General features: G+C 43.2%; 2 protein-coding genes across 2 annotated transcripts in view; one reads left to right on the plus strand and one right to left on the minus strand.

The window, feature by feature from the left end:
* MANSC4 (MANSC domain containing 4) overlaps positions 1–6285 on the plus strand; it is a 10686-nt gene extending 4401 nt beyond the window's left edge. The window contains exons 2-3 of the mRNA XM_089671882.1: positions 1–27; positions 2501–6285. The exon at positions 1–27 is cut by the window's left edge and continues 108 nt beyond it. Coding sequence (XP_089528008.1) covers positions 1–27; positions 2501–3210 — 737 coding nt within the window. The 3' untranslated portion in view covers positions 3211–6285. The remainder of the gene's footprint in view (positions 28–2500) is intronic.
* Positions 6286–21364: 15079 nt separating this feature from the next.
* On the minus strand, positions 21365–44651 carry MRPS35 (mitochondrial ribosomal protein S35). The gene is made up of 8 exons (XM_089671741.1): positions 44500–44651; positions 40720–40766; positions 37911–38078; positions 36268–36328; positions 33092–33231; positions 28615–28724; positions 28434–28503; positions 21365–22686 (listed from the first exon to the last, which is right to left on the minus strand). The coding sequence occupies exons 1-8, from the start codon at positions 44612–44614 to the stop codon at positions 22435–22437; spliced, it is 963 nt and encodes a 320-aa protein (XP_089527867.1). The 5' UTR covers positions 44615–44651; the 3' UTR covers positions 21365–22434.
* Positions 44652–72089: the final 27438 nt, after the last annotated feature.

The following is a 72089-nucleotide window of genomic DNA, read 5'->3' on the forward strand; positions in this document are numbered from 1 at the left end:
GTGGAATTCTGTTCACAGTCACAGCTGGTAAGCAAAGATTGTTCTCACCCGCAATCCCTCATCCATTCCGAGGACTGCACCTCCCTGTTCCCTTTTACACAGGCACAAACATCGTATTCCCAATGCACACATTCCTGCAAATGGCTACTCAGTATTGGGTGCTGCAGTGACCACGTGCTGGGAACCGGAGCAACACCGGGCCCCTTCATCAGGCAAATGTCACTTGTCTGATGAAGAGGTCCTGCGTGGCTCTGAAACATTGCTGCTGTGTTTATCATGTGAAGCTTTGAATCCATCTTAGGAATCCTTGGTGTGCTGGTGACATTCTTTCACTTTTACACAGAAATGTTATGTAAACCCCAACATTTAGGGATGAGCTCAAAGTTCTTTCTGAAGTTTAGACTAAACTTTGCTTGTTAGGGCGTTCATCTGAATTGTGGACTTCATATATAGTAGCAGTATTTCTACCACTACTATCTGACAGCTTCCGATCAATGGTTGCTAAGGAGCACCCGCTGCATCTTGGCAACCGGTGACGTCACCTGGCCCAATTCAGTTACCGGCCAGGAATCCCCAGCCCTGTAAACAGATGAAGATAGCTTTGACATCATTGACCAAGCACTGCCACATGGCCATATTTGCTCAGTGACAACACCCAGGGGACTCACACTCCATTGTTTACTTTTAGTGGTGGGGCCCAGAAGATGTCAGTAGGGATTAGCAGATTTTTTTCTATTGGTGGGAGTTGTACTTTCCCTTCAATCAAGATGAACATCACTGGATGACATGATTACGTACTGTACATTGTGGGACTTTGTTTCATGTTTTTAATTTATTTTAATAACTTGTCAAAAACTGTGTCTTTATTTACATTTTATACATTTTTATGTGAAGGAGTAGGGGATACGATATTCCCTTTACTCATTCACATAGGGAGGGACCCTGGTATCTGAGGCCCCCCATTTACAATTAAAGATGGATTCCAGATTCTGAGAAGTTCTGTACCCCCCAGACCCCAACAACCACTGAGCCAGAGTTGTGGGGAAGGGACCCAAGGACATGAAGCCTGGTTTGGTTTAGGATGGAGGAGGCACACACTGCTCCCTCCCTTTGCTTGTCTGCAAAGCTGAATGCTCAGGTAAGGGTAAAGCAAACAAAAAATGCTCCAATGGTGTAGTATGAACAACCAGATTTAATTAAATGAATGGACCTTACTCACAACAAACTGATAAAACAAGACCAAATGCTGTAACCATTGGTAAGCCTTAAGTGATCATAGACCAAGTGCTCTCACCGGTTTGTTGGTATCTGATGCGTCGTGTCACTTCCGGTCACGGTCCACGTCACTTCCAGTCGCCGCACAGTCACGACGTTTGGAGCTTTTTTTGTTTGTTTTATATGGTCTATCTGGATGCAGTGGAATTTCTGTCTCACGCAATTTAGAAGTCATCTTCAATTGGGAAAAGTATCCCAGGAAGCTTTTTTGCCAACCACGAGAGTGGAAGGCAAATATTTGTGGTGAGTTTACAGCCATGTGGGGGATTCCTGTGAAGCACTTGGTTGTCAGTTTATAACACACGGTGAAGGAATTGATTTTATGGACTTTGGATCACCTTATTTTGTGTTTGCATGAACTTTGGATCACTTTTAATTTGAATTGATTTTTTATCACATTAATCACGGACAGTTTATTAGTTTTTTTGTCACAATTAATTTTTGGTATTCCCTTCACATTTTATTATTTATTTAGTGCTACTACAGCACTACTGTATATGATTTGGGTGTTTTATTATTTAATTTTGGTTTATATATAGTGGCAGCTTTTTTCACATATAAATTGCATTTGGCGCAATACAATAGGTGTCGATAATTATCACGATCATATTATCACATTTATATTTTTGCTGTTAAATATAGTGTTTTGTTGTATTTGCTTGATAAATGCAAAAAATATCTGTTGATCTTGCCAGAAATCTTGTGAGCTGATAACTTTCGGTGTTCCCTGCCTGTGCTTATAACTTAATAACTCTTACAAGTTTAAATTGTTCCCAGATATCTCTGGACTACAGAACCCCCTCTATCTGTTATGAAGAACAGGAGCTGTTCCGTAGTCTTGTCCTTGGGTGACAGTGCTGCTCCTCCATAAATACAGTACAGTGATTGCATGCTGTCACCCCAAGACAGAAAGTGTTACTGGCAGGATCATCAAGTGAAAATAAAGGGGTAAAAGCCTGAAAACAGAAAAATGTCACCACCACATCTATGAACTGGACTAGATGCAATATACTAAATTCTTGTTCTTGAGTGTACGTACACTTTAAAAAAAAATATTTAGTCTCCTTAAAATAAAAAAAAATATGCATAGATGTAACGCTATATGTTGACCGAGACATGACTGAGCTATAAATACATTTCTTTAAGCTCCTACAATTTAAACACATTTTGAAACAATTTAGCCCACGCTTACTGGCCCTTTAATTTCTCAAGTCTTCGGTTACAGGTGTCGATCCAGACCTGCTGGTGTTTGAAAAAGTTGGTCATGTGGACTTTAACCTGCGATCATCTTTGAAATGGAATCGAGTGAACATATCACAAGCACAGGGCTCCTCCACCTCTCCGCGGGTCCATCCAACAGAGGAACGCCACACAAACCAAGCATCTTCTTTGCCACATATTTTCCCCTCTCGTTCCTCTGCCGAGCCCTCCCCCAAGGAATCCCCTCCCCCACTGCCCTCCCCTGCGGACTCTCCCCTCCGGTCTTTACCCCCAACTCTCACTCCACCCCAGACTCCTGCCCTTGTGTCTGAGAGCTCCCAGATCTCCCCATCAGGGGACAGGTCACATGCCGAAGGGGAATTTGGCACCAAAGATTCCTTGCCTTCATCTCCACCTCTGGGCAAGCCAATGTCAGATGCTGAAAACCCAGCCCACCTGGACAGCAGCAAACAACACCTCAATGAGACCAAGGGCCACACTGGGAGGAACCACAGCTCCGATGCAGAAGGGGAGGATGCTGGAGACCCTTCAGCTAACCTTTGGGCTCTTCCAGCCCTTATTGGTTCTACAGTGACTTTATTATGCTGTTGCTCAGGAATACTGGCACTTGGGTGTTGTCGAAGGAGGCGTAGAGGGCGATACAAACCTGGTAGGGCTTCTAGCACTGCCAGGGGGACCCTAATCAGGTGGACTCTACTTAAGGACAAGGACTGACCACAATGCCAAAAAAAGAGCTATGGCCTTTGGTTAACGCTCCACATCTCCCTCTGCTGGAAGAATCTGCTTCTGCTATGTATGGCTTAATGCATATCAGGTGTTTAAAAAAGGGTTGGGCGTCCTCCAAACTCTTCTGTAACTCAACTCTTAACTTGTGCTGTTTTTTTATTCCGTTGAGCTGTGGGCTGATTCATTCCTGCCCCGCAGCTTCCATATACAAAGAGGTGGGGTGAGAGCAGCCTGTTCCGCAGCTTATTGGAGTAAAAAAGAGCACAAGTTCAGAGCTCAGCTAGAGGGGAGGTCAGAGGATGCCCCAAGCTCATCTCTATTGTTGATACATGTACAATATGCGTCGTATTTATTTGTAGATCTCAGATGTGTAGTCAGAACCCCAGTGTTATTTAAAAAATCTTGTTTTAAACCAGTTATAAAGGTGATTTTATGCTGGTAAAGTCTTCTCTATGTAGACAGTTTTTGTTGTTATCCGTTTCCTTCAAACAGCTACTTTACTTTGAAAATCAAGACTTTCTGATCCCGAAATTAATTACTTCTTTACGTCACAACCCATTTTTGACAGGCAAATCTCTGCATGCTATAGAACTCCCATGGAGACTGCAGATTGGGTGTTACCCAACACTCTGGGGGAGACTCACTAAAATTGGAGCACTCAGAGTCTGGTGCAGCTGTGCATGATAGCCAATCAGCACCTATCGTCAGCTTGTTCAATTAAACTTTGAAAATAAAACCTGGAATTTGATTGGTTTATGTGCAGAGAACATCTCCCCCAGTGTCTCATATCAGACACCAATGATGGCCTTACTCTGATTTGAGATTCAGCTTGTCTGCAGGGCATGATGGTAATGTATCCTATAGAAGGATTACAATGATAATGAGTCCCGATCTGAAGTTGTGTATAAACCTATTGCAGCCAAGAACTGCAAGCATGGGCAAATGAGCCGTGGTACACTTTAGAGTGGGTGCATTGCCCTCTGCTGTACTAGTGTATTGGGGTGCCATTCTAAATGGACTGCATTACACACATACTGTATATGGGCCTGCATTTAATACATTTTAATGCAGCATATGACACCATATTTCCCTATCACTTATATTGTGTATTATAACGTGTTTTACATCTGTTGTGTTAAGAACCCCATTCATTCATTTTGAATGGACTGCAAAGTGTCTATGGTGCATGGCATACTCGATTCTTCCCGCTGAGCTATTGTATTCTGACAGCAGAGAGACTTCCCCACTGTCAGAATACATTGCTGAGTGCCGCCAGTCAGGAAAAAACTGACAGGCTGGTTGTACAGAAGTTGATTGGTAGATCAACTTCTGTACAACCAGCCTTCCCATACAAGGATCAAAACTCAACTGGACCTTTGCTGAACTGCTTTAATTTCGATCCATGTATGGCTGCCTCAAAGTGGTTGTAAACCTCAGACATGGAATATGAACAAGCCTATCCCTCTATAGTATGTACTTGTTTTAATTAAGAGCACTAACTGTCATTTCTGTCTGCCGCTTTGTTCCTCTGCTATCAGCATGAATCACTTCTGACAAGTTTTCCTGACACCAGGAGTAAAAAGGTGACAGAGTAGGGATTTCCAGCACACAGCTTGTGATTGACAGCCTCGGCTCTGTGTGTTGTGTGAAGGGGGTGTGTCCCTCTCCTCCAATCAGCTTTCAGAGCTCTCCGCACTGAGCTCTGCAGTGTGTTATTTCAGCTCTTTGCTGCGTTTTCTGAAATCTTAAACCTAGCTTTATAAATCCTGGACTTTGAATGGACGTAGAGAAGAGACTATAGATAAACAGGTACAACTTATGTAGAAGGCTTTGTTTCATCTCGGTGTATCACCTGATGCAGGGAAAGATTGAAAGGCAAACTGGTTCTACAGGGAAGATAAGGTCAATGCAGAGATTGGGAAGCAGTGTAGCAAACCACCACCTATTTGTTTTCCTCAGTGTTGCTTAGAACAGGCAGAGGAAGGAAGCATCTCTTTTGAGGCTCTAGAAATACTGTATTTTCCTATTACATTTATTGTATTTAAAGCGCAAACATGTTTGAACTTAAACAATATAATGGATTCTAAAGATACCAAGTGATGAGAGAAATTCACAGGCTGCCACTGCAAACTTGCTGCTGAAAATACTAGGTGCCTGGCTGTCTCTGGAGTCAGTAGGTCCCAAGTCACCGACGTGTAACAAACATTCTAGATGCGAGATAATAATGACTTTGTGTTAGAGGGTCTTGATGCTGTTTTTCAACGCACATAACCAGCTGCCGCGTCCTGAGATGGATAAGTTAGGCTGTCGTGCAGGTAACAGATCCCCCTCCTCCTCTTAGTGAGGGGGCTCTCTTATCTTTTGTCCTGGCCTCATTCAATGCCTCCATTCTTCTCTAATGCACTGTTTGTGTTCCTGGCTCCTGGGACCGGCTGGTGAAGGTCACCACGGCTGGAGCCAGCCCAAAAAAAGGGATTTCTAGTCCACAGATTAGCGGGAGGTCACTAAATGAGGCATGAATGACTCAACAGCACAAATAATAGCGCATGCCGCGTCACTACGGTGACCCCTGCATGACCAAGAGATTACGCCAATCAGCCACCACAGGTTTGGTGCCTGAGGAGTCAATAAGAGGGGGCAGTAGTCAGGTATAGGTGGTACAGGTCAGGGGAATTAGAGGATTACATACCCTAATGGAAATATCCATCTTTATCCTATTAAATGTAAGGGGCATGCTGGACAGGCATGAAAAATTGCTGCTACAAATCACTAATGCCAGAGATTAACAACGATTTGTAAATAGTGATTGAATCGCTATTGTTGCTGGTGATTTGTCACTGCGACAATTTAAACTAAAGCTACATCATTGGGTTGTGTGCTTTGGTACAACTTGCTTTATTTTAACGATTTGTAGTTCAACCCCCGTACACACGATGAGAATATCAGCCAAATGATCATCCATTTTTGTTTTTGCATGCTAGTCTCATATAGAAAGTGAAGAGGTTGCTAAAGTTATGAAAATTCTTGTATGCCAGAATAAAAAGTCAAAAGTGATGTAATGTATTGCATTGTATTTTTGGATGAAAACTGTACTGATCAAATGAAAATTGTACGAGAAAAATTTTTGTGCTTGTCCCTTAATTCATTTTGGATGAAAGCAGTTTACCAACAATCGGCTTTTTGTGCGATCGTTAAGAAAGTGGCATTTTTTTAATACAATTTTCTGATCGTGTGTACTAGGCTTAAGCCATAGAGGGGTTGATCTATTGTTGCTGATGAGTTAAAATGCTGAAGCTGAGTGACTGAGCTACACATCACTGGGTTTTTTTTTTTATATAGGGGTCTGGGTTGTCCATTCTTCCAAATCCTTGGCTCCTGTGACTTAGCAGACCAAGGAAAAGGCTGTGCCATTAATGGCAAACATTACCCTCATGCCTAGTATTGTAGCTCTGTACTGACCCCAGTTTATAAGAAATTTGCCCATAATTCTCTGCTTCAGTAAATGTTAGACCACATGTACACTGGGTGTTTATTACTGGTGCATGAGGCTCTGGCATTTGGATGCGGGCATCGATGTTCCCTGCTGTGGCTGGACAGGGCACCTGTATAAACATTTAAGGTAGTATGCACCATGGGATGAATACCTGTTGATCCTGCCAGAAATCTTGTCAGCTGACAGTTCATTACAGCTATATTGCTCTCAGTTAACTCTGTAGACTACAGAAACCCCTCTAGCTATAGCATAGAGAACAGGAGAGATGTTTTGCAGTCCTATCTAAAGCTGGCCATAGATGGATGAAATCTTGGCCAGTCCAGCAGGGCTCTGACCAAGATTTGATCCATATATGGGCAGGCTTGGTTTTACCCCAGTCTATCCATTAGCCTGTTGGATATTTTTTTACATGTGATTACTGCTGGCAACTATAGCCACTCGCAGTAATTGTGTTCTGCCAGCTGGGAAGGCTCCATGCTGGCAGAAAATAAAATTGCTGCAGGAGCAATTCCTCCATTAATACTGACTGTGTTTAATGGGGGAATCGGGCATTAGATCTAAACTCCTTGAGGACAGGGACTGTATGAATGTTCAGCATGTAAAGAGCTAAATTGTCAATACTAATACCTGTAAAAAACTATTCTGAAACTGAAGACTAAATCCCAATTGACACTGCGCATATGAAGCAGAGTGTGAAAGCCAACAAAATCAAATTGATTGGACAGATATTTAAAAAAAAAAACATAGCAAGATGTAAGCAAAAATAGCAGGGAACTTTTTTTTGTTATGACATTTACGTGTACAGAATATGTGATAGTAAAACTAATGACCCCATTGGAACAGCCAAGCAACTAGTATTTTCAGGAGTCCAGCAGCGGAAGGTGTGCTTTAAAGCTGAAACTCTACAAAGCACAGTCTTGACGGGGAGCTTTTCAAAAGTAAAATGAAGAAATTGGAGCTGCCATGAATCTGGTGCTTTATTGTGGCAGGTGTAAGTTGCATCCCCATATCTCCTCTGCCATCAGCCGCGATCTGTGGAGTCCATCAGTGTAGGCAACTACACAATCTCTGCTGCCATCAATGCTCCTTCTTGTGAAGGAACATGTATCAGCAGTGGAGGGGGGCATCATGTACCACAAACCCTGTTCTGGGAGAAACTGAGACATGCGAACAGTATTTCCAAACAGAGACAGTAATAGTGTATGCAAATCCTAACAATGAACTTCTCTTAATTCCCATCTGGTCCCTTAAACATACCTTTAAAAGTATTTTTTTTTCACTGGAAACTGTAAAAGACTTTTTCCTTGGCAGTGTAAATATTGATTCTTATTATATGCCTATAGAAATACTATACAGTTGCAAGAAAAAGTATGTGAACCCCTTGGGATTACGTGGAGTTTTGCATGAATTGGGCATAAAATGTGCTCTGAACGTCATCTAAGTCACAACAATAGAAGAACACAGTCTGCTGAACATAATACTACACAAACATTAGATGTTGCCATGGTTTAATTGCACATAACATGTAAACATTCACAGTGCAGGGAGGAAAAAGTATGTGAACCTTTGGACTTAATAACTGCTTGACCCTCCTTTGGCAGCAATAACCTCAACCAAACGTTTCCTGTAGTTGCAGATCAGACCTGCACAACGATCTGGAGTCATTTTGGACCACTCCTCTTCACAAAACTGTTTCAGTGTAGCAATATTCTTGGGATGTCTGGTGTGAATCGCTCTCTTAAGGTCATGCCACAGCATTTCAATGGGGTTGAGGTCAGGACTCTGACTGGGCCACTCCAGAAGGCGTATTCTGTGCTGTTGCAGCCATGGTTTTGTTGAATTACTTGTATGCTTTGGGTCATTGTCCTGTTGCATCACCCATCCTCTGCGGAGCTTCAGTTGGCGGACAGATGGTCGTACGTTTTCCTGCAAAATGTTTTGATAAACTCTGGAATTCATTTTCCCATCAATGACAACAATCCGTCCAGGCCCTGAGGCAGCAAAGCAGCCCCAAACCATGATGCTCCCTCCGCCATGTTTCACAGTGGGGATGAGGTTTTGATGTTGGTGTGCTGTGCCTTTTTTTCTCCACACATAGTGTTGTGTGTTCTTCCCAAACAACTCAATCTTGGTTTCATCTGTCCTCAGTATATTTTGCCAGTAGTGCTGTGGAACATGCAGGTGTTCTTTTGCAAACTTCAAACGTGCTGCAATATTCTTTTTGGACAGCAATGGCTTCCTCCGTGGTGTCCTCCCATGTACTCCATTCTTGTTTAATGTTTTCCTTATTGTAGATGTGTCAACAAAAATGTTAGCATGTGCCGGAGATTTCTGTAGGTCTTTAGCTGACGCTCTGGGATTCTTCTTTACCTCATGCAGCATTCTGCGCTGTGCTCTTGCAGTCATTTTTACAGGACGACCGTGCCTAGGGAGAGTAGCAACAGTGCTAAACTTTCTCCATTTGTAGACAGTCTGTCATACCGTGGACACATGAACATCAAGGCTTTTGGAGATACTTTTGTAACCCTTTCCAGCTTCATGCAAGTCAACAATTCTTGATCTTAGGTCTTCTGAGAGCTCTTTTCTACGAGGCATGGTTCACATCAGACAGTGCTTCTTGAAACCAGTAAACCCAAAACAGGTGTGTGTTTTTTAGGGGAAGGACAGCTGTCGGCAACACATCCAATATCACCACACTGATTGGAGTCAAGGTTGGCTCACTCCTGGCTCCAATTAGCTCTGGGAGAAGTCATTAAGCTAGGGCCTCACATACTTTTTCCTCCCTGCACTGTGAATGTTTACATGTTATGTGCAATTAAACCATGGCAACATCTAATGTTTGTGTAGTATTATGTTCAGCAGACTGTGTTCTTCTATTGTTGTGACTTAGATGGCGTTCAGAGCACATTTTATGCCCAAATCATGCAAAACTCCACATAATCCCAAGGGGTTCACATACTTTTTCTTGCAACTGTACTTTAGAGTATCTATACTCCAAACAAAAATATTATACAGTCATGGCCAAAAATATTAGCACCCCTGCATTTTTGGAAGATAATGTAGCACTTTGCCCAGAAAATTGTTTCAATTACAAATGTTTAGGTATTCTCATATTTATTTCTTGTGTTTGCATTGGTATGACACAAAAAAAAAAAGTGGAAAAACAAAAAGCCAAATCTGACACATTACACACAAAACTCCAAAAGTGGACTGGACAAAATTGTAATAAAGAAATACATTTCAAGTTCGTGATTCTCCTGTAATTTGTAATTAAACTCACCTATATCAATTGACAGGTGCTGACAATATAGAATTCACACTGGAAACCAGTTAAAATGATGACAAATTGACTCATTCTGTTGTGTGCCCCATGGAACATGGAGAAGAGAGAGCAGCAAAGAATTGTCTGAAGATTTGAGAAAAAAAATTGTGGAAAAGCATGGACAATTTCAATGTTACAAGTCCATCTCCGGAGATCTTAATATTCCTGTGTCCACTGTGCGCAACAATATTAAGAAATTTACAGTCCAAGGCACTGTAAACTAATCTCCCTGGATGTGGACAAAAGAGAAAAATTGATCAAAAATTGTAACAAAGGATTGTTCAAATGGTGGATATAGAACCTCGATCAACTTGCAGAAAAACTCAAGCTGACCTTCAGGCGCAGGTACAACTAGGTCAGCTGGCACTCTACATCGCCATCCGAATGTTAAGGGACGCAGGAGGACCCCACTGCTAAAACAGAAACATAAAAAAGCCTGATTGGAGTTTGTCAAAACTTACCTGAAGCAGCTAAAATCCTTTTGAGAGAATGCACGGTGGACATGTGAAACAAAATTACTGCTTTTTGGAAAAGCCAAATTATTCTACTGTTTTCAGAAAAAGAAACGAGGCCTTTAAAAAGAAGAGTACAGTCAAACAGGGTGAAGGTTCACTGATATTTTAGAGTTGTTTTGCTGCTTCATGCACTGGATGTCTAGACAGTGTGCATGGCATTATGAAATCTGCAGACTACCAAAGAATTCCGGGGTGCAATGTAGGGCCCAGTGTAAGAAGATTGGGACTCCGTCAGAGGTCATGGGTCTTACAGAAGAACAATGACCCAAAGCACACATCAAAAAGCACCTAGAAATGGTTTAAGACAAATCACTAGAGTACTGAACTAGCCAGCAATGAGTCCAGATATCAATCGCATAGAGCAACAGTTGGGAAAAGGATAAAAGCACCTAACCTGTACTTATCTTCTTCAGGCCCCCTCTTCTACAACACATCATTCTGCCCATTTCCTAAGCCCAACCTGTTGATACCACCAGGGAATGAGTACTCTCTAACCTGTGGCCATGGGCCCATCTGACCTACTACAAAATTTTACCTGGTCTACAGCAGCTTGACCCATATTTGCACCATGGGTTTTCATGATGCAGACAGGCCGGTCAGCAGCACCATAACAACTAGAGATGAGCGAATTTCTCAAAAATTCGATTCGGCTGATTCGGCGAATTCCAGTGTGAAATTCGATTCGATGCGAATTTCTTCGCTACGAAGATGACTTATAAAAAGGGTTTCTAGGCTTCAGAGAGCCTTTAAATTAGTGCAGAACACTGTACCTTTAATTTAAATGCCCTTGGAGATGAGGAAAGAGAAGGAGAAGGAGAAGGATGAGAAGAAGGAGAAGGAGAAGGATGAGAAGAAGGAGAAGGAGAAGGATGAGAAGAAGGAGAAGGAGAAGGATGAGAAGAAGGAGAAGGAGAAGGATGAGAAGAAGGAGAAGGATGAGAAGAAGGATGAGAAGAAGGAGAAGGATGAGAAGAAGGAGAAGGATGAGAAGAAGGAGAAGGATGAGAAGAAGGAGAAGGATGAGAAGAAGGATGAGAAGAAGGAGAAGGATGAGAAGAAGGAGAAGGAGAAGGATGAGAAGGAGAAGGATGAGAAGAAGGAGAAGGAGAAGGATGAGAAGAAGGAGAAGGAGAAGGAGAAGAAGGATGAGAAGAAGAAGGAGAAGGATGAGAAGAAGGAGAAGGAGAAGAAGGATGAGAAGAAGGAGAAGGAGAAGGATGAGAAGAAGGAGAAGGATGAGAAGAAGGAGAAGGATGAGAAGAAGGAGAAGGATGAGAAGAAGGAGAAGGATGAGAAGAAGGATGAGAAGAAGGAGAAGGATGAGAAGAAGGAGAAGGATGAGAAGAAGGAGAAGGATGAGAAGACGGAGAAGGAGAAGGAGAAGCAGAAGGAGAAGGATGAGAAGAAGGAAAAGGAGAAGGATGAGAAGATGGAGAAGGAGAAGGATGAGAAGGAGAAGGAGAAGGATGAGAAGAAGGAGAAGGAGAAGGATGAGAAGAAGGAGAAGGATGAGAAGAAGGATGAGAAGAAGGAGAAGGAGAAGGATGAGAAGAAGGAGAAGGATGAGAAGAAGGATGAGAAGAAAGAGAAGGAGAAGGATGAGAAGAAGGAGAAGGATGAGGAGAAGGAGAAGGATGAGAAGAAGGAGAAGGATGAGAAGAGGAAGAAGGAGAAGGATGAGAAGAAGGAGAAGGAGAAGGATGAGGAGAAGGATGAGAAGAAGGAGAAGGATGAGAAGAAGGAGAAGGAGAAGGATGAGAAGAAGGAGAAGGATGAGAAGAAGAAGGAGAAGGAGAAGGATGAGAAGAAGGAGAAGGATGAGAAGAAGGAGAAGGATGAGAAGATGGAGAAGGAGAAGGATGAGAAGAAGGAGAAGGAGAAGGATGAGAAGAAGGAGAAGGAGAAGGATGAGGAGAAGGAGAAGGATGAGAAGAAGGAGAAGGATGAGAAGAGGGAGAAGGAGAAGGATGAGAAGAAGGAGAAGGAGAAGGATGAGAAGAAGGAGAAGGATGAGAAGAAGGAGAAGGATGAGAAGAAGGAGAAGGAGAAGGATGAGAAGATGGAGAAGGAGAAGGATGAGAAGATGGAGAAGGAGAAGGATGAGAAGATGGAGAAGGAGAAGGATGAGAAGAAGGAGAAGGAGAAGGATGAGAAGAAGGAGAAGGAGAAGGATGAGAAGAAGGAGAAGGATGAGAAGAAGGATGAGAAGAAGGAGAAGGATGAGAAGAAGGAGAAGGATGAGAAGAAGGAGAAGGATGAGAAGAAGGAGAAGGAGAAGGAGAAGCAGAAGGAGAAGGATGAGAAGAAGGAAAAGGAGAAGGATGAGAAGATGGAGAAGGAGAAGGATGAGAAGAAGGAGAAGGAGAAGGATGAGAAGAAGGAGAAGGAGAAGGATGAGAAGATGGAGAAGGAGAAGGATGAGAAGAAGGAGAAGGAGAAGGATGAGAAGAAGGAGAAGGATGAGAAGAAGGAGAAGGAGAAGGATGAGAAGAAGGAGAAGGAGAAGAAGGAGAAGGAGAAGGATGAGAAGAAGGAGAAGGATGAGAAGAAGGAGAAGGATGAGAAGAAGGAGAAGGAGAAGGATGAGAAGAAGGAGAAGGATGAGAAGAAGGAGAAGGATGAGAAGAAGGAGAAGGATGAGAAGAAGAAGGATGAGAAGGATGAGAAGAAGGAGAAGGATGAGGAGAAGGAGAAGGATGAGGAGAAGGAGAAGGATGAGAAGAAGGAGAAGGATGAGAAGAAGGAGAAGGAGAAGGATGAGAAGAAGGAGAAGGATGAGAAGAAGGAGAAGGATGAGAAGAAGGAGAAGGATGAGAAGAAGAAGGATGAGAAGAAGGATGAGAAGAAGGATGAGAAGAAGGAGAAGGATGAGAAGAAGAAGGATGAGAAGAAGGATGAGAAGAAGGAGAAGGATGAGAAGAAGGAGAAGGAGAAGGATGAGAAGAAGGAGAAGGAGAAGGATGAGGAGAAGGAGAAGGATGAGAAGAAGGAGAAGGATGAGAAGAAGGAGAAGGAGAAGGATGAGAAGAAGGAGAAGGATGAGAAGATGGAGAAGGAGAAGGATGAGAAGAAGGAGAAGGATGAGAAGAAGGAGAAGGATGAGAAGATGGAGAAGGAGAAGGATGAGAAGAAGGAGAAGGAGAAGGATGAGAAGAAGAAGGAGAAGGAGAAGGATGAGAAGAAGGAGAAGGATGAGAAGAAGGAGAAGGATGAGAAGAAGAAGGATGAGAAGAAGGATGAGAAGAAGGAGAAGGATGAGAAGAAGGAGAAGGAGAAGGATGAGGAGAAGGAGAAGGATGAGGAGAAGGAGAAGGATGAGAAGAAGGAGAAGGATGAGAAGAAGGAGAAGGAGAAGGATGAGAAGAAGGAGAAGGATGAGAAGATGGAGAAGGATGAGAAGAAGAAGGATGAGAAGAAGGATGAGAAGAAGGAGAAGGATGAGAAGAAGGAGAAGGAGAAGGATGAGGAGAAGGAGAAGGATGAGGAGAAGGAGAAGGATGAGAAGAAGGAGAAGGATGAGAAGAAGGAGAAGGAGAAGGATGAGAAGAAGGAGAAGGAGAAGGATGAGAAGAAGGAGAAGGATGAGAAGATGGAGAAGGAGAAGGATGAGAAGAAGGAGAAGGATGAGAAGATGGAGAAGGAGAAGGATGAGAAGGAGAAGGAGAAGGATGAGAAGAAGGAGAAGGAGAAGGATGAGAAGAAGGAGAAGGATGAGAAGAAGGAGAAGGATGAGAAGAAGGAGAAGGAGAAGGATGAGAAGAAGGAGAAGGATGAGAAGAAGGAGAAGGATGAGAAGAAGAAGAAGGATGAGAAGAAGGAGAAGGATGAGAAGAAGGAGAAGGATGAGAAGAAGGAGAAGGATGAGAAGAAGGAGAAGGATGAGAAGAAGGAGAAGGAGAAGCAGAAGGAGAAGGATGAGAAGAAGGAAAAGGAGAAGGATGAGAAGATGGAGAAGGAGAAGGATGAGAAGAAGGAGAAGGAGAAGGATGAGAAGAAGGAGAAGGATGAGAAGATGGAGAAGGAGAAGGATGAGAAGAAGGAGAAGGAGAAGGATGAGAAGAAGGAGAAGGAGAAGGATGAGAAGAAGGAGAAGGATGAGAAGAAGGAGAAGGATGAGAAGAAGGAGAAGGAGAAGGATGAGAAGAAGGAGAAGGAGAAGGATGAGAAGAAGGAGAAGGATGAGAAGAAGGAGAAGGAGAAGGATGAGAAGTAGGAGAAGGAGAAGGATGAGAAGAAGGAGAAGGAGAAGGATGAGAAGAAGGAGAAGGAGAAGGATGAGAAGAAGGAGAAGGATGAGAAGAAGGAGAAGGATGAGAAGAAGAAGGATGAGAAGAAGGATGAGAAGAAGGATGAGAAGAAGGAGAAGGATGAGAAGAAGGACAGTTCTGTGACAGTTTCTGTCTATTTCTGACAGTTCTGGGACATTCACTCCATACAGCTGTTTCAACCGCTGTATGGAGGGAATGTCATGGAACTGTCAGAAATAGACTATTAATGACAGTTCTGGGACTGTCCTTCCATGCAGCGGTTGAAACATTGTATGTATTTGTTTCCATAAATGGATCCATTTATGGAAACAAATACATACAATGTTTCAACCGCTGTATGGAAGGACAGTCCCAGAACTGTCATTAATAGTCTATTTCTGACAGTTCTATGACATTCCCTCCATACAGCGGTTGAAACAGCTGTATGGAGTGAATGTCCCAGAACTGTCAGAAATAGACTATTTATGACAGTTCTGGGACTGTCCTTCCATACAGCGGTTGAAACATTGTATCTATTTTTTTCCATAAATGACATTCTGCAAATACACTTAGAGGAGCGCTGCAGATACACTTTTTGCCGCCGGCTTGGAATTAATCTTATTTTCATCCTACTTCTTCTTCTTCATCCTCATCCTCATAAGAAGAAAAAGAAGAAGTAGGATGAAAATAAGAATAATTCCAAGCCGGCAAAAAGTGTATCTGCAGCGCTCCTCTAAGTGTATCTGCAGAATGTCATTTATGGAAAAAAATAGATACAATGTTTCAACCGCTGTATGGAGTGAATGTCCCAGAACTGTCATAAATAGTCTATTTCTGACAGTTGTGGGACATTCACTCCATACAGCTGTTTCAACCGCTGTATGGAGGGAATGTCATAGAACTGTCAGAAATAGACTATTAATGACAGTTCTGGGACTGTCCTTCCATACAGCGGTTGAAACATTGTATCTATTTTTTTCCATAAATGACATTCTGCAAATACACTTAGAGGAGCGCTGCAGATACACTTTTTGCCGCCGGCTTGGAATTAATCTTATTTTCATCCTACTTCTTCTTCTTCATCCTCATCCTCATAAGAAGAAAAAGAAGAAGTAGGATGAAAATAAGAATAATTCCAAGCCGGCAAAAAGTGTATCTGCAGCGCTCCTCTAAGTGTATCTGCAGAATGTCATTTATGGAAAAAAAATAGATACAATGTTTCAACCGCTGTATGGAGTGAATGTCCCAGAACTGTCATAAATAGTCTATTTCTGACAGTTGTGGGACATTCACTCCATACAGCTGTTTCAACCGCTGTATGGAGGGAATGTCATAGAACTGTCAGAAATAGACTATTAATGACAGTTCTGGGACTGTCCTTCCATACAGCAGTTGAAACATTGTATCTATTTGTTTCCATAAATGGATCCATTTATGGAAACAAATAGATACAATGTTTCAACCGCTGTATGGAAGGACAGTCCCAGAACTGTCATTAATAGTCTATTTCTGACAGTTCTATGACATTCCCTCCATACAGCGGTTGAAACAGCTGTATGGAGTGAATGTCCCAGAACTGTCAGAAATAGACTATTTATGACAGTTCTGGGACATTCCCTCCATACAGCGGTTTCCGGCAAAAAGTGTATGTGCAGAGTTCCTCTATTCTGCAGATACACTTAGAGGAGCTCTGCAGATACACTTAGAGGAGCTCTGCAGATACACTTTTTGCCGGCTTGGAATTATTCTTATTTTCATCCTACTTCTTCTTCTTCTTCTTCATCCTCATCCTCATCTTCTTCTTCTTCTGAGGATGAGGATGAAGAAGAAGAAGAAGAAGTAGGATGAAAATAAGATTAATTCCAAGCCGGCAAAAAGTGTATGTGCAGAGCTCCTCTAAGTGTATCTGCAGAATAGAGGAACTCTGCACATACACTTTTTGCCGGCTTGCAATTATTCTTATTTTCATCCTACTTCTTCTTCTTCATCCTCTTCTTCTTCTGAGGAGGATGAGGATAAAGAAGAAGAAGAAGTAGGATGAAAATAAGATTAATTCCAAACAGGCAAAAAGTGTATGTGCAGAGCTCCTCTAAGTGTATCTGCAGAATAGAGGAACTCTGCACATACACTTTTTGCCGGCTTGGAATTATTCTTATTTTCATCCTACTGCTTCTTCTTCTTCTTCATCCTCATCCTCAGAAGAAGAGGATGAGGATGAGGATGAAGAAGAAGAAGAAGAAGAAGAAGAAGTAGGATGAAAAGAAGAATAATTCCAAGCCGGCAAAAAGTGTATGTGCAGAGTTCCTCTATTTCTGACAGTTCTCTCACAGCTTCTTCACATGTACAGCGGTTGAAACATCTGTATCCTAAATGGAAACTAATAGATACAAATTGTATCTATTAGTTTCCATTTAGGATACAGATGTTTCAACCGCTGTACATGTGAAGAAGCTGTGAGAGAACTGTCAGAAATAGAGGAACTCTGCACATACACTTTTTGCCGGCTTGGAATTATTCTTCTTTTCATCCTACTTCTTCTTCTTCTTCTTCATCCTCATCCTCTTCTTCTGAGGATGAAGATGAAGAAGAAGAAGAAGTAGGATGAAAAGAAGAATAATTCCAAGCCGGCAAAAAGTGTATGTGCAGAGTTCCTCTATTTCTGACAGTTCTCTCACAGCTTCTTCACATGAACAGTGGTTGAAACATCTGTATCCTAAATGTAAACTAATAGATACAATGTTTCAACCGCTAAACATGTGTTCCTTCTGTCAGAGAACTGTCAGAAATAGCGGAGCTCACTGCAGGGACACTTTTGCCGGCTGATCGGGAAATGTTCGATTCGCGCACCCGAAGTAGGCAAAATTTCGGTTTCGCCGCGAATCGAATATTTCCTGAAATTCGACTCGAATTCCGGTTCGCCTGGTTCGATTCGCTCATCTCTAATAACAACCACTGTCATTAAGCATCCAAGACATATAGGGGTTTATTTACTAAAGCTGGAGAGTCCAAAATCAGACTCCCTTCTGCATAGAAACCAATCAGCTTCCAGGTTTCATTGCCAAAGCTTCATTGAACAAGCAGAGGTTAGAAGCTGATTGGTTTCTATGCAGAAGGGAGTCTGATTTTGGACTCTCCAGCTTTAGTAAATAAACCCCATTCATTGCTGGTCTGGCTTGTTGGGACCATGCCGTGTGTGTACTTTGTCCTTAGTCATCACATTATGATTTTTTTTTAATTATTGGAATAAAGTTATGTAAAAACTTTAATAAGTGTGTCATGTGCATATTTGACAATTGGGGGGGTATTTAAAGTCCCACTGTTTTGTTTTTTTCCTACTATTCTATGATGTGATGTGGAGGACCCTGATGTGCAAAAGGGGGGACTTTGAATGTGATTGGTAGCTTCTAATGTGAAGTTATTTCTGGGAGACTATCCATTCATTTAAATGTAGTCCATTCATTTATAAAACTAATATTTTTTGGCCCACAGATATTTGTAAAATATATCTAAAATGTGTAAAGTTTGGAAACTTTGTGCCCTGAAATAAGGATTTTTTGCCTACCTGTAAAATCCTTTTTTGTGGAGTACCTACTTCTGTAGTGAAGATCCACCCAAAGATCTAAAAACTGTCTGTATTGTCTGCTATGCATTGGCTGTCAGAGCCTGGGTGGAGTGTCCCTTCAAGATGAGCACATACAGATATCCAATAATGTGAATTTCCTGAGTGCACAAGCACCTTGGTGAAGGCCCAAGGGGGCCATAGACAGGCCAAAGGGAAGAGACACAAACTGGAAGTGCTGTTTGCCAACTGCAAACCACAGAACCGGCTGAAGCAAGGAAAAAAATAAAAACGTGTAAAATCGCATTCTTGATGTTTCGCTATGCTAGAAAATCCCCTTGTGAAAGTAATGCAATTACAGATCAGGCTAATTCCATATGGACATGCAAGGTGGTGTTGAGAACCTTCAAGTCTACAAAGGGGCAAATGCCCCATTGGGCTTCTGGACCATAAAAAAACAACAGGTTTGAATAAAATACCCTGAAGTCCTCCGAGCGAACTGGGAAATCACTCACTAATTTGTATTGTGAGGTTGCTACAAGGCAGTCTGAAGGGCTTGCAATCTCATTGGAAAGGCAGGACGTTTTCAGGGCTAAAAGCGCAGAGGAGAAAGGGAGTGAGATTCTGTACCCTGTATCCTTGGGACACCCCATCCCAGACCAAAAGGTCAGAAATGCCCAGATCCATGTGGCAGAAAAGACCAAATGACTCCCTCCAACTTGCAAAAGTAGAGGGAGCACCTACTTTGAAAGAGGGACTTGGTTCCAGACTTCACTGACTTGGATGCCCAGGGCAAACCAGAGTAGAAGCCTTGGCTTTAGAAGTCTAGAAGGGACTCAGGTGCTGCTGATGGGCGACCGATCCAGAAGCTGCAACAATTTTGCAACAGTGACTGTAGATGCAGTTGTGGAGAAAGGACATCTAGCTGCGATGAGCCAAGCATATTCCTTTCATTTTTTTGTAACAGGTAAACCACTCGATTTTTCAGGTAGAAATTGGAATAATAAGTCAGAAACCTGCCCTCAGTAGAGAGAGGACCTCCATCACCCAAGGACACTAGCAAAAAAACTGAGTATTGCTTGGAGTGGGAACAGTTATATGTGTGGTCCTAACAACTGAAGATGCTTCCTATTTTACAAATACGAAAAAAAAAAAATATGTTCTCAATACAGATTAACTGAGCAGCCACTCTAACAACTCATGTTAGGGAAGGTGGGGTAAGAGTTATGTAAAAATCCCAAAGTTTGTACTTGCAATAAAAACTGCACCCATTGCCAGTAACAAACTAGAGATCAGAAGGCCTGGAAAAAACGGAAAAATTGACATATCTATGACATGGCGTTCACACTATAAAACATGCAGACCTTAATGAAAGATTTCTGAGACTTTATGTAAAGTCTTAAATTATTGAAGGTTCTCGCAGCTGAAGACAAGAAAATCCTAGAACACAATTCAAGTAACATTGTACTTCTCAATGCAGTTCTCAAACAAGAGAAATATGCATTTCTGCCACTAGGGGGGCACTGCAGGAAAAATCTTGTACCGCCTACAACAGTGTGATTGTTGGTATACAGTAGATGATAGTTTCTGTCCTCTCAGGCCTTAATTGACAGGTAAGAGGGTAAATGTGTCTTCACAAATTCATTTATCTTTATAAACCTTTAAATGATTCCTATAAAGCTCTCCAACATCACAGAATAATGTTTACCTATAGTTATTTTCCTCCTCTCAGTAAAATGGTGAGACCAATAACTAGAGTTTGGAAACCTTTTCACAGTGCAATTTCTGCTGAGCGCAAAGTTTCTATTTGCAAATATTGTGAGAAGAAATATTCTTTTCCAAATGCTACAAGGATGACAAAAATGCATCCTTGCGTGGCAGAGGTGCCCTAAAGAAATTAACAAATACCTTATGGAATTAAATGATGAGAACCATAATGAAAATTCCCATTCCAGAAACACTCTCTTTCTGCTGCTTCTGGATCATCACAAATTTTAAAAAGCAAGTTTAGTTCATTTACTAAGCTGTACTTTTAGTTCAAGCGTAATACTTTTACATACACTGCATTTCACCTTCCCAAGGTAAGAAAGCAACTTTCAATTTGTAAAACAACTCCACACAGTTTTGTTGTCATAATTTCCCGATAAAAAAAATACAACTTTTTCTCATGGCTTAAAAATTTTTGAAAATTTTACATCTCTATAACATACAAACATTTCCCAGCACACTTACCAGTTAGAGAGGTATCTGATTTGTTTGCAATCTAACAGTTCATGTTAAAAAGAGAAGGTTTCGTTGCTCACGTTTGCAAATATGGATGCTGCAGTGCCCACGTTATGGTTCATCTGTAAACTGCAGTCCTAACTCTATAATGTTTGAGTCTCCAAGATGGAGCATATGTAACAGTGGATACATTAAAGACAGGTTTACCTGGAGGGAGCCCACTCCTCTTTAAATGCACAAGAACAACTTGGACTCCCAGCAATAGCACAACAGCAGTTGAAGGCACCTGGTGCTAGTACCACAGGATATCATGGTTTGGCAATACAGGAGTTAACTATAGTAAAGGCTTACTTGACAGGGAACAGGCTTTAGGAGGTTGGCTAGACAGTCAGATTAGGTCTTATCACTTATCACCATCAAGAAAAAAAAAAAAAAAGTTCTCTATAAAATGTACACTTAGGACTGCTTGCCAAACAAGATTATGTGAATTAAAAAAAAAAAGATGAGGACATAGCTGGAACCAGCTTCATTATGGGTAGCTATGAAGAGGAGTCCAGGTTTTCAGGCCAATCATGTCCAACAGTAATTATAACCAATGATTCAGCTATGATGCGGATTACACAGACATACAGTTGGGGATGCTTTTCTGTCTATGAAATTGTACACAAATATAGCAGAGCAAATGTATGACAATGTCAAAATTGCATCAAAGTTTAGTTTCAAGTAAACTCTACAATAAAGGGTTCAAAATGTGGCTGTTACAAAGTTTCACAGTACACTAAATATTAACAAAGGCAAGGTTTATTTTTACTTCACTGTTCATAGATAAGACAAGACAAAGGCACCTGACGTTTCAATTTCACGTGAACATAAAAATTACAATGGCTTTTTTACAGCTAGCAGGGTTTCAGTGATGAGATGTCCCTGCAGAAAACCATGTCTCTGCTCTGACCAGAATGGTGAAATTTCCCTAACATAGTTGGTGTCTCCATCTCTCCCAGAACCGTGACATTTTCCTGCAGTATTTAATGTCTTCTCCTCCCCCACAATAGTGAGATTTCCCAGCAGTAGATGTCCTCACCCTTCCCAGAACATGACAATATTTCCTCGCCGTGGTTGAGGTCGCTGCTCTTTTCACAATGTTTAAAATCCACTGCAGTGGATAGTGTCTCCAATACATACAACATGACACTATTCCCCTGCAGTGGGCGGTGTATCCATTCCTGCAACAAATGTTGAGATCTCCCTGTAATGAATGAGGTCTCTTCCCCTTCCAACATAGCAATATTTTCCTGCAGTGGATGGTGTCTCCAATACATACAACATGACACCATTCCTCTGCAGTGGACAGTGTATCCACTCCTCCAACAAATGTTGAGATCTCCCTGTAATGGATGATGTCTCTGCCCCTTCCAGCATAGCAATATTTTCCTGCAGTGGATAGTGTCTCCAATACATACATCATGGCACTATTCCCCTGCAGTGGACAGTGTATCCACTCCTCCAACAAATGTTGAGATCTCCCTGTAATGGATGAGGTCTCTGCCCCTTCCAACATAGCAAAATTTTCCTGCAGTGGATGGTGTCTCCCCACTCCCACCAAGGCAAAATTTCCCTCTTTCCAAAAAGCATCAGACTAACATTGCAGAATGATTTCGATGTACAGATCTGAGAATTATAAATGAGAGATCTTTGCACCACAGTCCCAAATATTACAAGAAACTAGCATGTGATTCAACACACTAGCACCCACACAAAACAAACCATTTAGTGTGGAGTCCATCTTAAAAATTACAGGAATGTAATTTTTTTGGGGAAATTTGGTGGCACAGTCCGGGGATCCAGGGGGAAGCCTAAGCAATGCCCAGCATTTTCTTTACACTTTGCTTGTAGGTGCTGATACTGTCCTCCGTCTCACCTTGATTGCGCAGGTTCAACATGGCACTGCGGTATTCCTGAACACTGGGAGATTGGAGTATTTCCTCGATGGAGGTGCCACGAGACTTCAAAAGAGTCTGTAGGGTGTTCTTCTCGGACGTGCTGCCCTCCCAGATGTACTCATCCATGTCACTGTCCTGTATCTCGCTCTCCCATGCTTCAGTTTTCTGAAGAAAAAAAAAAGTCAGACGTCTCAAATTATAGAAAAGTACTGTGCAATTAGCAGAATTTACATGATTGTGTCATCACCAAGCCACCATCTCAGTCCAAAAAAGTAGATGATAATCCTGGGAGGACAGAAAACCAGATGAAGGCAATATCAGGAGGGAGTACTGTGATCGGTTACACTGACATAATACTTATCATGGAAAAAATATATCTGATGACAGGTCCATTTTAATGCATATCTGCAATTCTCCTTATGGTGCTGCACATGAAAAATCCAGAGTGCAAAAGGCAGCTGACAACTTCTCATGCGCAGCAAATGCAACCTGCATCAATTTTTTACCTAGCAAGGGAGGTGCATTAGGAGTGCTGTGAGCCACTAAGTGCACAATACAATCACAAATCCTTTATCACTCAGAAAGAAAGAGGACCAGTTCTGGTTTTCAATATAAAACACCTGCACAGGTGGAGAATATATAGAATAATGTATACTTCTATGTACAGTATAGCTGATTTTCATTTTTTAAATTTTTGATTAGTCTATGCTATAGTTACAGGTCATTCCAGAGACAACTCTAAAAGTTTGGATTTCCCATCACTTTGGTTTCACTCATCACAACAAATAGAGGGGGTGAATCTCCCCAGTGGGGACACAATCCGCAATAAAATACTGACAGGCATCTATTTCCCGCTCTCATCCAAAATGAAACAAGTCTTTGGCTATACGTACACTTCTACCACAGAGACTAAATTCTCAGAAACATAAATATTACACAAAAATTTAAAACTTGATTGTTTTGCAAACTTTGATAAAACATATTAAAAACGTAAAATTAAAAACCTGCCATTAAATAATAAAATCTGCATGGAAAGTATTCCAAACAGTGTTAGAGTAGGGGGCTCAGGTAAGTATTGAGGGGGATGGGGGCACTGCTGCACACAGGTTTTTTACTTTCATGCATTTAAAAAAAAAAAAAAAAGTAAAAAATTTGAGCTTTTACAACTACTTTAACGCATTCTCTGCATTAATGTAAAAAAAACCTTCTGCATGCAACTTCCCCCGCCAGACCACCCTTATACTTAACTGAGCCCAATCTTGATCCAGAGATGAGCAAGACAGCATAGGCTCTCTCGGCATGCTGCCTAATCATTGGCTGAGATGAGACACAGTAGCAGGAACAGCTTCCATCAATCACAATCAGTGGGGAGGGAGCAGGGGGTGAGGCTGAGCCCTACACTGTGTGTCTTATGGCAACATCTTGCTATGGTGGGCATTTGGTGGATGGGAGGGGCTCAGAGCATCATTGGGGGACTTGAGAAGAGGAGAATCGGGGCTGCTCTGTGCAAAACCATTGCACAGAGCAGGTAAGTATAACATGTTTGTTATTTTTTTGGACATAAAAGTTAAACCCTGAGGGCCAGTTCACACTACATACGTAGTGCTTTTTCTTCTGCATTCAAAATGCACAGAAAGTAGGTTATATGGTTGTCAATGGCATAGTTCACATCAGTGCTTGCAGTTCCAGTGCATTCCAGTTCCAAAAAAAAAAAACCAAAAAAAGCCTGCATTCTTCCTGCACAGAACTGTACTGGTACGCTGTAAAACACACAAAAAACACACCGGAACGCACCAAAAACTCACTGGAACGCACATGTCCCTATTTAAATTGAAGAAAAAGAGAGGGGGAAAAAATTAAAGCATCACACACACTGGAACGTGTCAAATACACACCGGAACACAGCAGAAACGCATCTGGACTGCTTTTCTACAGTGTGGGGCTCCTTTCACCCCTATAGAGTTTGCTTTTTGTCCTTTTTTGCAACATTTTGGTCAGCACTTTTTTTTTGTTAACCACTTGCCTACCAGGCACTTATACCCCTTCCTGCCCAGGCCAATTTTCAGCTGTCGCACTTTGAATGACAGTTAAACGGTCATGCAACACTGCACCCATATGAAATTTTTATATTTTTTTCACATAAATAGAGCTTTATTTTGGTGGCATTTAAATCGCTGCTGGGTGTTTTATTTTTTTGCGCTATATACAAAAAAAAAAAGTTTTTCTGTTTCTATTATAAAATTTTGCAAGCAGGTAGTTTTTCTCCTTCACTGATGTGCATTGATGAGGCCGCACTGATATTCAGCACTGCTGGGCGGCACTGATCATCAGTGCCCTGATGATCGGTGCTGATCCGTCCTCTGACAATTGCCAGTTATTGGCACTACTTTCCTCACACTGTGACAGTGTGAGGAAAGTGCAGCCGATAATCGGCAACTGCATTTACAGGCAATCTGCTGTGTCATTGGACACAGCTGATCACGTAGTAAAAAGCCGCTGTGATTGGCCTGTTACCACATCTTGTGATCAGCTGTGTCCATAGGACACAGTGATCATGGAGATGGCCAGGGGAGCGCAGGAGAGCGCGCCCTGGGAAGACGTCATACGACACCCTCCTAGAACTGGACAACCGCGCTGTAGCCGTCATTCGACTACAGCGCGGTTGGCAAATGGTAAAGTGGAATTTTTTTTCATTGCTTGGCAGAATAAAAATGCAAAACATGGAAGAAAAAAAACCACTACTATGCATTTCAGCAGCTTCTCCATTGAACTCTATTGTAGCAAAAACGCTGCTTTCTGCTTTTAAAAAAGTCCCATTGGAAACCATGTTAAATGGACTGTAGCACGTTTTTGCAAAAAGTACTAAAAAACACGTGAAAACGGAGTCTGCACCGATAGTCTAGTGCATTTTTTTTTCTGCATCAAAAATGCGCGCACAGTGTTTCCCATGTATTCCAATGGCTCTAGTTCACACCAGTGCAGCAAGTTCCAGTCAGTTTCCGGTGCAGAAAAAACAAGTAGAACATGCTGCATTTTTTCTGTACAGAACCGTACTGGAACATAGCAAACTGCACCGGAACTGAGTGTGGTGTGAACTGTAAGCAAAAACATTACCGGAATGCATCCGGAGTGCATTTTTGTGGTGTGAACTGGCCTTACAATCACGTTACTACTGATAGCTTTGCATAGATAAAACATAGATAAACATCACGTATCATTGTACAAGCAAATATATCATGTAACCTATTGGAATAATTGTTGCTTTTTGCATACAACAGGTTAGCAATCAAGCTTTGTAGGTCACAAATCCTTGTCAGATTTTGGAAATGTAGCAACCAGTTTGTGGTCTGTTTATTGGATGTCTGAAACAGAACAGGGGTTCCACAAGGCCAAGGCTGCTCGCCCTGGGATTCCCCCCCAAGTCCTGCCACTCAAAGCATGTTCGCCGGGATCATGGAAAAATCACAAGTGTCAAAGAGGCTCATAAAATATGCAGAGCAATCAAAGCCAATTCATCCGGTGAGGAGCTGCTCAATAATTCATCAGCCACTGAAAGGTAATGAAAGCAGCCCGGGGCTTGTGTGCGGGGGACGGCCTGGAATCAGATGGCACACAGTGAATTCTGGATCCCAGCAACACCAAAAACAATGTGGAAAGGCTCTGCCAAATCCACAGACTGGTGCCAAACTCAGAAATTCTCCTGAGCCGTTTCAGGAAAGCCCGTTCTTATAAACAAGTGTATGTGCACCAAATTGTAAATGTTTTTATTTTAAAAAAGGTAAAAATTCTGTGTGACCTACAACAACTAGATGTTCACTTTCCAGGCTGTAAAAGCCATTTATTGGCATATCAGTAGAACTGGTTTTGTGAAGCAAGAATAAAACATGTTACAGCTGAAGTTTATTCTTCTATTTTCAAGTTCCTTTTTCCTTCCCCCATCCCTCCCCATCAACATTTTGAAATTATTAAATAGTGCAATGAATTAAAACCTTAGTTTACATTGCATATTGAATGTTAAACCTAGTGACATCACCACTAGGTCTCTGTGCTTCAATATGTAATCCAAGCATATAATGGCCAGTGGCAGGGGCTAGCAGGGTGCTGTACACAGCCACGTGAAAGCATCATAGCACCGTCTCAATACTTCGCTCAAGAGCCTTCCGCTCTGATGCAAGCAGTGGGCACGCTCCTGGGTGGGGTTATGCAAATATTAAAACACCTTGATGGACGGATGTCAGTGTGAAAGAAAGTGCATTCCCAGGCAGGCTGCATGTGCATGCAAATATTCTTAAGTAATGCCCACATGTGATGCTGAGCCTCCATGATTGAAAGAACTGGAATCTAATGAATGAAAGGGGCAGACCAGGAACAGTCAGGCTGGGGAGGAAAAGAGCTGGATGATGCTGGACATCCTCCAGCCAGGAAATGAGATGGACTGACTTGCTACAGTTTGAGAAGCTCACGGTGTGCCACGAAAACAGTAAGAGGAGCCTGTACAACTGCACAAGACTGAAGGGAAGAGTAGAAAACAGATTTTAAAGTAGAACTTTACTCCTTCCAGTGTGAGGGAAACTCTTGCTCTATACTGAGCATACCTGCACATTATGACACACTGATCTCGTGAGCCCTCCAGCAGTGATGTGGAGTTCTTGGCTCTGCCATTGGGCAGATGATGAAACTCCCAGGTATTTACCGGGGTTAGACAGAAAAATGAAAACACTACATGGTTTGCAGGTGTGAAAGTGATGACACGTTTCGCATTGAAAGTAGAAGTAATGTAACATTCTTTTACTTCCGCTGTGTGATGAGACACCTAGCTAACAGGTGGGAAATCTCACTTTCGGCATTCATTGCGTGCACTAATAGGACAGAGTCATTGTCAGAGCTTACTGAACTTCAAAGAGGGCAAATTGTTGGTTCCCCGTTTAGCTGGTGTACCTGTGACTGAAGTATCCAATTTATTTGAGTAGGATTTCAGAGCTCAATCTCAGTCCTGTGAAGACTTAGATTGAGCTCTGCAGTCACTTTTGCAGCAGTTGATTTCTTATTCCAGGTCACAATCCTGAGCAATGTCTTTTTGTCTCTTTCAGTCAGTTGACCACGCTTATGATTATCAAACGTCATTTTCTCAGAATATGCCGCCATAACCTTTGATACTTTACTATTGCGATACAGCAAATAAATTGGCAACTTCAGTCACAGAGACACCAGCTAAGCAGGCACCAACAATTTGCCCTCTTTGAAGCTCAGGAAGTTCAGACATGACTGTATCACTAGCAGCGCATGCAGTGAATGACAAAAGTGAGGCTTCCCACCTGTTAGCTAGGTGTCTCATCACACAGCAAAAGCAAAAGAATGTTACATCATTTACGCTTTCAAGGAGAAACTTGTCATCACTTTCACACCTGCAAATCATGTAGTGTTTCCATTTTTTTGCCTAACCATTGTATGTGCTTAAGTTAACATTGTACCAAAAACCTTACAGATGCCGGGAATGAGCTGAGGGTGTACACTGCACAGTAGACAAAGTACACAAAATTAAACACATTTGTTTTTTGGCAGATCAGAGTTGGCATATCTCTTGCTGCTGATAAAAAAAAAAAAAGCAAACAAACCAACCAACCAATCTACCTCTCGGTAAATCTTAATTTTTGGATTTAGCAATGCTGACCAAAACTACAGCATCCCCTGCCAGTGAACTGTGGTATTTCAGCAGAACCATGAAATGGCATATTTTCTTTGGGAATCCTAGTGCTAAAGAGGTCAGGTGGAATAATGATAGGAGACATCACGGTGTAGATACAGCTTTCCAAGTAAGATGGGAGCCCCTCCATTTTTCTACCAAGAGAAGTCCCAATCAAATATGGGAATCTTAATTTTTCAAGGATTTAACCTTTAAATGAAACACTTACGCAGGACTCATGGTAGAGTACTGTCAACAAGTACATGGCGTAATCCTCGTTCTGCCTTTTTAATGGACACCTGAATAATAAAAAGAAGAAATGGTTACAACCATACTGTTGCCCTCTGGCTGGCACAATGTCCAGCACTTGAGTCAGAGAATGAGGCATAAATAAGAACACATTCAGTCACCTGTCTGTCTGGATTGTCAAAGTATCGCTCTCTGCATTGTACCGAGACCCTACAAGTTTAATCAGCTTCTGCCTGGCGTGTTTATCCAGATTCAAACTGGACAGTTTTATCTATAAAGAAAAAAAAAAAAAAAGTAGCAATTCTAACCAAAAACAGTGAATGTAAATCCATTAGAACTACTTATTTTATATAAGCATTAAATTACCTGACTGGTCATAAATTACATAACTTCATAAAACCCCTTATTTTTCAGTTATGTGATGAAGTCCATGTACTTCTGTTAATTACTGTCCAATAGTGGGGTGGAGACAAGTATCAATGTGTGACAAAGCTCTGCTGGCCCATGGGTGACATAGGCTCTAAGTGTCTAATCTGCTGATCAGTTGCTTGATTGCACACCATTAGTCCTGCTTTCAGAACAGATTGAACAACGAATATCTGCAAAACCCACCGGCCAGCAGGGAGAAACATGCACGTCTAAAGGGATGTCAGGAATGTGTTCTTTCATATCACTTGGGCAAGGCTATGAGTGTCCCATGTGGAGGATTCATAGGGAAAAAAAAAAGTACATCGCTTCCTGCAAGGGAAAAACTCTGAATATGCGCACTACCGAGTGGTGAATGCTGAAGATGGATATAGTAATGAAAAATGTTCAGCACACAGCATCATCAATTAATTTTAAAGCCAAAGACACTTTAGATATTAGATGCAAATGTTGGCACCTGAGGTATATTGGTAAACACAACTTGGGGGGACGACGACACAGTTCTATACAACACAATTTCAATACACGTCTGAAAACATGCATTAAGGGAAATGTTCAGAGGGGAAGCAAAAGAGAAACAGAATGTTAACCGGTGTTTTATAAAATGAGCCACCACCAGGATCCCTGTGCTCCATACTCACTAGTTCTAAAAACAATGCTGGAAAAACCACTGGATAAAAAAACGCTTGTAATAGCGTTTTTTAGTATCGTTTTAGTAGCGTACAGAAGCATTAGCATTTTAGTAGCATTTTTACAGTACATGTTCAGAAAAAAACCCAAAAAACAAAAAACACTATTAGGAGCGTTTTAGTAGCGCTTTACAGAGTGTTTAGGCTATTTAGCATTATTTGAGCTTCAGCATCTAGGAGCAGAAAAAAAAAAAAAAAAAAAAACGCTAAAGTAGTGTGCATGGACACCATTTAGCTTCTAGGAGCAGAAAAAAAAAATGCTAATAAATAGCTTCTAGGAGCTTAAAAAAAAAATGCTAGTGTGCATGGGGCCTTAGGCCTCATGTACACACAAACTCCCCTAGATGTTAAGCACTCGTGGCAGCAGAAAAAAAAAAAGGTAACTGCAGCAAAAAACACGTGTAAACGCGGTACCGTGTTTAGCGCATGGACGTTTATTCATTTAATTGGCAAGAGTATTGCCCACTGATATGGATAAACGCCCAAAGCGTTAAACGCAGCTAGCGATTAGACACAATTTTGCTGCGTTTAGCATTTTTTAGCCAAAACGTTTCTCTCTTGAACGCAATTCTTCTGCGTCCAGGAGATAAATGTTCAACTGACCCTAAACACGGTTAAAAGCTTATGTGCACATGGACACATAGGCTTTTATTCAGTGGAGTTCAGGGGCTTTGGCAAAAAAAAAAATGCCATTAGCTCCTAAACTCATGTTTAGGAGCAGCAGTGTACATGAGGCCTTAGGGCTCATGTACACGGGGAGTTTGAAATACTTTTCTGACCGCTGGAAACCGACTGCTAGAAAACGTGGGTTAAAAACATCAGTTTAGCCGCGTTTACTTACTGCGTTTATGCGCGTTTGGGTTTAGAAGTGTTTTTTAAAAGATAACCTCAGGAGACCCTCCCAAATGCCCAGAATGCACTTAAAAAATAGTAAATAATTAACTATTTCAGACATTTTCTGAAAAATAGAGGGAGCAGAAGCAGAGAGAGCACTACTTTCGGATGGGTGTTGCAACGGTAGCAAAAGTGGCTTGTGAACCATGCTTGGCACTGTGGGAGGAGCTACATAGTGGTGTAATGCCTCTGGATGCATTCTGGAGTGCACACAACACTCCTTGTGCTTTTGTACTGTGTTTTGATGTGTTCCAGTACAGTTCAGTGCAGAAAAAAAAATGCAGCAAATTCTACCATTTTTTTCCTGCACGCAAAACCTGGAACTGACTACACTGGTGTACATGGAAAACGCTTTCCATGCATTTTTGAAAAAGAAAAAAGGCACTGGACAGCATCTGGATATGGACCAGCCCAAAAACACATCACAAATGCGTTTACAAGAGTTTGGCGTTTGAAACGCCGGTAAATTCTGCTCCTGAACGTGATTTTTGTGCTTTCAAAAAGAAAAAAAAAATTCCTGTAACCAACTTCCTGCAAACGACTGTGTGTACATGGACACATAGGAAAACATAAAGGAGAGTTCAGGAGCTGCTGGAAAAAAATGCACAACTGCTCCTACACTTCAGTTTAGCAGCTGCAGTGTACATGAGCCCTAAGTGTGCAGAATTATATTGCAACTAAATGAAAAACCATTCTCACATTTAACTCAAAATGTAAAAATCAGTGACCAGTATAGCCATCTTTCTTTTCAAAAACAGTCATAAGCCTTTTATTCATGGAGTCTGTCAGTTTCTTGATCTGTTGACAATCAACTTTTTGTGCAGCAGCAACCACAGCCTCCCAGACACTTTTCAGAGAGCTGTACCGTTTCCCTTCACCATACATCTCCCGTTTAAGAAGGGCTCATAGGTTCTCAATAGGGTTTAGGTCAGGTGAGGAATGGGGCCATGTCATCACTCTTTCATCTTTAAGACCTTTACTAGCTAGCCACGCAGTGGAGTACTTTGATGCATGCGATAGAGCATCATCCTGCATAATTACGGTCTTCTTGAAAGATGCAGACTTTTTCGTGTACCACTGCTTGAAGAAATTGTCTTCTAAAAACTGGCAGTAGGTTTGGGATTTGATTTTGAGTCCATCTTCAACCTGAAAAGGTCCAACTAGCTCATCTGTAATAATACCAGGCCATCCCAGTACCCTCCTTGCTGGCGTCTGAGTTGAAGTGGAGTTCTGTGCCACAGACTGATCCAGCCATGGGCTCATCCATCTGGTCCATCAAAAGTCACTCTCATCCTAGCAGTCCATAAAACCTTTGAAAAATCTGTCTTCAGATATTTCTTGGCCCAGTCTTGATGTTTCAGCTTATGTGTCTTGTTCAGTGGCGATTGGGTTTCAGCCCTCCTTACCTTTTCTCTAAGCACTTAACACCTTGTACTTCTGGGCACTCCAGGTAGGTTGCAGTACTGCAACATGAGAGCATTGGAAGACAATGGGATCCTGGTATCTTCACGTTTGACTTTTTTCAAATCTTTGGCAATTTGCATCTTTTTTTCTCAACACGTTTCTTGCGACCCTGTTGACTATTTGAAGCGAAACGTTTGATGGTTCTGTGATCACGCCCCAATACAATTTTTGACTTTTCAGAGTCAGAGAGTCAATTAAATCTCTTTTTTGGCCCATTTTGCAAGAGGGAAAAAAACTGCCTAATAATAATGCACACGTTGATATAGGGTGTTGATCTCCTTAGGCCACACCCTCCACTACACAAATACACATCACCTGATATGCTTAAATCCAAGAAGCATTCACGTTTATACAGCTTGGAGTTGGACAATATGCATAAAAATGATGATTTGGTCAACAAATACTCACTTGCCTAATAATTGTCCACACAGTGTGATTTTATGGCTAAAGTTCCACTTTAAAGAATGCTCAATAACTTGTTCTTTGGGTGGTTATCTGAAAACTTATTTGACAAGGCCAAAACAGAACATTCAAGCCGGACCATCCTGTGGCCAATCAGAACATTTACAAGGCTTGACTCGTAGTCAGAGCATCAGAACATTTAGCACCATCATGTAACTGTATAACTTAGACACTGAGGAATTCTTCAACCCAAGATTTGTGATAAGGTGCATTATGCAAGGGAATACTACAGATCAGACATGTTCTCCATTAGAATAGGGCACTCTGCCCAAAACTGTCAACAAAGCTTTTGGCAGATGCTGAGGAATGAAACCATCTGCAGTCTATTATATCTCTCAGGGTTCCAATTGATGAGTTCCCACCTGCTGTGTTCATTATGAAGGGCTCCCACCTTCCCTGCACAGAGTTCCCGGGTCTGCATACCCACTGTGCAGGAACCTCAAAACTCCCAGGTGGGCTGGAACACAGTTGGGAACAATGGCAGGGAGATCTAACTGGCAGAGTCTTCAACAGGTTTAAGATGCCTGTGGTTGAATTAGCCCACTATTTTCTTTTGTATTGGAAATACCACTTTGGAGTGGAGTGGACTGGCCCTCTAAAAATCTCTCAAGAAATTAAACATGATTATATTGGCTTGCTGTGTTTTTGATACATTTCTCAGTTTTGAATAACCTATATGCTACGAACAGGCTGTTTAGCTCACCTGCAGAGTCACTACCCTGGCTTTTGGGTTGTGAATTGACGGCCCAGCGAAGACATAATCTACAGACGACAGCTCTATTGGGAAATGCTGGTTGCACTGGTCATCATCGGAGAGCACAGCGGGCCACTCATTGCAGAACTCTATAAAATATAGAAAACACATCATGTCTGCCTGTACCCAGAAAACAACTGCATCGTCAGAAGCCAATCTGCTAGGCTTCAATCAAAAGGACCTTCTTATTTCTCATTATAAAATAGATATGCTTATTAACAATTTTTTTTTTTTTTTTAATAAAAAATGTAAATAATAAAGCATGTTCCTACATCAAAAACCTGAACCATCTACAAGCCTTAAGAATTAAAATCGCTAGTTTAAAATACATCTAAACCCAGTAACAAATCTGTAATATATTGCAGCTTGCCAGTCCTTAGATTGCATTTGTTTTTCTTTTTTTTCCACCTGGCGGTCCTGCCAGAACCACAATTCCTCCTCCAGGGTGACAAAAGTCACATACTATATCCATTGGTGTATTTAGGTTTTGTGCTGCCCTAGACAACACAAAAATTGGCCATCCCCCCCTCCCCCGCAGAGAGAGCTTGGCACCGACCAACACCCCCAAACCCCCATGGAGAGAGGACTGACATTGATCAATAACACCCCTGTCCCCCCACCCAAGAGAGCCTTCCACTACCATCGCCCCTCATATACCAGATGCCCAACCCCCGGGAAGAGAGAGAAGACACTCACTTTCACAGCTCCGGACATCCCCGGGAATGAGAGTCGGGCTCTACATATACCATCAAGCAGTCTGCAATCTCTCTCGGTTCCCACCTGGTCCCCATGCTGTGTGTGCCCCTTCTTCTGTCTCTTCTTCCAGGGGGCGGTGCTGTCCCCCCTGAAAAATGCAGCCCTAGGCAAATGCCTTCTGGTAAATACGCCCCTGACTATATCCATGGATGAGCAGTGTTGTCACTCCAGGATGAGACTGCAGTAACAACCCCTCTTTTCTCTTTAACAGAGGGGAGGTGTTCTGTAGTTCTCACAGAGAGCTGGAAACAAGGTTACTGTATTGAATTCAGCACAGACAGAGCATAGGAAGTTATCAACTGACAGGATCATCAGGTATTTTTTTAACTTATGATCAGATGTAATGAAACAGCATGTTTAATGGACAGAAAAAAAAGGAGCAAATAAGAGACATTCATTGTTGTGGTTTGCATAGCCTTCAAAGGGTTAATGCACCCACAACTGTGTAGAGGGTGGGTGAAGTCAATAAGGGGTCATGTTACATAGCAGCTAGTTCAAGGTCTCCAGGAACCAAGAAAAAAAGGATTGCTCGGGACTTTACATCCCTTTCAGGAATTGCAAACTTCTTTTTTCCTACCCTGCAGGATGCACTTTTACTATCTTCAACCGCACCAAGTAGTGTGGGCCCAGGGTGATGGTACAGTGTGGCGACAGTCAATTAATTTAATGCAAACTACTGCACTTGTGAAGGGTTTTATTACTAGGAGCTATGCAATATTACAAAGTGCCTTCCTGTCTGACTATCCATTGAAATCAGTGCACCCTGATGTAGGTGCCTTTGAGACTAAACAGAGGGAGGAAGCTCTGGAGATTACACATACTTGCTCTTTAAATACAGCCCAAAGGCTCCTGAAAATTTAAATTAATCAGAGCCCATTACACCCCAGAGAAACTCTTGAAGATGGGGGCTTTATCAGATCCTACTTGTATTAAATGCAGACGCGATCATGGGGATCTAATCCATCTACTATGGCGCTGCCCCAAATTGCATACGTACTGGAAAGGCATAGTGACTACCCTTAATGGGATGTTTCAAACCACTCTGTCTGTCAATCCTAAATGCTGTGTGTTGGGTATCCTAGGTAATTTACAGGTTGATAACTTTATCAGGGAAGCCATTACTAGGGCTCAATTTCAGGCCCATAGACTGATTCTTATTCCTTGGAATTCTTAGGATCCCCCATACATGCCAAATAGGTTAAATCTATAGTTACAAACACAAAGCCAAGGTTTTTTTTCTGCACACACAGTGGCACCCTTTTGATTTGTGTTTGTATGTTAATGCAGAGATTACTTCAAGGAGCTGCCTTCTAGTGTTGTCATACTATAGTTTACCAGCTGGGACTTGTGATGCCTGTACTTCCCCCATGGCCTGCAAGATGGTGTTCTCCCCCTATGCGCAACCTGTGCTACCTGCTTGATTTTTGTTTTAAATCTATAAGTAGTATGCTGCAACTGGAACGCTACATACTGTATGCCGACACAGGGGATGTCCAGGGAAATTTTAAAAGATCTGGGGCTTGTGGATGGATACCCCGGCCACTGAACTTATTATTGTGAGGTTATGTGTCCTAAACTCTCATTATTGGAATGTCTTTTTCCTATTACCATGGTACTGATGATGACTGTGTGTCTTTACTTGCATAACAATTGTGCTGGATTGATGTAGATGTTTTATTGAACTCAGTTTTTCCCACCCTAAGACCTCAGTTCCACTCCCTCACTGTGGCAGAATATGGGATTTACTAAAACTGGAGAGTGCAAAATCTGGAGTAGCTCTGCATAAAAACCAATCAGCTTCCAGTTTGTTTGTTTTTTTCTTTTAATTGAGCAAGCTGAATTTAGAAGCCAACTGTCTACCATGCACAGCTGCACCAAATTTTGCACTCTCCAGTTTTATTAAATCCACCCCTTATCTGCTCTTTGCTAAGCAGAAGTCTAATGTAAGCAATTCAAGGAAATAAGGGAATTTAGCAGGGATGGAAGATGACTTCACCGATTAGGATTTTATGCCATCTTCTACCCAGCCAACAGATGGCATTCTAGTCCCATAGTATCCTTTTCAGTGGTGTTGAAAGAAACCCTGTTTATAAAACTCAGTAAGTCGCCACAGCAGAAAATCCTCCCTTATTCGACAAGTAAAAGGTTTCAATAAGACAAGGAGAGTCTCACAGCAAGCTGTATTTGCCAGCTCTTTAGCTACCCAATAGTACTCCGGACATCTTCTTTCATGTATTAATGTAAATTGTGAGAATAAAGGGAAGAAGAGCTCCATAATGAAATACAGATATGAGCGACCTGCAGGTATTCCTCTGTTTTTACTGTCCCCACCCCCCAAGATTTTACTGGCCAGAAAGCAGAGCACTTACCTTTCAGAGCTGCACAGTGCTTCCTAATAGCCAGAGGGGTTATGTGCAAGAAGTTAGGAACCTAGAAAAAGGAACAAAGGAACAGCATGTCTTCACAAATATAACTTGAAAAAATAAATAAAAGGGCAGGACCCAAAAAGTTCATCAAGTTCAGAAGCGCAACGCCAGCTATTGCCAACTGTGCCGCCCAAGAAGAAAGAGCATGCCAGATAAGGCAACAAGTTTGCTTTAATGTCCCCTCCTCACCATCACATGTGAGTCACAAGCTCCTCAATATTCACAGCTACTGGGTTTCTTATTTGCTTAGGTGAATGATCAAGATGGAGGGGAAGCAGACTGAAGGCAAGTGTTTGTGCTGCTGAGAGGGAGACATTAAAACCAAACCACGGGCACTTTTTTTTTTTAAACCATAATTAAATAAGCACAACATATAAATCAAAAGGAAAAAAAAGGAAAAAAAAAAAGAGCTTAAAAAGGAAGGAGCAGAAGGAGTTAATTAGAGTTGCTTAGTGTAAACTAAGTGTTAATAAGGGAATTAAAGCGGTATACATTTCATTTTTTTTTTACTTTTTCAAATTGCTTTAAATTACTTTTTATGCAGATATACCTTAGATCTGCAGATTATTGAAACAGAGTAGATGCAAAACTAATAATGCAACTTGTATCTGTCTCATGTCTGAACAATGTTTATAAACACTATCAGATAGTCCAAAAAGGAAGCAGCCAGGTATTGGCTAGGTTCACATTACTGCGGGTCAGGAACGCGCAGAAAATTGTGCACATTCCTGACCCATAGGCAAACACGCTACTCTTTAGCAGATAAGCATCACATCGGCAAATTTGGTGCATTCTGCAATACACCAAACCGCACGGTGCCATAGCGCCATGCGGTTTGGTCTTGTGTGGTTTAAAAAGAAAAAAAAAAAAAAGGAAAAAAACGCTGGGGACTTTGTTCCCTACATTTCCACTGATAGGGCAGCCCACTGAAATGAATGGGCTGCCTACAAACAAAAACACAAGTTACAATATTCTGAACCTACCCTTATGGTCAAATTAATCTTCAAAAAGAAAAGTTAGCATCTACTTGATACATTGCACATCTGCATTGCTTTAATGCCTCTGAGTCTTATTGACCAGATGCTCAGCTGGAACTGTCTGGATTCGTATCACATTAACGTCAGTGAACATATAATGCAATTAAACACTAATGCTACAGCAGTAAGACTCCATTCACACTTGTGCGACTCCAAACTAGCATGATTTCTAGTGCGACTTTGATCCGACTTTACACTCTGTAGATCAAAGCTGCATCAAAGTAGTGCAGACACCAGGGGCAGACTGACCAATTGGAAACTCGGGCACTGCCCGAGGGCCCGGGGTCAGTAGGGGGCCCCATGAGATGCCCCTGGTACCTTTTTCATAGGCTTTTTTGAGTTTAGGCAAGGACACAGGGGCCCCATGAGTTGTCAGAGTGCCCCTGGCAGGCACCTTTTCAAAGTCACATTGATTTGAACAGATGCTACTGAAAAGAATGGGCTGCGACTTGATGACCAAAGTTGCATGACAAGTCGCACAAGTGTGAATGCAGCCTAAAGTGATTTTTCTTGTTGCAGCTTGACACATGCACAGTAATTCATTTTTACCTTCATAAGCTCCAGATTACCATACTTGTCTGGGGGTGCCCCCATCTTCACGGGATAGCCCATTCGCACAGGAAGGGGAACAGCTGATGGCTTGAAAGACGCTGCTGCCGGATACACGTTGGTCCAGTCTTGATCCGGAAGCATTCTTTCCGTACGTGAAGAAAGAACCTGAAGCAAAGCATTAAAATGAACCAGGATCAGTTTTCTACAGAGATTGTATAGCACCAACATATTGCAGAAGCTGCTGAACAATTACATTTTTTGACTTCCTTAAAAAGGAGGAAAAGTGGATCAGAACTAAAAGGAACCAAAATCACTTCTGCTGCTTCCTTAGTCTCCTCATGTAAAAGTGACAGAAGTGAGAATAAATCGGTCCATAGAGGGCACAGACAGCAAATAAAGCATGATGTGAGGCAAAAACAATCCACTCCACTGAATCGTGAGCGTCACTGTGTCTGACTGAATGTTCTAACGCAGGAAGCTTTATACAGTTGAAGGTTCCAGGAGTCAAATGCATTACAGAAATGCATGTGATGGAGGTAAACCACTATAGCAGTGACCTACTGTTGCAGTGAGAACCTGGACCTGGTTCCAGCTCTGCCCATGCATCCTCGTAGATGGAGAGCTGTGCCCGTTCAATGTAAAAGGTATAAGCCCAAAAGCTATATTTGGGTCTATAACAGCATTGCCATATGCCCAAGTACAGCAGCACCCAGTCATTTATGCCTATGGGAGACCATATGCTGCACCTGGGCTTTCCCGATTGAGAAGATGCCAGCATTTACATTGAAAAGGATCAGACACACACATGACAAGGACTCTAACAGGAAGTGCCATTATGTGATTTCACTTCCAACATAAGAACAGTGCAAAAGCATTGTTCAGCACTATGTTTACATTGCCCACTGTCTGCACTCTATAGAGCACTCAATAACAGGATCAGAAACCCAGGAGCTGATCGATTTAGTTCCTGATCTCAGTGCTGGACTGTGGCTTTTACTGACAGACCGTGGTTCCAGCACTAAAGCCCACCATCAGTCTGTGTATCCTGCTCTGCTCCAGAACAGTTTATAGACTGAATGCTGGCAGGTCACTTGCTGGGACCAAGAAGTTAGAACCTCAGTCAAGTTTTTATTGTTCTTCAGTGACACCAGTACAGAAATGAGAGGGGATATGGGTCATGGGAACAAAAAAAAAAAAAAAAGTCAATAAACCTCTATCCAAGGCTTTAGCTTTTCCCCACGGTACTGAAAAAATGTGCCTTTACTGCACTTTCTGTTGGAGAGTCTCTCAAATGGAGAGACTTCCCAACACTTCCTGTCCCCCCGACATGTGAGAATCATCACCCCAGTAGGGACACACTGAAAAGAATAAAGAAAAACCCAGGAGGGAGGTTCCTCTTTCCAAAACAAAGAAAGAAAAGTTTTCAAGGAAATTAGACTTAACCACTTGCCCTCCAGAGGATTTACCCCCGTTCCTGACCAGGCCATTTTTCTTGCGATAAGGCGCTGTGTTACTTTAACTGACAATTGCACAGTCATGCAACGCTGCACCCATATTAAATTTAGGTCCTTTTTTTCCCCCCACAAATTGAGCTTTATTTTGGTGGTATTTAATCGCCTGTGCATTTTTTATTTTTGGGCTATAAACAAAAAAAAAAACTAACACTTTTGAAAAAAACATATCTAGTAAAAATTTTTAAAAAAAATCAAATTTCGTCATAAATTTAGGCCAAAATCTATTCTGGTACATGTATTTGCTAAAAATAAAAAAAAAAAAATCCCGATCATGTAACTTAATTGGCATCTACAAATGGCGGTGTATATACTGGATTTATTTTTTTTTATACTAGTAATGGCAGCGATCAGCGACTTATAGCGGGACTGCGGCAGGCATTCTGACACTGAGGGTGAACTGACTAACTGTCACTGACATCCCCAGTGACACTAATACAGTGATCAGTGTAAATAAAAAAAAAAACGGTTACGAATCGCATCCTATGTGAACAGTTATCTCACAATGCCACTATACTCTGTGCGAGTTTGGAACACATTGCTCTACACTCGCACAGGACCATTTTTTTTTTGTAATCAAATCAAAAATCGCACTGCATAGATGTGAAAGTCCTTCATAGAAAACAACGTATTTTCAGATGCCATGCGAATCTATGCATTGCGGATTGCATCTGATCCACATCAGATTCACATCAGTGTGAACTGGGACTAAGGATCCATTCATACCTGGGCGTTTTGGGATCGCAATTTGCTGCAATTCTGCCCGTGATCTCAAAACGCACTACAATTGCAAAAGGCAGGATCAGGTGCCAATATTTTCAATGACATCTAAAACGTAGAGCGGTTTTGCAACAATTGTTGCGTGATTTATCATGGCAAATCATATCATGTGAACCTTGTCGCCCCAAAAAGGAGCAGGAGCTTCTTTATGGCGACAAGCTTCATTAAGTTCACGTGACATGATTTACCATGTGCAACTGCGGTACAATCGTGGGAAAACTGGACCGCGTTTTAAGCGAAATTGAAAATAATGGTGCCTGGCCCTTCATTTTGCAATTGTAGTGCGTTTTGAGATCAAGGGCAGAATTGCAGCGATTCTGCTATGATGCCAAAATGGCCAGGTGTGAATGGAGCCTCACGGAGTGGATACCGGAGCTTGATTTGGCTGCACCCAAGTGCGAGGGTAACCAGAAGGAATAAAGTTTATTTTTTCTCATTTTCATAATTTTAATAAATTTCCACACCCCTGATCACATGCTATTGTTGTCCATAGTTCTACCTTCAAGACATCTTACCACTTTGCTTCTGTCCATTTTGGGTTTCAAACGCGGTTCTCTGTGGGCTGGAAATGAACACAAAAATATAGAGGATTAAAAAATGCAATGCTACATACCGGTTTAGCTTGGATATGAATGGTTAGTGTGGGTCACACATTTTGTTTCCCTAAACCTTTTAGTATGTGCTGTGTGCATGTCATACACAAATGACATTTGTAATCTTTAACAGATGACCTTTACTAAATAAATTCCCCACGTCATAATAAATATGCTGCTGCTGTATGTTCTACAAAAGCTCCACCTTTCATCATTAATGCGGTATTAGGCTCCAAACCAAAAATGTAATATCTATTGTAGATTTCCAGTCATTAGATGTGGTGGCTGCATTAGTTTTCTTTTTCTGCCCTCTATTTTCACCTGGTGATTTGGTCGGTAACACACCTCCTGTATTATACAGAGACCACAATGGATGAAGGAGAACGGGGGGGTCCATTTGGACAGCAGCACTGTCAGTCTGGGGGGAGGAGAGTGTTAGATGTACCGTACTAGCAGATTTAGACACACTAACAAAATGAAGACAAACTAATACATTACAAGCAGTTACACCTTTTGAGATAAAGGTTTTCCGAAAATTAACCACTTCCTGATCGCCCTATAGCGGAAAAATACAGCTACAGGGTGGCACGGGCGCGCAAAATCACGCATATACACATGATTTTGCATTTTCGGGTAGGGGCCGCTGTCAATCACCAGGCCCCGGCCAGTGATTACTCTCCAAAGCCCGGTGATTACTGAGGATCTCTGAAGGGGAGGAGGACTGCTTTGTTTACTAACAGTCCTCCTCCCTGTCAGCTCAGGCACACTGTTTTGGATGGATGTGCACAGCCATCCAAAGAAGTGTACTTACAGGGAAGTACACAGACACCACCCCCAAGTAAAACACTCCCAGCACACAGCTAACCCTTTGATCGCCCTCCCCCCATGTTAACCCCTTCCTGCCCAGTGCCATTAGTACAGTGTCAGTGCTTTTTTTTTTTTAGCACTGATCACTGTATTGGTGTCACTGGAGATGTCAGTGACACCAAGTCATTTCCCCCCAGTGTCAGGATGTCCACTGCAGTCCCGCAATAAGTCGCTGATCGCCGCCATACTAGCGAAAATTAAAAGAAAAAAAAAATTCCAGTATATATCTCGCCATTTGTAGATGCTACAACTTTTACGTAAACCAATTAATTTACACGTATTGGAATTTTTCGGCAGACATGTCGCAGAATACATTTTGGCCTAAATTTATGACGAAATTAATTTTTTACTGGATATGTTTAATAGCAAAAAGTCAAAATATATTTTTTCCTCAAAGTTGTCGGTCTCTTTTATAGCACAAAATATGAAAAAAAACAGGTGATCAAATACCACCAAAAGAAAGCTCTGCTCCTGGGGAAAAAGGATGGGTGCAGCGTTGTCAGTTAAAGTAACGCAGCACTGTAATACAAAAAATGGCCTGGTCAGGAAGGGGGGGGGGGATCCTCAGGAGGGAAAGTGGTTAAAGCAGATCATTGTAAACATTCCTGCTTGTGGTAAATGCTTTGTCTCTTCCCTCTTAACTGCTGCATCTACAGGAGAGCATGTTCTGTGGAAAAATAGCAGATCGACTGGCTAGATCAACAGGTAAAAATAGGAGAAAAAAAAATGTTAAAAGAAAAAAAACAAGAAAACAAAACACGCAATGCAGCCATCACATCTAAGAATTGGTAAGCTGCAATATAAAACATTTTTGGGGTTTAACCACTTGCCCTCCAGAGGATTTACCCCCCTTAATGACTAGGCCTCTTTTTGCTACTTGGCGCTGCACTAATTCAACTGATAATTGCGCGGTCATGCAATGCTGCACCCAAACGAAATTTCCGTCCTTTTTTCACACAAATAGAGCTTTCTTTCGGTGGTATTTGATCACCTGTGCGCTTTTTATTTTTCACGCTATAAACATAAAAAGACCAAATATTTTTAAGAAAAACGATATTTTTTACTTTCAGCTATAAAAAATATATAGTAAACTCAAAGTTAGTTATAAATTTAGGCCAAAATGTATTCTGCTACATGTTTTTGGTAAAAAAAATCCCAATAAGTGTATATTGATTGCTTTGTGTGAAAGTTATAGCGTCTACACACTATGGTATAAATACTGCAATTTACGCCATTTTTCTGCTATACAGCGCTGCGCTAGTTTAACGGACAATTGCGCGGTCATGCAATACGGTACATAAATGAAATTGACATCCTTTTTTTCCCCACAAATTGAGCTTTCTTTCGGTGGTATTTGATCGCCTGTGCTTTTTTTAATTTTTTGCGCTATAAAAAAAAACCAAAACAATATTTTGGACTTTTTGCTATAAAACATGTCCAGTAAAAAAAAATTTTAAAATCAAATTTAGTCATAAATTTCTGCCAAAATGCATTCTGCGACATGTCTTTGCTACAAAAAATCCAATACGTGTAAATTAATTGGTTCACATGAAAGTTATAGCGTTTACAAATGGCGGGAAAGATACTGGGATTTTTAATTTTTTTTTACACTAATAATGGCGGCGATCAGCGACTTATGGTGTCAATCAGCGACTTATGGCGGCGATCAGCGACTTATGGCGGGACTGCAGGACTGCAGAGGACATTCTGACACTGGGGGGGAACTGACTTGGGGTCACTGACATCCGCAGTGACACCAATACAGTGATCAGTGCAAAAAAAAAACAAAACACTGACATTGTACTAATGGCACTGGGGAGGAAGGGGTTAACTTTATTATTCAGTGACAGGGTTAACTGTGTGAGTTGAGTGTTTTACTAGGGGGAGGGGGTGTGTACTGCACGGGACACGCTGATCAGGAGAGATAAACTCTTCTCTCCCGATCAGCCTGTCAGGGAACTGACAGAGAGCAGAGCTACTGCAGCTGAGCTCTCTGCCAGTGATTGCCGCTAATCGCCGGGACACAGCCGGTAACGACCGGCTGTGACCCAGTAACGACCGGCTGTGACCCGGCGACTGACATCCGCGGCCGTGATCGGCGGGACAGGTAGGGTGGTGGCGCGCCTCGCGCGCGCGCGCCCCCTACGTGGTTTTGCCCTGCCAACATATTTCTACAGTGGCTGGACGGCATGTTGTTAATATTGCTTTTAAAAAAGTGATTTTTGAGCTCCAGGTAGTGACTTTGTCTAGGTTGAGATGAAGTCATCAGTCTGCTATGGGAGGCAGAACTTCCTCAGTCTCCTCTCCCCACAGATCAAACCATACATTGTAATATGTCACAAGGTCAGGGGCTGATCTGTGTCAGACATTTGTGAACTCAAGAACTGCGCAGACACCAGGGTTTACATGATGATGACATCTCAGTCCAGGAAGTAGATGGTGACCCTGGATGATGCTGAACAAAGATGGTGCCATTCTTCTGGAGAGAAGAACAGATGAAGGCATTGTCTGGGGGAGCACTGTGATCTCTGGGGGAGCACTGTGATCTCCGGGGGAGCACTGTGATCTCTGGGGGAGGTCATAAATACCTGGAAGTCCCACACTGACATCTTACACATCCAAGACAGGTCCACCTAATATGCTGAGCTCACCCTGTGGGCTGTGGCGCCCCCTTATGGTATTCTATCTAGTCTCACCCCAGCCAGAGGAACTGTCATGGTGGTATTTGTAGTTCCACCAACAGAGGACCCCCTTGAGACATGTAGAAGGCACACTAGAAATTGTACCCCTCTGCTGGAGAAAGCAGGCATGCTGGGAGTTGCAGTCCATACGTACCGTTTCCTGACACGAACGAGTCATTGGCGTAGTACCTCACCCACCCCGGGGCCACACCGCACAGCCCCGGGGGCCGAAGGGTCATACACACCCGGCTCAGCATGGACGCCGCCATCTTGCAGCACCCAGACTACGAAGAGCTGGGCAGGACAAACCAGGGAGGGGCGGAGTAACGACCAGCCTGCCAATCACAAGATGAAGGCGGGACAAGGCCCTCTGATGTCTACGCCCACTGCTGTCAGTGATGCAGTGTGCTGTGAGTACGGAGATTCAGCTCTGGTGCTCATCACTGAGCGATCATCTGTCCATGTATGCCCGACCAGTTACAGTATAGATTCAAGATCATTTAGATATATTCATTCATTCTACAATTTCATTTATTAATAAACAATTATTAACCACTTTCCCTCCTGAGGATTTACCCCCTTAATGACTAGGCCTCTTTTTGCTGTTTGGCGCTGCACTAATTCAACTGATAATTGCGCGGTCATGCAATGCTGTACCCAAACGAAATTTACATCCTTTTTTTCACACAAATAGAGCTTTCTTTTGGTGCTTTTTGATCACCTGTGCGCTTTTTATTTTCTGCGCTATAAACAAAAAAAATACTGAAACTTTTGAAGAAAAACAATATTTTTTACTTTCGGCTATAAAAATATATAGTGAACTCAAAGTTAGTCATAAATTTAGACCAAAATGTATTCTACTACATGTTTTTGGTAAAAAAAATCCCAATAAGTGTATATTGATTGATTTGTGTGAAAGTTATAGCGTCTACAAACTATGGTATAGAATAGATAATGGAATTTCGCCATTTCTTTTCTATACAGCACTGCACTAGTTTAACTGACAATTGCGCAGTCATGCAATATGGTACATAAATTAAATGTATGTCCTTTTTTTTTACACAAATAGAGCTTTCTTTCGGTGGTCTTTGATCACCTGTGCGCTTTTTATTTTTGGCACTATAAACAAAAAAAATTTTGAAATTTTTTTTTTTTAAAAAAAACATATTTTCTCATTTCTGTCATAAGAAATATCCAAAAAAATTCAAATTTCGTCATAAATTTATTCCAAAATGTATTCTAATCCATGTTTTTGGTTAAAAAAAATCCCAGTAAGTGATTTTTGCTCTTTTTTAATTTATAGTGATTACTTTATGTGAAAGTTATAGCGTCTACAAACTATGGTATAGATAATGGAATTCACACAGCTTTTACTTTCTGACTGCTCATCACATTTCTTGAGGTGCTAAAATGCCAGGACAGTACAAACACCCCCAAATAACCCCTTTTTGGAAAGTAGACACCCTAAGCCAGTGATGGCGAACCTATGGCACGCGTGCCAGAGCTGGCATGCAGAGCCATCTCGGTGGGCACGCCAGGAAGAAGAGGAAGATGAGCGCACACGGACCACGCACACTGACCGGTCATCCAGATCTCGTCCACACTGGACCCCCATCAAACTACATCTCCCACATGTCTCTGGGGCCAGGGTGGGTGTGGACGAGAGGAAACGGCTCCTATGCGGATCTGGCACCAGGGGTGATGTAGCCGGGGATGGGCGTGGAAGAGGAAGAGGCTCCCACACTGCTCCGGGGCCAGGGGCGATGTGTTCAGCGTGGATGGGAATGAGCTGCTGGGTTGGAAGCCATACCGACACTGCCAGAGGTGAGATTAACTGCTTGCAGTGTCATCCATCAGTGCCCAGCAGTGTCGCCTGTCAGTGCTGCCCAGCAGTGCCACCTGTCAGTGCTGCCCAGCAGTGCCACCTGTCAGTGCCCAGCAGTGTCGCACATCAGTTCTGCCCATCAGTGCCACCCATCAATGATGCCCAGCAGTGCCGCCGATCAGTGCCGTCTGTCAGTGCCTCCAGTTGGTGCTATCAGTCAGTGCCGCTTATCAGTGCCCATCATTGCTGCATATCAGTGCATCACCAGTGCCTCCTCATCAATGCCCACCAGTGCCGCCTCATCAATGCTACCTATCTGTGCCGCCTCATCAATGCCCATCAGTGCTGCCTATTAGTGCAGCCTCACCAACGCACATCAAAGAAGAAATATTACCTTTTTGCAACATTTTATAATAGAAGCAAAGAAAACCTTTTATGTTTTTAATTTTTTGCTCTTTTTTCATTTATAATGCAAAAAATAAAACACCCAGTGGTGATTAAATACCACCAAAAAAAAGCTATATTTGTGTGAAAAAATGAGTATTGCATGACCGCACAATTGTCATTGTCAAGTGCAACAGCACTGAAAGCTGAAAATTGGTCTGGGCAGGAAGGGGGTAGAAGTGCCCGGTAGGCAAGTGGTTAATTGCAGTGTTGGCACTTTGAAATAAAAAAGTTGGTTTTGTGTTGCAGTTTTGGTCACTCGGGCTCAAAAAGGTTCGCCGTCACTGCCCTAAGCTATCTGCTGAGAGGCATATTGAGTCCATGGAAGATTTATTTTTTTTTCCCCAAGTTTTTGGAAATTGCCAAAAAATATTTTTTTTTTACACAAAGTTGTCATTTAAATTATATATTTCTCACACAAGCCATGGGTATTTGTGGAATTACACCCCAAAATACATTCTGCTACTTCTACTGAGTATGGGAATACCACACGTGTGAGACTTTCGGAGCCTAGCCAAGTACAGGAGCCTGAAATCCAATGACCAGTTTGAAAGCCTGAAGGTGCTTAACTTCCTCATTTCACTTTCTCACTACCTATCACAGTTTCGGAAGCCCTGAAATGCCAGGATAGCACCAACCCCCCCTCCCCCACTCCCCCCCCAAGTGACCCTTTTTGGAAAATAGACACCCCAAGGAATTTAAAAAGAGGCATGGTGAGTATGTTGCATATCTTATTTTTTTCTCATAAGGTTTTGAAATATTAAAAAAGAAAGAAAAAATATGTTTTTGTTTTCTTTCTTCATTTTCCAAAAACTTGTGGCAACAAACCAGATCTGCAAAATACTCAACATTCTTCATAAAATTCCTTGGGGTGTCTACTTTCCAAAAAGGGGTCATTTGGGGTGCTATCCTGGCATTTCAGGGCCTCCAAAACTGTGATAGGTAGTCAGGAAGTGTAATGAGGAAATAAAGCCATTTAAAAGCCTGAAGGTGCTTATTGGATTTTGGGGTCCCATACTTGGCTAGACTGGCGGGAGAAGTATCAGAATGTATTTTGGAGTGTAATTCCGCATATACCCATGTCATGTGTGAGCAATAAATCATTTAAGTGACAATTTTGTGTAAAAAATATTTTCCAAAAACTTGTGGTAGAAAATAAATTCTTCTATTGACTCAACATGCCTCTCATCAAATAGTTTGGGGTGTCTACCTTCCAAAAAGGGGTCGTTTTGGGGGGTGGTGGCATTCTATGCCCAGCATTAGACATTTATGCCACACATCATTCACTGTTCTAACCACCTGAAGACCAAGCCTTTTCTGACACTTTTTGTTCACATAAAAAAATCTGTCTCTTTGGTCTGCACTGACACAACCCCAGAAAAGGGTCTGGCATTGGGACAGGAGGATGTCAGCCTTACTTTGCAAACACTGGGGATGTCCATCAAGTCAAAGTGGCTGAGCCTACAGTCACCACCTGGATACCCTAGGGATGCTGGGCAGTCGGCCCAGATCCCCAAACAGCATGATGGAGTTGGCCCAAACACCCTGTCTTCTCTCCAGCGGCTGAGAGGACTTCAGGGAGAAGGACCAGTCCGTACTTCTTCCCAGCGGCGGGAATGTTCTACGGGAGAGGCAGAGGTAGGCTGGATGAGTAATGCTATGTTTGGGACAATTTGCTTGGGGTACTGTGTGTGTGCTGGCATTGGGGACTGGAAGTACAGACTAACTTCGGAGTCCACCCGTCTGGGGTTTACTCCTGCATCAGTCTCCTGCCGAAAGGGGAGATATGTGATTGGAGTCACTTTGGGTGGGGGGCCCATGGAGCACAGCTCACTTTGGAGGGTGAGGAGACCCCTGTCTCAGCTCCCCATATCCCTATTATGTGTAAGTCACCCTGTGCCTGTTAGAGGTACAGGGTGAAATGTCCTAATATTGGTGTGGGGGGTTGTTAATTGTTTAATGCCATGTGGTTGCATCCCATTGTTCTATTGTGTGTTTTGCTTGGGAGCATACTATTATGGGATGTATGTGTTTGTGTAGTGGCTAGGTAGGGGGTGTCTGCTGATGTGTCTCTTGTTGATAGATGTGGTTTACCCCCACCCTGTGTCATTATGCAGGGAGGGGGGAATTGTTCCCTTGAATGTTTATATCTTGTATCTGTTGTCTATTTCCTGGTTTTACTTCTAGAGTGGTGTCTGTGGTCGGTGTTTGAATGGGGAAGTTGGAGTCTAACGGAAATACCCAAGTGCAGTCGGGGTCCGGTTCCATTACAGTTTCCATGCGAATGGTCTGGCAAGATTTGAATTTGGGTTCGCGGCGATAAATTGTTGTGCATATAAATTGCTTTGATCCACAATCAATGCATACAGATCTTCCGTGAAAAACAGCTCCAAAAAATCAAGGGGGCCAGTTCACCAAAAGGTAAAGCGGCACTAGTACTGGCACTCTGCTGCATATAAAAGTCATCAAAATTTACAAGTGCTAGCAGAGATCAGGTCTGATTCTGCAAACACTGTGGTTTTGTGTGCAATGTGTCAAGTGACAGTGACCTACTGACACTGTACTTGCTGGAGGAGAAAGGGGGGGGTAAGCGTAGGGGCTAAATGCAGGTGCGGGCAGGTGCCGGGGCTGATCCCGCTAACACTGTGTTTTTGGGGACACTATACTAGTGTGAACGCTGGTATAGCGCTGATCTGATCAAAGATATTGATCCGTTCAGACACTATACTAGCAATTGAGGTTTATTGTGTATGAGTGTGTTCCTGGCAATCAAGGGGTTAAATGTGATTACTGGTGTACTGACGGGCAATCTGACGCTATCTGGGAGGGGCGTGAAAACCACGAGAGCGCGAATAACGTACATATACACGTGATTTTGCGCACCTGTGCCCCCCTGTAACAGTATTTCTGCTATAGGGTGGTCAGGAAGTAGTTAAAGCGAAGCTCCACCCAAAAGGGGAAGTTCCACTTTAAGCCTTTGTCCCCCGCTCCCCATTAAGAATTGGCACCTTTGGGGAGCGGGTACCCGAATTTGACAGGTACCCGCTCCCATTTCCGCTGCGATCGCCTAGGCAATCGGAAGCGGACGTTGTCCTCCTCCCTCCCCGTAGTCTTCTGGGACACGTGACAGGTCTCAGAAGACTAAGACAAAGCGCATCGCTTCTTGTGCATGCGCAGTGGGCACCCAGCTGTGAAGCCGCAAGATGCCTGGCGCCAGGGAGAAAAGACGGCCAGTGAAGGGTATAGGAATTAGAGCTCTTAAGAGTAGCTATCCCCCCTTTTTCAAGGGATCAAAAGTAATTGGACAATTTAATCAAAAGCTGTTTCATGGCCAGGTGTGGGCTACTCCTTTGTTATTTCTTCATCACTTAAGCAGGTTAAAGGTCTGAAGTTGATTCTGCATTCAAAGGAGCTGTCCATGCAAGTGAAACAGGCCATTGTAAGGCTTCAAAAATTAAACAAATCCATCAGAGAGATAGCAGCAACATTAGGAGTGGCCAAATCAACAGTTTGGTACATTCTGAGAAAAGCAGAATGCACTGGTGAGTTCAGCAACATAAAAAGGCATGGACATCCAAGGACAACATCAGTGGTGGATGATTGCAGGATCCTCTCTCTGGTAAAGAAAAACCTCCAGGAGGTGGGCGTATCATTGTCAAAGTCTACAATCAAGAGAAGACTTCACGAGAGCAAATACAGAGGGTTCACCACAAGGTGCAAACCATTCATAAGCTTGATGAATAGAAAACCCAGATTAGACTTTGAAAAAAAAAATCTAAAAAGCCAGACCAGTTCTGGAAAAGCATTCTTTGAACGGATGAAACTAAGATTAATCTGTACCAGAATGATGGGGAGAAAAAAGTGTGGAGAGGGCTTGGAACAGCTCATGATCCAAAGCACACAATGTCATCTGTAAAACATGGTGGAGGCAGTGTGATGGCATGGGCATGCATGGCTTCCAGTGGCACTGGATCATTGGTGTTTATTGATGATGTGACAGAAGACAGAAGCAGCCGGATTAATTCTGCAGGGTTTAGAGATATACTGTCAGCTCAGATTCAGCCAAATGCAGCAATGGTGATTGGACGGCACTTCACAGTACAGATGGACAATGATCCAAAACACACTGCAAAAGTCAACCCAGGAGCTTTTGAAGGAAAACAAGTGGAATATTCTTCAATGGCCAAATCAATCACCTGATCTCAACCCAACTGAGCATGCATTTCACTTGCTGAAGGCAAAACTGAAGGCAGAAAGACCCACAAACAAAGAACAACTGAAGACAGCTGCAGTTAGAGCCTGGCAAAGCATCAGAAAGGAGGAAGCCCAGTCTTTGGTAATGTCCATGGGTTCCTGACTTCAGAAAGTCATTGCCAGTAAAGGATTCTCAACAAAATATTAAAAATGAACATTTTATTTGTGATTATATTCATTTGTCCAATTACATTTGAGCCCCTGAAAAATGGAGGGACTGTGTATAAAAATGGTTGCAGTTCCTAAAATTTGTACTTGATATTTATGTTCAACCCCTTGAATTAAAGCTGAAAGTCTGCACTTCAAATTCATTTGGATTGTTTCATTTTAATTTATTCTGGTGGCATACAGAGCCAAAAGTATGAACATTGTGCCTGTGTCTAAATGTATATGGACCTAACTGTATATGGATGATGCATGAACAAAGCCGGTGTCATCCTTCTAGAGAGAAAAGTAGATGAAGGCATTATGAGGGGGAATACTGTGATCTCAGTGTGAGGTAATACATAGCTGGAAACAGGGGCGGACTGACAACTCATGGGGCCCCCGGGCAATAGGGGATCATGGGGCCCCTGTGCACTTGCCCAAACTCAAAAAAGCCTATGAAAAAGGTACCAGGGGCATCTCATGGGGCCCCTACTGACCCCGGGCCCTGGGGCGGTGCCCAAGTTTCCAAATGGTCAGTCCGCCCCTGGCTGGAAGTATTACACTGACACATTACGTAGCATACTGCACCTAACATTGAATATGACAGGTCGACTTTAAGAGCCGGACTGCGTATTTTCAATCCCTGGCACAGCGCAATGCCATATTTTCATCCAAAGCATTCATTTAGTTATGAGGTTTGCAGTTACCAAAGACGTTGGAGAGGAGATATAAATAGCGAGCAATGCAGAAGCCAGATCTTCCGATAACTCGCCGAGGGGGGAGGGGAATCGTAATAAAATATTTCGGATCAGTAAATATTTGGCAGGCCTGATAATGAAAACAATTGTTCTGTATGGTAGTTTGAGGGATACATATTAAATAGGAAAGGCCAGACGGGCTGATAGAGGATAGAGATGACGCACGGACATTTCTCATTATCGCAACAAGCGATCAGTTCAGGGAAATTGAGCAGAAACTATTTTATTTTTGTGTGCGCCGTATCATCCATGCTGAGCATATTAAAGTGATATCAAAGGCAATTAAAAAAAAAATAACAAAGATGTTAGACTTACCTGCTCTATGTGATGATTTTGCACAGAGCAGCCACAATCCTTTTCTCTTTGGGTCCCCCCGCAGTGCTCCTGGCTCCTCCCTCCTGCTGAGTGCTACCAGAGCAAGTAGCTTGCTATAGGGGCACCCAAGTAGGCTCGCTCCCAAGCAGCTGCTCTGCATGTCCATTCACACACAGAGCTGTGGTCTCGGCACCGCCCCCTATCTTTTCTCATTGGCTCACTGGCTGTGACTGACAGCATAGAGAGCCAATGGCTCCCACTGCTCTCTAAACCAATGAGGAAGGAGAGTCCCCAGAGAGCTGAGGGTCTTGTGCACATTGCTGGATCGTGATGTGGCTCAGGTAAGTATTTGGGATGCTGCACACAGAAGGTTTGAGTCCTGAAAAGTTTACACCACTTTAACCACTTGCCTACCTGGCACTTTTACCCTCTTCCTGCCCAGGCCAATTTTCAGCTTTTAGCGCTGTCGCACTTTGAATGACAATTGCGCGGTCATGCAACACTGTCCCTATATGACATTTTTATAATTTTTGGCACACAAATAGAGCTTACTTTTGGTGGTATTTAATGGCTATTGGGTCTTTTATTTTTTGCACTATAAATGAAAAAAAGAGCAAAAAAAATTTGGGAAAAAATTTAATTTTTCTTTGCTTCTATTATATAATTTTGCAAACAGGTGAATTTTCTCCTTCACTGATGTGCGTTGATGAGGCTACAATGATAGGCAGCACTGATGGCCATTGATAGGCAGCACTGATGGGCACTGATGAGGCAGCACTGATAGGCGGCACTGATAGGCTGCACTGATGAGGTGGCACCGGTGGGCATTGATGAGGAGGCACTAATGATGCCACACTGATATGCAGCACTGATGGGCACTGATATGCAGCACTGATGGGCACTGATAGGCAGCACTGATAAATGGACCTGATTGGCACTGTTGGGCACTGTTGCGCTCTAATGGGTGGCACTGCTGGGTGGCACTGATGGGAGCCACTGCTGGGCACTTTTGGGACTGCACTGATAATCAGTGCCCTGATTATCAGTGCAGATGTCCTCTGTGACACTTGCCGGTTATTGGCAGTACTTTCCTCACGCTGTGACAGCATGCGGAAAGTGCAGCCGATAACCGGCAACTGCATTTACTCGGTGATCTGCTGTTTAATTGGACACAGCTGATCATGTGGTAAAAGGCCGCTGTGATTGGCTTTTGACCTTGTCATGTGATCAGCTGTGTCCATAGGACACAGTGATCACACACAGCTCGGCTGTCCCTGACCCGCTCTTTTTATTCACTGGCTTTCAGTTCTGTCAATCATGGAGGCTCAGAATCACATGTAGATGTTACCAAGGGAGGTCTACATCTGAATACAGTCTATCTAGGAACTCCCACTTCTCCAGACTGATATCCACCCATCAAGGTGTTTCAATACTCCTGCTAAGATGCAGCCCACTGCTTGCATCAGGGCTGAGTGCTCTTGGGAGGTGCTTGAGGCAGGGTGCGATGATATTTTCAGAAAACTATGTCCAGCACCCTGATTTCCCCTCCCACTGCCATGATCATAGAGAAGTACAGAGACCCAGTGATGATGTCACTTGACTAAAATAAGGTATGTCATAAAAATTGAACTGCCTCATAAAAATGTTATTAGGATGTTGATGGGGTGACAAGAAAGAACTGGAGAGGGCAAAAATAAGCAATTAAACTTCAGCTTTAACAGTTTATTATTTTGCTGTTTATGTCCCAATTTCTATCCTGGACACTAAACAGGAAATGGCAGAAAATCTCAATAAAGTGAGGGAAATCACCTCTTGGAGAGTTGTCACCAGAACAGGTGACCCCAGTAGATTTTCCTTGATTTTCTGTGATGATGACAGCAGTATAATTTGGGGGAGACAGTATATGTGCACCCGAACCTGCATCACCTGTTAAATTCAGATGTGTGGGTGAGTCTGTACAGCTGCTGAGTCCCCATTGACTAACATATGCCGCCTGCTTGTAGCTCCCCTCTGCTCCAGCCACATAAACAAATGGCTCGTGCATGCTGTGTGGGGCGCTGTAGTCGTGTGAATGAGCCCCAAGCACCAGCTTCAACCAGCCATTTACAAAGGAGGACATACATTCTATACCCAATATTTTAGCTGTCAAGTGATTTGCTAAATAGAGTTAATTTTCTCATGTGCTATAAGGATGGTGACAACACTTTTCAGACCATGCAAATCTATATAGTGCGTGTCACTGCACGGTCTCCTAATTGCCTTCAGGGCATACCAGTGAACATCAGCTCAATGGATATTGCCACCACGAGCTGTCTCACCCATTAATTCAGCAATAAGTCAACCTTAAAGTGTTACTAAACCCACAACAGTAAAATCAGTCTGTATATGCAGTATGCATATTTGTCATACTCACTATGGAATTTAAGGGGTTAATCCTCTGCATTGTGTAAAAAGGCTGTTTGATCCTGACTTCTCTGCCCCTCCTCTTGTTCAAATGTCCATGTCTTATCTCTTGATAAGACAGACTGAACCATAGCCATTCTGCACATTCTCAGTTTAACGTGTATTGCTAGAGAGTTTTTTTTTTTTTCTTGAAAGAGTGCATGTGATCAGCACAGAGCCAATCAGCATTGTCCAGACAGAGGTCCTGGGTTTTGCATCCTCCTAGGGCAGAAAGAAAACCCCTCCTACAAGCTATTACCAGTGCACTGCTGGACACTGATAGAAGTCCCAAGACTGCTCTAACTGCTGATGAGAAAAGGTATTTAGCAGTTTACATTTTCTAAAAATAATTGCACTTCCATGTTGTGTGTACTGTGGGGGACCAGATATAGTGAATGCAGGATCCTGGGTTTAGTAACACTTTAACCACTAGCCTACAGGGCACTTATACCCCCTTCCTGCCCAGGCCAATTTCCAGCTCTCAGCGCTGTCGCACTTTGAATGACAATTGCGCAGTCATGCAACACTGTACCTATATGAAATTTGTATCATTTTTTTGTAGCAGATAGAGCTTTATTTTGGTGGTATTTAATCACCTCTGGGATTTAAATTTTTTCTTAAACAGACAAAAAACCACTGAAAATTTTGAAAAAAAAAATTTTTTTTTTAGTTTTTGTTATAAAATTTTGTAAATAAGTGATTTTTCTCCTTCACTGATGTGCGCTAATGAGGCTGCAGTGATGGGCACTGATAGGCTGCACTGATGGACACTGATAGGTGGCACTGATGGGCACTGATGAAGAGGCACTGGTAGGTGGCACTGATGGGCATTGATGATCAGTGTACATGTCCCCTCCGCGGAAAGCCGATTACCGGCTCTCCTCTCCTCTCGAGCTGCCAGCGTGACAGCTCGAGAGGAGAGAAATGCTGATAACCGGAATTTCTCTGTTTACATGTGATCAGCTGTGATTGGACACAGCTGATCACATGACCGAGCTCTTTCCGTGATTGGTGATCCGCTGTGTCCGAGCGCACCGCCGATCGCCGCGCTGCGCGCTCCCTGAGCCGCGCATGCGCAGTGAGAATGGACGGACGTCATATGACGTCCTCCCAGAACGAGAGAGCCACCTTGCATCCGTCATATTACTATATGGCGGGCGGGAGGTGGTTAAAGTGTTCTTTACTGCTTTAGACTGGCTACATCACGGACATTTCCACAACTTTTGGTGGAAATCTATAGTTAGAGCTGTGTACACAGATCAGCCATAACCTTATGACCACTGAGGGGATAAGTGAATAACATTGATTATTTCATTACAATGGCATCTGAAAGTGGATGGGATATATAAGGCACCAAGTGTACATGTTGTCCATGAAGTTGATGTGTTGAAAGCAGAAAAAATGGGCATTTCAGTTAGTTGTGTATGTGGTTGTGTAGCTGCAGACTGGTCAGGGTGACCCTTGTTTACAGCCAAAAGCACCTACAATGGGCATGTGAGCATCAGTATTGGACCAAGGAGCAATGGAAGAAGGTAGCCTGGTCTGATGAATCATATTTTCTTTTACATCATGTGGATGGCCGGGTGTGTGTATGTTGCTTACTTGAGGAAGAGATGGCATCATTATACAGTATGGGAAGAAGGTGAAGCTGTGTGGTGCTTTGAGCAATGTTCTGTGGGGAAGCCTTGGGATCTGCAATTCATGAGAATGTTACTTGACACTACCTACCTAAACATTGCTGCTGATGAAGTACACCCCTTCATGGAAACAGTGTTCCCTGCTGGCAGTGGCCTCTTTCAGCAGGATAATGCACCCTGCAATGCTGCAAAAATGGTTCAATAACGATTTGAGGAACACAACTATGAGTTTGGGGTGTTGACTTGTCCCCCAAACTCTCCAGATCTCAGTCCAATCAAGCATCTGTTGTATGTGCAGGAAAACAAATCCGATCCTTGGAGGCCCCACCTCACAACTTGCAGGACTTAAAGGCTCTTTCACACGGATGTTCCAATCGGGTCCGTCTGCCCGTTTTTCAGGTGGACCCAATCGGAGCCTCCATTCTCCTCTATGGAGCGGCGTGTGTAAATGGACATGTTTACACCCGCCGACATCTGATCCGCCAAAAAAGGGACAGATGGGGATCCAATTCCCCTTCCATCCGTCAGATCAGGTTGGACGAAAATGGACAGGCGGACCTTTTCATCCGACCGCCCATTGAGAATAGCGAGCAGCTCTGTGTCTGCTCTGCCGCAGCGGAAAAGACAGAGAGCTGTCATCTGCTTCCTCAGCGGGAATTAGTGGAGAGATGCCCAGCTGAGCAAGCGGATCCGCTAAATGGGTCCGCCCCGTGTGAAAGGACCCTAAAGGATCTGCTACTGATGGCTTGGTGGCAGATACCACAGCAGAAGTCTAGTGGAGTCCACGGAATCCACTTTTAGGGGCATCAGGCGTCTTTTTGTTTACTGCTTCCAAACAGCCCTCCATGTTATCCTATGTGTCCATGCACACATAGACTCTTAGGAGCTTTTCGTAGCAGTAGCATTTACCAGCAGGAAGAAAAACCCAGGCGCGTCCAGGAGCAGCAGCGTTTTTGCAGAAAAAATGCTTGACATCTGAATGCGTCAAATTACGCCTAAACACATGTTAACGATATACGTGTTTAGCGCTTGAGCATTCATTAATTTTAATGACCAGAATAAATTATTCTGGCCAATGAAATGAATTAACACCCAAGTGCTTGTTACTTGTAAACGCGCCTAAACACTTGTAAAAGCATTAGACACTTTGACAAGTGTCAGGTGTTTTCCTGCCAAAACGCTGCTGCCAAGAGGAGGAGTGTTTTTAAAATGTCCTGTGTGCATGAGGCCTTAAGGGGGCTGTTTTCTTGGCAAAAGGGGGACTTACTCAATATTAGGTTGGTGGTCATAAAGTTATGGCTGATTGGTGTATATAAATCATTCAATATTTAAACCTTCACACTAGATGTGTGCCCAAAATTAAATAACTAATGCTATCAACTTCTTAAAAAACAAAGAAAAATAATAAATAATTCAAATCACTGCTGCCACCTTATATGAAAAACAAAAATATCTAATGTAAAAAAACACTTTTCACAGTGGCGCTGTGAACACTAAACCAAAAACGTGCACATAAAATATAAATAATAAAAAAAAAAGTCCTTATTAGTATAAGTCACCTCCGCAACATCTCCAAGATACGCCCGTTTTTAACCTCTGAAACCACTAAGGCTGGCCATACACTATACAATTTTCTATCCACTTTCTGCCCAATTTCCTTTAGATTTACCTTCAACTATGTAGTGCAAGGGCCTGCCTAATTGGATACAATTGAAAGTATTGTTAGGTTTGACCTCCTATTATATGGTTTTTGGTAAATCTAAACCAAAAATCTCAAGAAAATTGTATAATGTATGGCCAGCCTAAGTAACTTATTCACTCCCTTGTTATCTCTCACCTTGACTTTTGTAACTCCCTCCTCATTGGCCTACCTAATCGCATGCTATCCCCTCTTCAGTCTATCATGAATGCTGCTGCCAGACTCATCACCTTACTAACCGTTCCACATCTGCCATCCCTCTCTGCCAATCCATCCACTGGCCCACCATTGCCCAACCAATAAAATTCAAAACATTAACAATAACATATAAAGCCATTTATAACTCTGCCCCAAATTACATCACCAATTTTGTCTCCAAATATCACCCAAACTGTCCTCTCCGCTCCTCCTACGACCTCTTGCTCTCCAGCTCCCTTGTCTCTTCCTCCCAAGCTCGTTTCGAGGACTTCTCCAGAGCCTCCCCCATCCTCTGGAACTCTCTACCCCAATCTATCCATCTATCGCCTACTCTACCCACTTTTAGGCAATCTCTGAAAACCTATCTCTTCAGGGAAGCCTATCCTGCCTTCAGCTGATAACCGAATCTTCTATTTCTCCTATCAGTTCATCCTCCACAGTTATTACTTTTTGTACCACCAGCCCATCCCTCTTAGATTGTAAGCTCCAAGGATCAGGCCCTCCTAACCCTCTTGTATTGAACTGTATCATTACTGTATTGTCTCCCTTTATATTGTAAAGCGCTGAGCAAACTGTTGGCGCTATATAAATCCTGTATAATAACAAGTCCATCACATTAACTGCTTCCTGTCTGCCCTACAGCAGAAATACTGCTACAGGGTGGCACAGGTGTGCAAAATTACGTATTTATACATGATTTTGCATTCCCGGCTGTCAATCACCGGTAATTACCCACCGGCACCCAGTGATTTCTGACGATCACTGACAGGGAGGAGGATTGTTTTGTTTACTAACAGTCCTCCTCCCTGTCAGCTCAGGCACACTGCTCTGGATGGTTGTGCACAGCACAGCCATCCAGAGCAGTGTGCTTACAGTGAAGCACACAGACACCACCCTATAGTAAAACACTCCCTGCACATATTTAACACTTTGATTGCCCCTCATGTTAACCCCTTCCTGCCCAGTGCCATTAGTACAGTGTCAGTGCTTTTTTATTAGCACTGATCATTGTATTGGTGTCACTGAGGATGAAAGTGACACCAAGTCAGTTCCCCCCAGTGTCAGAATGTCCACCGCAGTCCCGCTATAAGTCGCTGATTGCCGCCATTACTAGTAGAAAAAAAAATCCAGTATATATACAGCCATTTGTAAACGCTATAACTTTCACGTAAACCAATTACTTTACACGTATTGGGATTTTTTTCTAGCAAAGACATGGAGCAGAATACATTTTGGCCTAAATTTATGACAACATTAGTTTTTTTTTATTTTTTTACTGGACATGGTTATTAGCAAAAAGTCAAAAATATAGTTTTTTCTCAAAATTGTTGGTCTTTTTTCTTTTATAGCGCAAAAAATAAAAAACGCACAGGCGATCAAATACCACCGAAAGAAAGCTCAATTCATGGGAATAAAAGGATGTGAATTTCATTTGGGTGTAGTGTTGCATGACCGCGCAATTGTCAGATAAAATAAGGCAGCGCCGGTACACAAAAAATGGCCTGGTCAGGAAGGGGGGTAAATCCTCTGGAGGGCAAGTGGTTAAGTAAATGGCACATTAAGTGCTCGAATCTTCTTGGCGCTTTACATCTCAAAACAACACCACCAAGTGCTCAGGAGACAACATTCCCTTCTAGGTGTACACTCACCAGACCTTCCACTCTCATAGTTGGCTTGTATCGCTTGTTGAGATTCCACGTAAGGGCACCGCTGTGTATACCTTCATAAACCTCCTTACTCCTCTCCACCAGGTATCATTGCCATGGAAAGATAAAAACAATATCCAATTGTACACTAACCAATATTCAAAATTTTATTTACTTAAAATGAAAAGCCACTCAAAAAATAAATAAACTAAAATCGCTCATCATATCACTGTGGATTGACATCAGATGTGGTCATGGCTCTCTCACCACCGCCAGACCTCTCGAACAATGCTCCTGCGCCACTTCCAGTTCCGGTTCTGACGTCACATCCATTTTCCACACATCCTTACTGATGCGTTTCAGCCTTTCCAACTTAGTCATAGGAGATCCATCATAGGAGTTTCATCTCTGAGCTGACATCTCAGTCCAGGAAATATATTGTGGCCCTGGATGAGGCCTGCTAACTGGTAACAATGTAACTGATAATAATGAATCACTGGCAGAAAGCACAGAAGGTTATCAGAGCATCAGCAAATGATCCTCCTGCGCTACCTCCCTACCCCAAGTGACCCCAAAAGACAAACAAAGTGGCCGCAGACACCTAACTATATTCCAGAATAGTAAAAAAACAATATAACAGAAGGTTATCAGCTTGCAAAATTTCTGGCAGGATCAGCAGGTATGCATTTATTGAAGAGATACAACAAAACACTTTAATTGCATTAATACTAGACAAACAATTCCCAGAGTACTAAGGGGGTAGCTAAAAAACAGCAACTGGGAATTTTCCCTTGTCTGATTGAAATCTCAGATTTATTTGATAAGGGGGGAGTCCATGCTGTGAAGGCTTATGCATGCCATAGACGGGCTGAATTTTTGGACGATAAACTAAAAATCGGTCGGCCCCGTTGCTGATGCTGCCACCAATGTCCATGAAAAACGGCCGTTTTTCGTGGATTTTCCAGCATGACCGATAAAAATAAATGAGAAGATCCGCAAAAAATTGCCAACGGGCTGGCCCCACTAACGGCGTGAATATCGGCCGATTTTTCGTGTGGACGAGAATTCAGCCGATAAACGACCCGTCTATGGCCTGCATTACTGTGCAGTGTCCGAGTTTCCAAATGGTCAGTCCACCCCTGACATACACATACTAGGGCCAATTTAGACAGGATCCAATTAACCTACCAGCATGTCTTTGGAGTGTAGGAGGAAACCAGAAGGAAACCCACGCAGGCACAGGGAGAACATTCCAACTCTAGGCAGGTGGTGCTGTGGTTGGGATTTGAACCAATGACTCTAGTGCTGCCAGGCAGAAGTGCTAACCATTTAGCCACTGTGCATATAAAATGCAATAAACAAAATATGGAACAGCAAGCCAATGAAAAATTGGAAAAGTGCCATCAAGCAGTTACTTTCAGGTAAACATTTCAGTAACAGCTCCTAAAGTATCCTTGCTAAGAATACTTAGAGGTTTTCGCTGTAAGCTCAGGTTAGTCTAGCGTGGAGCACAAACAAATAACGTGGTGGAAAATAGAATGTGCTTTGTTCCGACTGGTGGGAACGGATCCCATCAGATTAGAGAATCATTTGGAGGAATTGGACAGTTATGCGCAATGATATGAGGTATCACGCCACGGGCACCAGATCGACAGCCTGCGCTCATGGGGACAGATCGCAGATAAGGGGCTCATGTCTTCACTTCTCCGCTTTCATACAGATATAGAGACACAGAAGAAATCAATTATTTGTGGGATATATTTCAACCCTCTGGTCACATACTGTCCCCGGCTGGATATTTACAGTCTTCATGAACGCTATCGATTTCCAGATGGAGATGACACTTATGTTTTGTTACACATTGTAATTGTTTCATTCACTTGTTACGTTTGGTTTACACTTATTCCACCTTTTAAATATTCCTGAAAAACCATTTATTCCTTTTTTACAAATCAGAGACAAAATAACGGGTTTCTGTTTAGTGTGAAGTAAAGCAGAGTTTGACTCCTTTCTGGTGCATTAGGGCTGTTAAAGAGACCCCGTCACCAACTTTAAATATTACACGTAAAAGCACAGAAATGTCAATTGTTTAAATGCTTACTCGCAGTGCTTTTCCTTTCCTAAAACAATTTTTTTTATCACTTTCTACAAAATTTGACTACTCCAGGTAGAGTCAATTCCTAATACAGCCCCCTCCCTCCTTGCACGTCATAGCCCTCTCCTCTTCTAGGAGTGTCTATGATGGCCCAGCTCCCCTGGCCCTCCTGTAAACTCTCTACATAAAATTTTATGGGGATTGTTGTAGAGTGTTACTTGAGTGACATTTCTGAGTCTACTGGGGTTGTTGGCATTGCATCCAAAATGGAGGCACCCAGTAGCAGTCTCAGGGCCTTTGCGTGGCTACACAAGGGGGGGGGAGTTTACAGGTAAATAACATGCCTAAAACATGTTAAATACATATATAGGAGTTGATTTACTAAAGGCTAATCGACTGTGCACTTTGCAAATGCAGTTTAACTCTGTAAGGGCATTTTCTCTAGAGCAGGGGTCTCCAAACTTTGTAATCAAAGGGCCGGTTTACTGTCCTTCCGGCTCTATGGGTGCCAGACTGTGGCCAGTGGGAGGAGAATATACCCCAGCATCAGTGGAAGTAAACAATGCCCCTTCATTAGTTTAGATGGAAGGAATAGTGCCCCATTGTTGGTATCAGTGGGAGGAATAGCACCCCATCATTGGTGTCTGTGGGAAGAATGGTGCGTCATTATTGGTGTCAGTGGGAGGAATGGCACCTCATCATTGGTGTCTGTGGGAGGAATTGTGCCTCCTTATTGGTGTCAATGGGAGGAATGGCACCCCATCATTGGTGTCTGTGGGAGGAATGGTGCCTTGTTATTGGTGTCAATGGGAGGAATGGCACCCCATTGCTGGTGTCTGTGGGAGGTATGGTGCCTCACTATTGGTGTCAATGGGAGGAATGACACCCCATCATTGGTGTCAGTGGGAAGAATGATGCCTCATTATTGATGTCAATGGGAGGAATGGAGCCCCATCATCGTTGTCAGTGGGAGGAATGGCGCCCCATCATTGGTGTCAGTGGGAGGAATGGCGCCTCATCATTGGTGTCAGTGGGAGGAATGAGGTCCTACCATTGGTGTTAGTGGAAGGAATGGAGCCCCATCATTGGTGTCAGTGGGAGGAATGGCACCCCATCATTAGTGTCTGCGGGAGGTATGGTGCCTCACTATTGGTGTCAATGGGAGGAATGACACCCCATCATTGGTGTCAGTGGGAGGAATGATGCCTCATTATTGATGTCAACGGGAAGGAATGGAGCCCCATCATCGGTGTCAGTGGAAGGAATGTAGCCCTTTCATTGGTGTCAGTGGGAGGAATGGAGCCCCATCATTGGTGTCAGTAGGAGGAATGGTGCCCATCATTGGTGTCAGTGGGAGGAATGGCACCCCATCATTGATTTCAGTGGGAGAAATAGTGCCCCATCATTGGTGTTAGCGGGAGGAATAGCAACCCAACATAGCTGTCAGCTGTGGATGGGATAGTGTCCCAATGGCTGGATAGAGGTAGGCAAAGGGCCACATCTGGCCCCAGGGCCTCAGTTTGGAGACCACTGCTCTAGAGCTTAGTAAATGAGGTGCAGATTCACTTTCCAAAAATACCCAATTATATGTAGGGGAAATAAAAAAACAGCATTTTTGCTTGCACATGATTGAATGATGGAAATCAGCAGGGCTTCCCCTCATTTACAAAGCTCTGGAGCAAATGCCCTTGCAGAATGCAACTGCACTTGCAAAGTGCGTAGTCTATTTCCCTGCAGTAAATCAACCCTATAATCCAGGAGTGCTCAACCTTTTGAAGAACGAGGGCTACTTAAGTGATTTGGTAACTGCTCACTGGCCACAATGAAATGGTTCAGAATTTCAAATGTTTTATTTTGAATAGCATAATGAAGATTTTCCTTCAGTAGCTGCTGAATGCCGGCAGGAGGGAAAGGAGGAGAAGCCTTTCAGCAGTTTCAGGAGGAGAATGGAGAGGTTCAGTTCCTGTATCTGCTGCTCCTGCCACCCCTCCTGTCCAAGTGTAAAACAGAATGTGATAGGGAGGCTGCACGAGCCCCCTGGAGCATGAGGAGGGGTTGCCCTGACGCTACACCAGTGGTTGGGGGTGTGTGGTAAAAAAACGATGGGGGTTTACTGCCCCCCCCAACTGCAAATGTAAATGAGTCCTTATTGTCCTAAGCCTCCTACAAGGCTGCATTCACAGTGATGCGCTGCGGTTTACCCTCACTGTGGGTTCAGAGCGATGCACCTGCTGCTTTTCTGCGGGTTAGCTGCGCTTTGCTATAGGCTTCAATTATGTCTTGCGTGTGTGGTGCACTGTCTGAAAGCGCACCAAAACTCCTGCATTCAGTCTGAGGTCAAGGGCCACATCAGAGGGCTCCGAGGGCCACATATAGTCCGCGAGCCACATGTTGAGCACCCTTGCTATAATCTTCTAAGATGATTGCTACTGAAATGAAGGTCTGGTGACAGGGTTTATTTAGGGTGTATCTCTAGGCAAAACTTTTTTTATTTTTTTGGACGGGTGGGGACGGGTTAGAGCCTCTGTCAAGTTTTTATTGCTGTCTGTGACCCCATTTGGATGATTCACCATATTTATCCTGTTGACCATTGTCACTGAGAAAGAAAATGAGGGGAAATCCAAAATTTCAGAGAAGTCCCCAGAAAAGAGGTGAAGGGAAATATTTTAAAGTGGACACCTGTTCTGGAGACTGTCTAAAGCTAGGTTCACACCTATGCAGTTTGATTCGTTTCTGCAGTGCTTTTTGCGGTGTGTTTTGCGTTTTTGCACATGCATTTTTGATGCTTTTTTTTTTCTTTTTTCAACTTGTCGCTGGGCAAAATAAAACAAAAAGCGCAAAACACATAAAAACCGCATGGAAAACGCACTACATGCTTTTCTGCAATGTCTCCATTGAAGTCTACAGAACCAGAAACGCAACGTTTTGCATTAAAAAAAGTCCCTGACCCTAAAAAAACGCACCGGGTGAAAACTTGGAGATGTGAACCTGTCCCATTGGAAATCATGTTATTTGGATTGTTGTGCGAGGAGCACAGAAGAGCCGGGTGGACTGCCAGGTATTCTAACACGGCGGCGGGAATACCGGGCCGGTCGCTCCATAAGATGCACAGACATTTTCCCCCATTTTTGTGGGGGGGAAAGTGCATTTTATGGAGCGAAAAAAATACGGTATATTGAACTTCTTTCCTTCTAGTGTTCAGCTCAGTGATAGTGACATTATGTTTCGAGGCGCAGAGAGAAGAACCCCAACTGAGAGCCGGGGATTGTAGGATATGTAGTCCAGAAGGCTGGGATTTACAAAGGGCCAATATTGTTGTGAACTACAGGTCCCAGCTGACTAAAGGAAGAAAGGGGGAATGCTGGGAGAGGATATATAGATGGGACTTCAGGAAAAGCTCTCTCTCTTGGGACCATGGGCTGAAGCTGAGAGGAGAGATCCATCTGCTGTGGAGAGTTAAGCAGGTTGTGAGGACTGGATGATGTGGAGAATCTTTCACATCATCTGGACACATACCTGCAGGCAAATCATCCATTCCCAGCTTCCTGTCGGTAGAGTGACTGTCCAGGGTTACTTGCTTCATCACCACCACAGGCCATGTGGCCAGGCACCCTTCACTGGTTGCATAATCTGCAGGAGCCCATTTCGGGACAACCTAATTCCCCTGGACCCGCAGTATCATCAGGATGCCCACACTGTGTACATTCCACACTTGGGACACTGCGTGCAGACACCTTCATTCCACACTTGGGACACTGCGTGCAGACACCTTCATTCCACACTTGGGACACTGCGTGCAGACACCTTCATTCCACACTAGGGACCCTGCTTGCAGACACCTTTATTCCACACTTGGGACACTGCCTGCAGACACCTTCATTCCACGCTTGGGACACTGCGTGCAGACACCTTCATTCCACGCTTGGGACACTGCGTGCAGACACCTTCATTCCACACTTGGGACACTGCGTGCAGACACCTTCATTCCACGCTTGGGACACTGCGTGCAGACACCTTCATTCCACGCTTGGGACACTGCGTGCAGACACCTTCATTCCACGCTTGGGACACTGCGTGCAGACACCTTCATTCCACGCTTGGGACACTGCGTGCAGACACCTTCATTACACACTTGGGACACTGCGTGCAGACACCTTCATTCCACACTAGGGACACTGCCTGCAGACACCTTCATTCCACGCTTGGGACACTGCGTGCAGACACCTTCATTCCACGCTTGGGACACTGCGTGCAGACACCTTCATTCCACGCTTGGGACACTGCCTGCAGACACCTTCATTCCACGCTTGGGACACTGCCTGCAGACACCTTCATTCCACGCTTGGGACACTGCGTGCAGACACCTTCATTCCACGCTTGGGACACTGCGTGCAGACACCTTCATTCCACGCTTGGGACACTGCGTGCAGACACCTTCATTCCACGCTTGGGACACTGCCTGCAGACACCTTCATTCCACGCTTGGGACACTGCGTGCAGACACCTTCATTCCACGCTTGGGACACTGCGTGCAGACACCTTCATTCCACGCTTGGGACACTGCGTGCAGACACCTTCATTCCACGCTTGGGACACTGCGTGCAGACACCTTCATTCCACGCTTGGGACACTGCGTGCAGACACCTTCATTCCACGCTTGGGACACTGCGTGCAGACACCTTCATTACACACTTGGGACACTGCGTGCAGACACCTTCATTCCACACTAGGGACACTGCGTGCAGACACCTTCATTCCACGCTTGGGACACTGCGTGCAGACACCTTCATTACACACTTGGGACACTGCGTGCAGACACCTTCATTACACACTTGGGACACTGCGTGCAGACACCTTCATTCCACACTAGGGACACTGCGTGCAGACACCTTCATTCCACGCTTGGGACACTGCGTGCAGACACCTTCATTCCACGCTTGGGACACTGCGTGCAGACACCTTTATTCCACGCTTGGGACACTGCGTGCAGACACCTTCATTCCACGCTTGGGACACTGCGTGCAGACACCTTCATTCCACACTAGGGACACTGAGTGCAGACACCTTTATTCCACACTTGGGACACTGCCTGCAGACACCTTCATTCCACGCTTGGGACACTGCGTGCAGACACCTTCATTCCACGCTTGGGACACTGCGTGCAGACACTTTCATTCCACACTTGGGACATGGCGTGCAGACACCATTATTCCACACTTGGGATACTGCGTGCAGACACCATTATTCCACACTTGGTATACTGCGTGCAGACACCATTATTCCACACTTGGTATACTGCGTGCAGACACCATTATTCCACACTTGGGATACTGCGTGCAGACACCATTATTCCACACTTGGGATACTGCGTGCAGACACCTTCATTCCATACTTGGGACATGGCGTGCAGACACTATTATTCCACACTTGGGATACTGCATGCAGACACCATTATTCCACACTTGGGATACTGCGTGCAGACTCCTTCATTCCACACGTAGGACACTGCGTGCAGACACTTTCATTCCACACTTTGGACACTGCGTGCAGACACCTTTATTCCACACTTGGGACACTGCGTGCAGACACCTTCATTCCACACTTATGACACTGCGTGCAGACACCTTTATTCCACTCTTTGGACACTGCGTGCAGACACCTTTATTCCACACTTGGGACACTGCCTGTAGACACCTTTATTCCACACTTGGGACACTGCGTGCAGACACCTTCATTCCACACTTGGGACACTGCGTGCAGACACCTTCATTCCACACTTGGGACATTGCCTGTAGACACCTTCATTCCACACTTGGGACACTGCGTGCAGACACCTTTATTCCACACTTGGGACACTGCGTGCAGACACCTTCATTCCACACTTGGGACACTGCGTGCAGACACCTTCATTCCACACTTGGGACACTGCGTGCAGACACCTTCATTCCACACTTGGGACACTGCGTGCAGACACCTTCATTCCACACTTGGGACACTGCGTGCAGACACCTTCATTCCACACTTGGGACACTGCGTGCAGACACCATTATTCCACACTTGGTATACTGCGTGCAGACACCATTATTCCACACTTGGTATACTGCGTGCAGACACCATTATTCCACACTTGGTATACTGCGTGCAGACACCATTATTCCACACTTGGGATACTGCGTGCAGACACCATTATTCCACACTTGGGATACTGCGTGCAGACACCTTCATTCCACACTTGGGATACTGCGTGCAGACACCTTCATTCCACACTTGGGATACTGCGTGCAGACACCTTCATTCCACACTTGGGACATGGCGTGCAGACACCATTATTCCACACTTGGGACACTGCGTGCAGACACCTTCATTCCACACTTATGACACTGCGTGCAGACACCTTTATTCCACACTTATGACACTGCGTGCAGACACCTTTATTCCACTCTTTGGACACTGCGTGCAGACACCTTTATTCCACTCTTTGGACACTGCGTGCAGACACCTTTATTCCACACTTGGGACACTGCGTGCAGACACCTTCATTCCACACTTGGGACACTGCGTGCAGACACCTTCATTCCACACTTGGGACACTGCCTGTAGACACCTTCATTCCACACTTGGGACACTGCGTGCAGACACCTTCATTCCACACTTGGGACACTGCGTGCAGACACCTTTATTCCACACTTGGGACACTGCGTGCAGACACCTTCATTCCACACTTGGGACACTGCGTGCAGACACCTTCATTCCACACTTGGGACACTGCGTGCAGACACCTTCATTCCACACTAGGGACCCTAGCCATTGGCTCCCACTGCTGTCAATCACAGCCAGTGAGCCAAGCAGAAGAGAGAGGGGGCGGGGCTGAGCCATGGCTCCGTATGTGAATGAACACACCAAGCAGTGGGTGCCCCCATGGCAAGCTACTTGCTATGGGGGCACCCTATAGTAGGGAGGGGCCAGGAGCACCAGCAAAGGACCCGAGAAGAGGAGGATCCAGGCTTCTCTGTGCAAAACCACTGCACACTGCAGGTAAGTACATACATGTTTGTTATTTTTTTCCATAAAAATAGCTTTTCCAGAGTTACCATGGGCCTCTTGGCTGCTTCTCTGATTAATGCTCTCCTTGCCCAGCCTGTCAGTTTATGTGGACGGCCATGTCTTGGTAGGTTTGCAGTTGTTCCATACTCTTTCCATTTTTGGATGATGGATTGAACACTACTCCTTGAGATGGTCAAAGCTTGGGATATTTTTTTATAACCTTACCCTGCTTTAAACCTCTCCACAACTTTATCCCTGACCTGTCTGGTGTGTCCTTAGCCTTCATGATGCTGTTTGTTCACTAATGTTCTCTAACAAACTGAGTCTGAGGACTTCACAGAGCAGCTGTGTTTATACTAAGATTAAATTACACACAGGTGGATTTACTAATTAGGTGACTTCTGAAGGCAATTGGGTCCACTAGATTTTAGTAAGGTGTATGCGAGTAAAGGGGCTGAATACAAAGACACACCACACTTTTCAGATATTTATTTTAAAAAAATTTGAAAACCATTTATCATTTTCCTTCCATTTCACAATTATGTGCCACTTTGTGTTGGTCTATCACATAAAATCCCAGTAAAATATATTTATGTTTTTGGTTGTAACAGGAGAAAATGTGGAAAATTTCAAGGGGTATGAATTCTTTTTCAAGGCACTGTATATGTAGTATATATCTATCTATATATATCTATATATATATATATATATATAGATATATTTATATATATCTATATATATATATATATATATATATATATATATATATATATATATACACATATAGTGATATTTTCTATGTGCCCAGACTTTAGGGGCACCCTGTATAATTCTGAATCTGCAGTTGCCTGCCTGTTGCTAACCCAGATTGCCTGACCAGACTAGTCACGGTCCTGATGATGTCAGACGACGAAACGCATAGGGTGGGGCTTGATAGCGCTACACTTGTCCTCTGAGAAGGAATTGCTTTTGCTTGCATTTAAAGTGCCATACACATGGTTTTTATGTAAGTGTAATTTTAAGTGTTTTTTACCCAATAATTATGGTGTTACGCTATGGAAGTTTCCCTTTGATGTTTTTACGGTGGTGGAGGAGTACTGTGGAGGTTCTGGAGGAGTTTTGTCACAAACGATTGCTCTAGAGGTGTTTCCACTATGGAGTCTGTCATCAGAATATAGAGGTGTCAAGACCACACAGAAGGCCAACTTTCCTGCAGGAGAGCGCTGCAACATGATAACATCTTTGACCTACCATTCCAGGTGGTCAGTTATCTGTGGTGAGTGGGGCTCTGGAGGGGGGAGCACTACACACAGAGAATTGCTATGGATAAGACGATTTACTACTGTATCACTTAGTATTCACACTGGATGTGGATGGGAGTTTTTGGGGGATTTTTTGGAACTTTAATTTTTTTTGGAACTTTCATATGTTTGCACAATTTTATTTATATATATATATATATATATATATATATATAGTTTTATACAATGTAACTGTATACACAATTTAATGGCATTGTGTATGTGCTATTTTTAGCACTATTGTCATTTAAGCACGTTGAATTTATATATTGGTTTATTTATGATTCAGTCACTGGGGAGGAGGGATATATTGTTAGCAAATAGAGCATTGTAGTTTATACACATTTGTAGGGATTCTTTATGTAGTAGGAAGTTTATTTATTTATTTATTCTAAGTATTTTTTGATAGAGGCAGCGCAGCAATATTTGTGTTCTAAAGTATTTTTTGCCCCTTGTGAAGCCAGCAATACTCACCTAAGTGCCTGTTCACACCTGTGCATTTGTAGCACACTAAAATGCACCTGCTCAGCGCGTCAAAAGCGCATGCAAAGTAGTCGCCTTTAAATCATATACAACTGATCACATCTGCACACTGCGTTTTTGGCCAGTGCACTGTGCTTTTGAGAAGCACTGAATTTTCTTAAAAAAGCACCCTTTTATTATAATCAATGGTAACGCACCAAAAATGCAACATGCGTGTTTATTGGTATGTTTTCGAGTCACATGTCCATTTCTCTTAGGTGACGAAGAGGAAGACACATGCAAAACTCATACAAGACGCACTTGTGTTGATTTTAACATAACCGATTAAAAGCGTGACAAAAGCGTAACGTGCATTTTCAAGAAAAAATGCCACAGGGGGTGACTGCTAATCCAGCGCTGCCATGGCACCCTGAGACCACCTCCCTGTGAAAAGTCCTCTTCTCTGTCCTGAGAGGACCCCATCTAATAGGAGGTATGCAGGTCATGCAGGCAGTGAAGTGGTCCGCAAACAGGAAGTAAACAGAAGAAAAGGAGACTTGGGCCTGTGGTGTCACATGAGAGCTGGTTGAGGTAAGCATTTAGATAGGGATTTTTTCTTATTATTCCAGCGATCATGAAGGGGAAGGATGGGTAGGGGGTTATATTGATCCTCTGTGAGGTATTTATTGTTGTCCCTGCTGACCATTGTGAGAGAAAATCTAAAATTCTGAGTTGTCACAGGAACAGGAATAGAGAAGAAATCTTCCAATATGAACACTTCTAAGCTGGTCATATATATGGCCAGTCGCTGAACCGGAAAATGCAAAAACAGATTCCTCCATCCACACAAACCAGGTAGATGGAGGAATCTTTCCCACTGGGACATTGTATGGACACAGGGACACCCGCTACTGTCAGAATACACCAGTCAGTGGCTGCAGCTGAGCGCCATAAAATTTCCAATATGTCCCTTTGAAAGAAGTTGATTTACACCCCGGCCACACCGATCCGACTTTGAAATCGTGTGACTTCCAGTGAAGTCGCACGAATTCAAAGTCGGATGTCATTCTGACTTGAGGTGCGACTTGCAAGACATCTGCAGTTTGTAAGACACAGAAGTCTATGCACAAATCTATCTGTCTACCCCTCACCTCACCCCTTCAGTCTCCACTCATATCAACAGCCTTCTAAGTGACATATTGGCATGCATGTCACTCCACTTCCTCAAACTCAATCTTTCCAAAACTGAGCTCTTCGTATTCCCCCCAGCCTGTGCCCCCCTACCCTTACTTCTCCATCAAGATCAATAAAACAATCATCAGTCCCTCCCCTCATGCCAGGGTGTAGGTGTAATCCTAGACTCCCATCTGTCCTTTCAGCCCCAAATCCATTCACTGTCCAAATCTTGTAGACTTCACCTCCGTAACATCACCAAGATACGCCCGTTCTTAACCTCGGAAACCACTAAGCAGCTCAT

The sequence above is a fragment of the Staurois parvus genome, unplaced genomic scaffold, assembly GCF_062004578.1.
Source record: "Staurois parvus isolate SC_StPar_1 unplaced genomic scaffold, SC_StPar_1.0 ptg000114l, whole genome shotgun sequence".
Classification (NCBI taxonomy): domain Eukaryota; kingdom Metazoa; phylum Chordata; class Amphibia; order Anura; family Ranidae; genus Staurois; species Staurois parvus.

What these genes read in the sequence shown, in the direction of transcription:
- MRPS35 (XM_089671741.1), bottom strand. Translation starts at nt 44,614, where the DNA reads ATGGCGGCGTCCATGCTGAGCCGGGTGTGTATGACCCTTCGGCCCCCG. An exon ending in GTAATCTGGAGCTTATGAAG is followed by an intron (nt 36,329 to 37,910) that starts GTAAAAATGAAT and finishes TCCTTTTTCTAG; the next exon opens with GTTCCTAACTTCTTGCACAT. An exon ending in TACTCTACCATGAGTCCTGC is followed by an intron (nt 22,687 to 28,433) that starts GTAAGTGTTTCA and finishes TTTTTTCTTCAG; the next exon opens with AAAACTGAAGCATGGGAGAG.